This window comes from Lissotriton helveticus, chromosome 12, assembly GCF_964261635.1.
Source record: "Lissotriton helveticus chromosome 12, aLisHel1.1, whole genome shotgun sequence".
In the NCBI taxonomy this organism is placed as follows: Eukaryota; Metazoa; Chordata; class Amphibia; order Caudata; family Salamandridae; genus Lissotriton; species Lissotriton helveticus.
Window position 1 is genome coordinate 411,278,142 of NC_136073.1, and position 72,089 is coordinate 411,350,230.

A 72,089-nucleotide genomic window follows, 5' to 3' on the forward strand; every position below is an offset into this window, starting at 1 on the left:
GTGCCCAAGCCACCCAACCCTTCTAACATTTAGGATTCGCCCGTCTGCATTGGGGGGAAGTGGTCTGTTTTTACTAAGCCAAAAGGCAGCCTTATTCTTAAGTTCTTGATGGCTCTCTATTTTCCCGTGGCTTAGCTCTGGGACCCCCGAGAGGATGCACACAAAAGGGGCAGCCTCTGGTGGTAAATCAATTGTAGTGTTTATTCTGTTACTTTGCCCTTTGTTGTGAATTACGGGCTTTTTGGGGATAATAGGCATGTTTTTTTACTGGGGTAATGTTTGGTAGGGGGGTGACACCCTTATGGTTGTTTAAAACTTGTTCCTTTTGGTATGTAGGTCTAGTAGCCACAGGTTGGCTTTCATTGGGGTGTTTAACAACATTCGTTTTAGGCAAACTAGACGATATATGAACATCGATACAGCTATTTTGGACCAATTGCTTGATTTCCACATGATTAGCATCAGTTGCGTCCCTAATTTGTCCCACCATCTCATCTAGTCTCTTGAGTCTTTCAACCAGCGGCAAAATTAGAGCCCTAACCAAATCTTCAATCTCGCCCAAAAGGGGAGCTGGAGTAGTACAATGGAGCGCATGTGGGCTTTAAATAGTCCTCTCTGGATTAGGGGGCAGAGTAGAAGCCTTAGGTGGACTGTTATACAATTTGGCTTGCTTAGCCAACCTCCCCCTATGTTTGGCACCCCTGCGCTTCCTTTTTATTTCTGGGAGCTGTGCAGCTACTGTAGGTTTAATATTACTGTCATTAGGGGTAGAGCCTAGTGTGCTAGGAAGACATTCCTCAGGTGGTTTTGGCACATCTACAATAACAATAGAGTCCCCCTTTGTAGATTTGGGGCTATCACTGATGTTAATGGTGATGGGGGTCGAACCCATGTCCCCAATGTTCCCAGTGTCTGTCATGGTGGCATTTTGCTCGATACCCTCCATTGATGGTGACTTTGGCATTGATTTAGGAAGGACAGGTAATGGGCATATATTAGGTGGAGCATCAATTGATAACCCGTTTTTAACTCTGACAATTTCGCGTTCTATGTCAGACGAGGCCCGGATTAAATAATGTTCAATTAGCCCCTTTGAAGTCACATTTTTAAAAATGAAATTTTTGGGGACCCCCTTGAGTGACATATTGGCAATGGTGGTGATCAACATTCCAGGGAGTGAATAGAACAAGGGCTATAAAATAACAATAAAAGAAATAGTACCCCCTACAGAAGCAATATCAACAATACCAGGTCGTAGAGCCCTACTTGGGATGCCTAGTCCAACTGCAATATCAGCTCTGCTACTCTCAATACAGTCCCAGCTTTTGTATGCAGCGAACAGAGGGGTGGCCCAGTCCAGTCTCCTCAGGCCTCAGAGGGCCCACCCTTTGCCCGGGCTTCGCCCGGTCCGCGCGCGGTCCCGCGACGCGGGGGCTGCAGAGTTTTTAAAGCGCCTCCGGGCGCGGACACTGTGATTGCCCCTTCCGGTGCTGGTGTGCTAGGGAGCCTGGGAATTGACGCGGGGGCTGCAGAGTTTTTAAAGCGCCTCCGGGCGCGGACACTGTGATTGCCCCTTCCGGTGCTGGTGTGCTAGGGAGCCTGGGAATTGTAGTCTCCCTCCGCTCTGCGGCCACAAGATGACGAGCTGCGGCCGCGGGAGGGAGACAGGGTAGGCAACAGCGGGATCAGGTCTCCAGGTCAGGTAAAGTCAAAGTGCCCCCGCAAATTACATGAACAGCGCCCGCTCCACCAGGGCTGCAGAGTTTTTAAAGCGCCTCCGGGCGTGGACACTGTGATTGCCCTTCCGGTGCTGGTGCGCTGGGGAGCCTGGGAATTGTAGTCTCCCTCCGCTCTGCGGCCGCAAGATAACGAGCTGCGGCGGCGGGAGGGAGACAGGGCAGGCAACAGCGGGATCAGGTCTCCAGGTCAGGTAAAGTCAAAGTGCCCCCGCAAATTACATGTAGTAAGCTGAAAAGCCTCCTTGTGTTAAGGAGCTACACTTTTTGAGCGGTGAAGACACCTTTTCATATTCTGACATGATGTTTCTTGCATGATTGACATGCCAATTTTTTTTAATGCCTGGCTCATGTACAGGCTGTTAGAGCCAGGGTCGGCTAATGGCTCTTCTGTCAATATGCTGGCTCAAGGAACTAGAGTACAATCAGAATTACCTCCAGCGCTGCAACACTGCATCTTGGGACAAAGCAGTGCTCTTACACATTTTACACCAACCTCCACTCGGGGTGACTTCTCATTTGCATGGGTGAGTAATGTGGTCTTTTTGACACCATGATAGTCTCCGCAGCAAATCGGAACACACCGTCTCAACCAGCCCTTGACATGCACTTGCTACATTTTGTTCGGGTTTTCCAGTCCAGTCAAGTGACAACTTTCGAGAGGGCCTGCTGTCCAGCATGCATATCACACTCTGAACTCATGCTTTCTTGAGTTTCAGTTCCCAGAAAGGGAGAGCAAGCCTGTACCCATAACCTACCACGTAAGTCAAATCAGGCCACTCCAGAAAACTGTCGCCAGCCACGGTGAGGCCTTTACTGATAAGCAGTTTACTCACTGGTATGCCCGCTTGGAAGCCACTATGATCATGAGCTTTTTGTGCCCTCGTTTTTGTTCCAATTTTCATCATTGATGGCATGCAGCAAGGAGTAAACCTAGATTTGCCACTCAATTTAAAAAATGCAGGGACCAGACAAAAGATACTTTCCACTTAAATCACATCACTGAGGAATGTGACTGGGCATTGTTTCACTCTCTGGTGGGCATCTTTACTGCATATATGTTATTTTTAGTGTCTGAGCCCCAGCCAATAAATACATTGGATTTGTTGTCACCGCACTTATCAGCTGTGAGCAGGAGAGTGCTCATAGCTCTCGCCCTGGGTAACTCGTCATGGAGTTTCCATTGATTTCAATGGAAAGTCAATGGAAGTGCATCATGTGCCTTAGCAGCCAAGTGGTTATGGTTACCGGATTTAAGTATGAAAATGAGCACTCACAATGTTTTGAGCGTGACATTTGAAATTACTGATTTAGCGCTCTTGCATATGTTGCAGGAAAGCCTAGCAGGAAGTCTACTTGCGTGGTGGAGGAGGGCAGATTAAAACAATTTATCTCCAACACGAATCGTCATGTCCGGGGCGTTGGGGAACACGAATTCCCCTCCACCTGATCAGATATTGTGTTAGTAAAGGGAGAGTTGAAGGCGTGTATCCTAATATCAAGAACTGTATACACTCAGCATAAAAGCAGTTATATGCACTTTATGATAGTAAAATCTATGAATAAAATAGATCTTTATTTAACACTGGATATGCCGGCTTTACACAGAACGTTCCACGTGTATTTTCATTTAAATGTATTCCCTCAGTGGCTAGTGGGATGACAAAAGTTCTCAGACCCCACCCCCAACCCCGGCTGTTCATGTGATATGGCTTCTCTATTGGACACTTTTATATTGAAGTTATTTGTCCCCTATAGGCTGGTCTGCGATACAAGAATATTCACCCTCTTGTTTTGCCTTTAAATTTTAAACAAGCTAGACCAGCATTACTGTATTTGCAACTTTTAGATAATCGTAATGTATGCTGCTAGTTAACTAGGTTTTTATCTGGGTGTTTTATGCTTATATATGAATTTGTAGTTTCTGATTTGATCATGTATTCTATAAAGATTTTGTATTGTTTGTACTGTGCTTTTATCATTGCTATTGCAAATGGAATAAAGACATTTGACGATGACGACTCTGTGCAAGGCTGGTAGTGACCCACCAAAAACATCTGGTGACTTTCTAACCCTTGACCCCATTTTCAATAGCTTGGGCGTAGGGCCTGGAATGTATCTAGGCTTTTTTTTTATTTTGTTAAGTCTTTGTGGACCCTGTTGTGGAGTTTGTGGACCAAAGAAGGCTTGCATACTCTTTTTCAATTTCTTATGTTTTTAAAAAAAAAATGGTGTCCTCATACATGCCATCAAAGAGCGCTCAAGTTGGAATACCTCCACTTCCCTCCTACAGGCCATTATTGGAAGCCGCCCAGGTAAGAGGCCTGAAGAGGTGATAGAGTCTTCCCAGAGACACAGCTGTATCCTTGTCCCTCTCCCGTTGACGATACCCGAGGGGCCACCTGATGTTAGGGAGGACCGGACCAACAAGCCTCGTCATAATCATTGGACTGATCTTACTTCTGTCTCCAAGTCTTCAAAGCTGACCAGAAATTATTAACACTAGAGTTATCACAGGCCATGTCCGATTGACTTGTCATAATGATGTTTTTTAGACAGTCCGCAAAGACAGGTGGTGCCTCAAGCTTCCAAGCTCTACAGATTTCCCTCCTAGCGATAATTACTACAGATAGTACAAACTTTGAAGCTGGAGCGTTCAAACCGTAATTCACCAGGAGACCAAAAAAGATTAGCCTACCACTTACTTCAATCTGCATGCCCAATACATCCTCATAAAAAACCACATACCTCCATCCAGAAGGGGCCGATCTTCGAGCAGTTCATAAATATATGCAAGTCATCTGCAGCAGGAAACTTACATCTGGCACAGTGGTAAATTGTTGCGGACATCTTGGACAATTTACCTGGGATCCAATACACAATATGAGCGGTGTACAAATGGTTTCTCCTTAGATTAGCTGATTTGACCGCAGCCTGTAACATAGAAAAAGAGTCACACCAGAGTTTCCGCAGGTCATCTCCATTTTCGGTGAAAACATTACCCCAGCGTCTCGCCAACTCGGACACTAGACAGGCCCCTGTTTCTATGAACGCCCCATACCAGAAAGACACCTCATGTTTCCATAATCAAGTTCTAGCAATCGAGTCAATGGTTTTACTGGAATCTTCATTACTCCATAATTGTGATGACTAACATGTGGATAACTGATAGAACTTGAATTTTGTCAAGGTCCCCCTAGTTATTCGGGACATTAGGTCCCAACTCATAACATGTAAATCCACCTGGAGATCTCCCCACAATCTGATACCTGCAGATCTAAGCGGTTGTGATAATTGGTCCTGAAGACAATCCGGGGTGCCTGGGGAATCCCAGATTGGGGCCTGAGGCGCATAATATGGTATTCCTAGTGTTTTCCTGATATACCCCCAGTTTCTTAGTGCAGCCGATAAAACCTTGAGTCTAACTTTCTTATAGAACTTGGGGTCCCCAAATTTATAGAGAAAAAATTCCTGTCCCTGCAGAACATCATGCAATAGTGCCCGGAACAGGCGGCCCATGGAAGAAGAATCGATGGCATTAGCTAGCATTCTAAAAATTTTGAAATGGAAAGCGTGGCAATAAGAAAGCAAATCAGGTAAAGTTAATCCTCCCAGTTTCAGCCCTCTCCTTAGCTTTTACCATGCTATCCTCTGGGTCTAAGTGGCCCAAATAAATTACCCGATTTTGCCTTGAAGGATGGCAAGATCTCTAACGTTAAAGGAAAGTGGGATTGAATTAAACAAAAAAGTTATCTTAGGTAAAATTATCATTTTTATAAGGTTCACCCTCCCGTATATGTTTAATGGGAGATTCGCCCAGCGTTCCAGTAGGGAGCCCACCTCCTTAGAGACCTTCTCCCAGCTGATCCTAGATGTATCATTCAGCTGCTGCGCTAGGTGGATACCTAAATATCTCATCCGACCTTTTACCCCTGGTATTACATCTGTACAATTCCAGCTCATTATTTCAGTTTTTTCCCTATTAATTTTATAACCGGAGACCTTTGCTAAATTCTCCCGCTAGCTTATATAATGTAGGTATAGCTGTTACGTGATCAGAAGTATACATTAAAAGGTCGTCTGTATAAAGGGCAACCTTAAGATCCAGATCGGCAATGGTAAAAGGCAAAATTGAGGGTTCTTCTCTAAGAGAGCAAACAAAAGCTTTGATATATACATTAACAATAAGGGGGACAGGGGGCAACCCTGCCTAGTGCCTCTTGAAATATCAAACCATTCAGATAGAGTGCCATTGACTAGAACTTTTGCACTTGGGCTCAAATACAAAGATTTGATGGCCTCAATAAAATTCAATGGGAAACCAAAACTACGCATGGTCTCCCAAAGATAGTTCCAGTTGACTTGATCAAATGCCTTAGCAGCGTCTATTGCAACAAGTGTTAATGGCAACCCTTTCTCAATTGCAACATCAATGGCTCCTATAGCTTGAATGGTGAGCTCATTGAGCTGCCTTCCTGGTATGAACCCCCTCTGATCCGCGTGTATGATAGTTTTAATAATTTTTGCCATCCTAGTAGCCAAAATTCCAGAAAAAATCTTAAGATCAGAATTGAGTAATGAAGTAGCCTATAAGCCTCAATTCTTTAAGGGTCCTCATCCGGCTTAAGGATCAGGGATACTATTGCCTCTGACCATGAGGGGGGGATAGCCTCATTATCTAAGAATATTTTGTTAAAGAGAGTTTTTAAAACCTGTACAACCCTATCCCACAGGCTCAAATACATCTCCACAGGGAGCCCGTCTGGCCCCACGGCTTTACCCTTGCTCATTTCTTTGAGCTGCTCTCTGATCTCCCCTCTGAAATACTAGTAGCTAGATATGTCCTGTCACCCTCAAACAGATGATGAAGATCTCTCTTATTCAACCATGTTTTTACAACTGCAGGACTATAATCTATTTCTTCTTTATATAGGTCATACATAAAAGATCTAGCCTCCCCCTGATTTCATCCTCTTCCTCTTCCTGTTGCAATAGTCCCAACCCTCTTTGGACTAAGTTCTTTATGTTGTTCTGGACTCGGTCCACCCTGGATTTCCAGGCAAGAAGAGAACCAAATTTTTCACCATAGGTGAAATGCTGTAGTTTGCTTGCATCCCATCTGTCCTTTACGATTTTATCCATCCTGGCTTTGAGACCAGCTTGCAAAGAGACCAACTCTCTCTCTAGCTGTGCATAAGGCTTCTAGACATAAGAGCTGCCTGTTGCAGTTCCTTCTCCTTATCCTTAATTCTCCTAGAACTATCTGCATCCGCTTCCTTAGCCGATCGGCTTTTAATGATCATCAAGGAGCTCAGAGTCCCCTCACATATGCCTTGAAGGTCTCCCAAACTATGTGATCACTGGTGGTGGCGATATTAAACCGAAAGAACTCTTCTATTTTCCCATCGAGCTCTTTCCTCACCCACTCCTCCAATAGTTAAGTCCTATCCAAAGTCCATCTCCTTTGACACCCATCTGATTTAAGGTTAAGTCTCATCTCTACTGTGGAGTGATCTGATATTGACGCACGAGTATAGGCTATGGACTTAAGGTCTGATAGTAGGCTCTGATCAACTAAAAAATAGTTGATTCTTGAGTATTGCCTGTATTTTTTTACTATAAAAGGAATACTCTCTAGCTTTCCCTTTATCCACTCTCCATATATCTAATAACCTAAACTCCTTAGCCAAAGTCTTAAGTGTGGAGAAGGTTCTAGATGGCACCTTATATTTTAATTTAGATATACGATCCAAATCTGTGTCAAATGCTAAATTAAAGTCCCCACCCAATATCAGTGGACCAGATGTTTCTAACAAATTAGCCTGAAGCTTTAAAAGAGGACCCGGATTATCCTCATTTGGCCCATAATACACAGCACAGACTACTGATATGCTCCATTTCTCCACCTTAATCCCTCTGTTACGTCTTATAATCATAGCTAACCCTCTTGTACAACCCCCTGGTTGGAGGGCATCACCTCTTGGACCCATCTGAACTTGTTAAAACTCTGATTACATTCTTGGGCTTCCAGGTGGGTTTCCTGCAGTAAATAAATGTGAGCCTCACTCTTCTTTAAAAACTCGCTCACCCGGGTTAACTTTCTAGGATTTCTAAGACCATTCACATTCCAGAAGAGGAACCTGGGGGCATATTATCAAGGGATTTATCTCCGCTTTTTTTGGCTTTAAAAGCCAAGAAGGCGGAGATAAAATGATCTCCCTATCAGCAACAGGGTGCTAACACGCAAATTCGCATGTTAGCACCCTTTTTCTCTATGCTTCCCCTTGCATCTCTAATGAGATGCAAAGGGGGCGTTCCAGAGAAAAATAATAGGAGAAATGTTGTTAAGCGACATTTCTCCTATTATCAAGCATGTCGCTAAACCTGTCAGTGATGAAAAAATCAGCGCTAACCGCGATTAGCGCTGCTTTTTTTACACCTGGTATTTTCCTGACTTAGCTATGATATCCTATTGAAGGTGGATATCATGGCTAAGTTTGTGACCCCCTATCATCAAGCTAACGCCAAACTTCGAGAGATTATCATTGGTTTTCCAGCGATAATCTCTCATTTGGCAGGTAGCGCAAGGATTTTTATCACTTTTGAGATAAGCGTTGCTAATAGCACGCTATCTCAGTGATAAAAATCCACGCTAGCCGGCGATAATTATCCTAGCGTTAAGTGCGCTTAGCAATAGTTATTGCTGGGGCTTGATAATATGCTTCTTAATCTCCTGTCGTCTACTCGTATAGGATCTCGAATCTCGATAAGGATAACCCAGCTTGAGCCATTAAACTGCTATTATTTGTATGAGGACACTTTTCCAATTTTTCTCACCCCCCTTCCCACCCCCTAAACCCCCCACCCCCTCCACCCTTGAGGAACCCACCTTCCATCTTTGGCGCAAGGCGCCAGATGGGACCCTCCATGGAGCAAACCGGCGTCTCACTATTCTATTATATTCTACCAACGACAATTATATATCTCACCTCGATTCGGTGCCCAGTGCCCATTAACCGTGGCATGGTAGTCTAAACATGGTGATTTTGCAAGATTCAGATATTCACAGAATACCTGCCCTGCCCCTTCTCCCTCTCCCCCCCCCCCCCCCCCCCCCCCCCCCCCCCCCCCCCCCCCCCCCCCCCCCCCCCCCTTTTTTCTTCCTCTCTTTACTTTTTTTTTATTCTTCTCTTTACTCCACTAATCCAGCTGCAAAAAAAAAAACAGCATAAACTAAAGAGGCTGACCATATGAGTTTATCTCAATCTACCCCCTAATCTGGAGCAGTAGGGCATCTACATCTTCTGGAGAGCTGAAGTTGTACATCTTATTATTCCACATTGCCTTAAGTAATGCAGGAAACTTCATTTGGACCTGTGCCCCCAAACTCCTAAGTTCTGGCATTCTAGAGCCCAGTTCCTACTGCCGCTGCGCTGTTCTACTGCCTATGTCCAAGCAAATCTGATATGCCTCCATCTAATGGTGTGATGTGACCCCCTTCAGGGACTTCCCTAGAATCAACTCTTTAACTGCATATGTCTGGAAATTAACTAGGATTTTCCTAGGTACTTTCCTGTATGGGTGGGGTTTAAACGGGTCCCGATGGACTCTCTGGATCTCTGCTTCCAGGTCAATATCTTCTCTGTCTTTCAAAACCCCCTCCCTTAGCAGCATACACACGAAGGTCTTAATATCCCCCTTCTCCACTCCCTCCAGGATTTTAAGGTTCCTCAAGTTGTTTTTGCGAGCCTGCGTTTCTAGCTGCTCCAAGTCCAGCTGTAGTGCTCGATTCTGAGATTTCAAAACCTCAATATCCTTCGTGTTTCCCTGGACTGAGACTGGGAGAGTCTTGACCTCAATTTTCAGCGAACCTGTGCGTGCACAGATATCAGGGGAGGAACATGGCGGCGGGCTAGCGCCGGTCGCGGGAAGCTCTGGGAGCAGCGTGGCGCATTGGCGTGAATATGGCGACATACAGACTCGCTGTGTGCAGTAAACTCACCCGGTAAGAATGTGGCATTGTTGGAAGTTCCAGGGGGGCTCCTGGTTTGATGCAGTCTTTGCTTTTTAATATTATTTTGAGGGAGCAGTCTCCGGAGGCTGGACGCCGGCACTAGGACCGGGGGAGCCGATGGCCCAAGAACCTTCGTCAGAGGCAGAGGCTGGGCCGGAGTCTCGCTGCAGTCTTTGGGGCAGCCGAGCGAGGCTATGGACGCGGTTCCGGGCAGAAGCTGCATGGCTTAATTCTGGCGGTTCAAGCGGGGTGAGTGCTTTGCCTATACCTTTGTGTGTCTTGGATGCACGGAGCCCTTCAGACTTTTGCGGGGCAAGCAAGATACCGGGAAGAGGTCAGTGGGAGTGCAAGGCTCTGGTCCCTTTATATACTGCATTAATCACTGCAATACAATCTGATAAAGCTGCGCCGGTACTGAACATAGTGGGGGAGGTGGCTGTACCTAGGGGCCCTTATGATATAAGAGATAGAAGGAAGAAGAAAGGGAAAGAGGAGCCTGCCACTGGGGGTACTACAGCAAAGAATAGATAACAGCTCCGATCTCAGACTCAGGTGGGGTTTAAAATCAGGGGCACTCTGGATTCTTTAGAGTGTTCAAAAAGAGTCGTACCCACGACCTCCTGCAAAAAGAAGAGTACTAAGCCTGGGGGCATTGTGAAATCTAAAGTGCCTGGTGGTACCTCTGTAAGGTCTACTCCCTCCCTGAAATCTTATTTTAAAATTATGGAGCAGGCTGTGAAGCTACAAGATCCAGAAACAGTCGCAGGTATAGCTCCAGCCTCGCAGAGTAGCCCCCCAAATTCATCTCAAGAACCGCTTTTCTCCCTTGGTTGAGGTGCAAGAGGTGCAGGAAGTGGAAATGAACACGGACTCTGCGAGTCCTACTATTCCTTGAGCCAGCTAGATGATTCAACTGCTATCACTGCCTCCTAAGCTCCTACTCAATCATCCAGTCAAATAATTCAAATAACTCCACAACTTTTTCCTGCCAGCCCCCCAGATATGCTGGAGTCAGCACATGAAAGCCCTGAAGAGGGGGTAGGGAGTGATCAGGTACAGCTGGCATCCTTTTTCCAGGCCTTAAGGGGCGACCTGCTCTCTAAGTTCGCAATCTTGGAGGCAAACCAGAAGGGGATACAAGACAAATGTGAAGCATTAGAGTCCAAGATTGATGATATCTGTGCACGCACAGGTTTTTCAATCTCTTATGTGATTCCAAAGCCCAACATTGGGGCTCCAATTGCCATAGGACATTCAACACAGATCCAAGATTACTTTCCATGAGTTCACAGATCCCTGGTTAGGGTGTACGGACCACAGGCAATGCTGGAACTGTAGACCCAACCCTGGGTAAAGACATAGGGGCCGATTATGATGGAGGATTTTCCGCATCCTCCGGGCCGGCGGATGCCACCGCCGGCCCGGAGGATGCGGAAAATCCTCTGCGGAGCCTCAGAAGACCCACCGCCACCTTAGGATGGCGGTGGGTCTAGAAATCTGTCCGCAGCTTTTCCGCCGCGGTCGCCTTCCGACCGCAGGGGAAAAGCTTTAACATGGCTGACGGTGTCTATCAGACACCGCCAGCCATATTAGGATGGTGTAGAAAGTATGTTATGTTATGTTATGTTATTTTTATTTATACCGCGCACAGCTGCCCCAGCAAAGGGGCGTCCTGGCGCATTGATAAGGCAAACACAACACAGCACTAAAAAGAGACAGAAGGGAAATGAGACACATCATAGGGGCTAAGCAAATAGAAAGGTCTTGATAGCCCGTCTAAACTGAAGGAGCTCATCAATGGCCCGGGTTTGCAGAGGAAGAGAGTTCCACCAGCTTGCAGCCAGGACTCGAAAAGAGCGGCCACCAACTCTACTCAATTTAAAACGCGGGACCACTGCTAAATTCTGACCCAGAGATCTAAGAGTGCGCGAAGGAACATAAGAAGTCAGCAAATTCTCTAGGATTTGGGGGGATGTACCCTTGAGGATTTTGAATGCAAGGCAAAGAACCTTGAATTTAATCCTCTGCTGCACAGGGAGCCAGTGGAGAGAGCGCAGGGATTTAGACACCGAGCACCGCCTAGGCAAACCTGTCACCAATCGGGCCGCAGCGTTTTGAACTCGCTGCAGCCGAGAAAGTTCTGATTGGTTAATCCCCGCCAGTAATGAGCTGGCATAGTCCAGCCGAGACAACACTGATGCTTGGACCACCAGTTGTCTTGTGGGTGCATCAAAGAATTTGAGGATGGGTCGAAGTCCTCTAATAATGCCATAGCAAGAAGCCGCCACCTTCTTGGTATGACAGATGAAACTGAGGGATGGATGAAGCCACACCCCCAAATTTTTTATCTCTGATGCTGGGAAGGGAGTCACACCCAAGTCCGAAGGCCACCATTTGTCGCCCCACAGTGCCACCTGTTTACCAACCACCATAATCTCAGTCTTCTTGGTGTTTAACTGGAGGCAGTTGGAATTCATCCAGTTAGCCATTGCCTGCAAACCATCGCAAAACCTGGGAGCCTCCAGATCTGAGTCCCCACTCAGTGTGACCGCCAGCTGCGTGTCATCTGCGTAAGAGACCATCGTCAGGCCCCACCGCTTGACGACCGCAGCCAGCGGTCTCACATAAATATTAAAAAGGGTGGGACTCAGCGATGACCCCTGTGGGATGCCCTGGTCTAACGGGTAAGATGACGACTTACCGGGTGGGATAGCCACCTGGAATGACCTGTCCGTGAGAAAAGATCGGAACCAGCATAAGGCGAGGCCAGAGACGCCCACTTCCTCAAGTTGCTGAAGCAAAATCCTGTGCGAGACCGTGTCGAACGCGGCACTGAGATCTAATAACAATAGTGCCGCCGTCCGACCCGCATCAAGCACAGAACACAGATGTTCGACCATAGAGAGAAGGGCCGTCTCCGTGCTGTGACCCGCACGGAACCCGTTCTGAGTAGGGTCAAGGATGTTAGCCCTACCAAGATGGTCTGAAAGAGTGGCATTCACGTGGGCCTCCGCAACTTTTGTGGCCCAAGGAAGTAAGGAGCTAGGGCGGTAGTTTTCAGGTTTAAGGGGGTCGAGGGTCGCCTTCTTCAAAATTGGCGTGACTACAGCCTGCTTCCATATGATGGGAACTACTCCAGAAGAAACGGACAGGTTGATCAGAGACAGCACCGGGGTGTGACAGACTGGCGCCAAGATCTTAAGTTGGGCCGGTTTCAACGGATTTGCCGGAGATCCTGACTTGATTTTAAGACTGAGAGAGTCAAACACCTCCATAGATAGCGGGGGCAAGATGGAAAGACACTCCCCGTCACCTAAAGTGCAACCAACCCGCTCTAAAGTAGGGGAGCCCATAGGGAAAGTGCGATAGATGGCTTGCACTTTTTCATGGAAGAAGGAGGCCAGGCCCTCGCAGTGGACGTCCGAGCATATTTCCGTTGAGGTTGCTCTCTTAGCCATCAGGTCCTTTAATACTTTAAAGATGAGTTTCGATGGGTTATCAGAATTCTGAAACTCATGGGCATAGAAGGAAGCTCGAGTTTGACACACTGCCCTGTGGTAGATCTTGATCTTAGCAAGATAACAAGCCTTCAATTCCGGGTCAAACGACTTCCTCCATAATCTCTTGGCCTGTCTACAGGCCCTTTTAAGAGATGCTAAGGCACTATCGTACCAAGGGCTCGGCTCCTTCCGACGACACTTGGACCAGCACATAGGGATCAGAGAGTCGAGGGCCCCAGAGATCCACTCACAAAAGGAGTCATATCCACGATCAACCTCAGTGAGAGGGCCTAAAGGAGCCTCCTCAAGCAGATGGTAAAAATCCTCCAATCTTAATTTGTGCCAATGTCGTTTGAGAACAAGTCTGTCCTGAGATAAAAAAGGAGATTCAGACAAGGAGCATGCCGTTTTCACCAGCATGTGGTCTGTCCAGACCAGCTGGGAAGAACCAAGAACTCTAAAACCTTCTAAATTTGTGAAGAAAGGGTCAAGAATATGACCGCCTCTATGTGTGGGAGTGGTAATCAGCTGAGAGAGCTGTAGAGCCTCAAGATCCGCCAAAAAGCTCCTGATGGAGGGTAAAGAGGGGCAGTCAAGATGGAGATTAAGATCTCCCATAACATTGAAATTAGCTCAACCTAGTGCCTCTGTACTGATATAATCAGGGAGAGCAGCCCTAAAAACGGAGTCACAGCCCGGAGGACGATAAATTAATAAGCCAGAAAGGGTAAACTGGTGACTAAACGCAATTTTAAAAAGAGCGCCTTCACACCCAGAAAGTTTAGCGGCTTTCCACTCACAGGGGTAGCACCGTTTAGTGGCCATAGCAATGCCTCCACCTCTAGTCGTCCGATTTAAGGTAAAAATGGCATAATCTGGGTGGAAGGCCAGGTTAATTATCGAGGAATCAGAGTCTTGGAGCCAAGTTTCAGTCAGGAAAAGCACATCAGGGGAGCCATCAATGAGGAGATCATATACCTCCTGGTAGTGCTTCACCAATGATCTGACGTTTAAGCTCCAGATACTCAGGTCCCGCTGTCCTACCTTCTTTTTATAAGGTGTTAAAAGCCCCAATGAACGAATAAGAGAAGGGGGCTCCAGTGACCAAGCACCACAGCTACAATGATAAGGGCCACATAGTGGGTCCACGGACGGGAGATCGCAGCGTATAAATCGATCCCGAATGGCCAGTAAGTCGGCCCTGTTGTAAATGATCGGAGGCGAAGTCATGATGTCCAGTCCCAGAGTCCCAGAGTCCGGCCGCGACCCGCGCTTCCTTAGCGCTGACGGGCGCAGACGGGCAGGACTCTGGCACGACTCAGGCACAGCGAAGGCACGCCCACTGCGCGTTACCGCTGCGCGGGTGAGGGAGCTTTAGGTAGGCGTCCCTGTGGTCGTCCGGAGCGCTAGACCGCTCCCTGAAGATGTTGCCTGAGAGACCACACCACACCACTCCAAAATGGCGCCCAAAAATTCCCCTCCACCCGGAACCGGACCCGCCGAAAAGCGGTGTTCGCCGATTATGGTGCAGGTAAGGGGGCGAAAATAATTCCCAGCTAAAAACAGGGGCTAAGCAACTAAATAGAACTTAAATGTCAGAAAGGAGCGTTAAAATTAGCAGCGCGATAGTAGGAGCGCCAAGCGCAGTGCAGCGTTAAATATTCTCATCAAAGGCTTTCCTGTAATTGGTCGCCTTAAGTAGGCGTCCCTGTGGTCGTCCGGAGCGCTAGACCTCTCCCTGAAGATGTTGCCTGAGAGATCACACCACACCACTCCAAAATGGCACCCAAAAATTCCCCTCCACCCGGAACCGGACCCGCCGAAAAGTGGTGTTCGCCGATTATGGTGCAGGTAAGGGGGCGAAAATAATTCCCAGCTAAAAACAGGGGCTAAGCAACTAAATAGAACTTAAATGTCAGAAAGGAGCGTTAAAATTAGCAGCGCGATAGTAGGAGCGCCAAGCGCAGTGCAGCGTTAAATATTCTCATCCGCCGTGAAAAAGCATACGGACCTTCACTTCGGGGGCCCGTTGCGGGCCTCCTGGGTGAAGGGGGGGTGCACATGGGGTTACCTATGGGACCCCCCTGCATTTGCGTGCATAAAGCAGCAGGCACCGCGCGGTGCCTGCCGCTTTGTGCATGCAAATCCACAACTTACATTTTTAACATTGCGGCGGGTGCTGCTTCAAGCAGCCCCTGCCGCAATGTTAAAAATACAGGATGTGACCGCCAGGGTGGCGGTCACATCCTAATTTGCACGGAGGGACCGCTGCTGCCCCTGCAGACAGTCCCTCCTACTCTATGGTGGCGGACGGACTCAGGTCCGTCCGCCATCATAATCGGCCCCATAATGTTGATAAAACGGATTAAAAAAAATATTTTAAACAAGAAGTTTCCCTATGACTTTTGCCACCTGATCCAGGCAGTTAGAGTATGTTCCCCCTACACCTTTATGGTAGCATCTTTTTTATTTGTCATTACCCAGGGACCAAGTCCCTGTGCTCATCAATTGAGCCTCATAATTTTCTCCAGTTTGAGACCAGGTAATCAGATTGTTCCAGCGCTGCAGACCAGGGTTTGAGGTTCACCCTCTAAATAGATTTGAACATTTTCCTAAAATTTGAGTCTGTGAATGGTATGAATATCTCTAATTTGATTGATAGATCATATGAACATCAAGCCCTCCTTTGACATTTTTCTAACAATTGTTCAAAAACTACTGATCAGATGTACACCAAACTCAGACAAGGTACTTCCTTAAGTAAAGTTCTATAGAAGTTAAAGTGGGAAATATTTCTTTAATTCTTTTACTTTGCATCTTGCTGGAGCAATCTGTATGAAACTTGCCATGCTGAACCCAAATTCGTTGAGAGATTTTTTCATGACAAATATGTGCAGAATCATCAAACGGTGGCAACATTTCTAAGAAAACAATAAATGCCAAATGTATCAACATTAAGAGTTCAGACATCACAATTCCTAAAGTATGACAGTTATATTTTTAAAAATAGAGATACCTAGTGGGTTGCAAATATTCATGAGGTAGGTCAAAAGTTGTGATTCACTAGGAATTGTAGCCATCATATAACTGGTGGCCTGCTGGAGTTAACAGACCACTATGCATGTGTTTTCCTTCGAATAAAGAATACTATTTTTTTTAATAAGGCAGACCATTTCCCTTAAAAGAAACAGGACCGCATTTAAAAAGAAAGGTGTCTTTCCTATTTTTGTTATTTGGGAGGTGGCAGTGGTCTTCTTAAACAAACAGGGCCCGATTCACAGAAGTAATCTGAGAACTCTGAGACGAACGTTTAACTTTACGACTTTCGCAATTTCCAAAGGCCATTAATGAGTAGTAAAGTTAGACTTTTGGTCTACGTTTAGACCAAATGTCTAACTTTACTACTACTAACGTTAGACTTTTGGTGTCTAACTTAGACGAAAAGTCTAGCTTTAGTACGACTAAAGTTAGACTTTTGGTCCAAGTTAGACTTTTGGTCTAAACTTAGACCAAAAGTCTACCTTTACTATTCGTAAATGCCCTTTGTGAATACTGAAAGTCATAAAGTTAGGCTTTCGTCTCAGATTACTTCTGTGAATCGGGCCCACATTTATTTTTTTACATTCATAATTGAGAAGGGGTCTCTTGGGGACCCCTTTCTCATTTGCGAATGAATTACTATCACATTTTCGTAGTCAATTAAGTAGTAAGGTTTTTCGACTAGTCGCTTCCCAAAAAAATGCAGAGAGAGTGAAGCAGGTTAGCTGCATCTCAAGGAGTGACAGTGATGCAGCAACACATACTGCACTGCACTCATCCCCCATGAAGTTTATCTCTTAGTATTGTATGCCAGTCGAAACTAAAAAGGAGGCACAAGACAAGGTCAAATACCAGAAGGATCATGGAATTGAAAACAGAGAGAAAGGGAAGGAGAAAAAATGGCTAGCCCATCTCTTCTTTGTTATGGGTGTCTCTGATGTTCTGTCTTTAGTTACAGTGCTGGTATTACTCAGAGAAACTAAGAATGTAAAGCAACCCACTAATCAAAAAAGGTACATGCAGATTTTAGTGTATTTATTTATTTATTTATTTTATTTTTTTTTGTCCTCATTTGCCTTCCCTTTTTCCCGAAAAGGGTTCAAACCAACCTCCTTGTTGATCTCAACATCGTGATTTTGGAATACCCAATGGTATTATGTGTAACCCAGAGCTGAGAAGGAGTTTATTTGGCTCTATCTAGGTTTTTCAACCTGTAGGACCCGATCGATTCGAGGCTGACCCTTGGTCCAAGAGCATTGATGGCATAATCATTGGACCCGGGAAAAAAAAAAAAACAAAAAAAAAACCCCGGGTTCACTTCCAACTAACCAAAAAATCCCAAAAGGCCAAATTACGTTCACTGGCATTTCTTTGTAGGTCCATTTTAGAAGTTTCGTATAGAGATGACAACCACCGGGAATGTAGGGGGGGGGGTTTCTATCCATTGAATACAAATCTGTCTTCTTGCCAATAAGATCGCATAAAAAAGGAAAGACCTCTCCATTCCTCTGATATTATCTGCTATACCAAAAATGACAAGTGAAAGAGTGATTGACAAGGAAGTTTATAGAATTGAATTGAGCGTGTTCCTTACCTGTTCCCAGAAATCTGATAGATCTGGGCACTCTAAAAACATATGTATGTCGTTAACTTCAGCCATATTACACTTATTACATTTTTTGTTTGGAAGAAATTTAGACAATCTTAGTGGTGTAATATAAGCTCGGTGAATTGTGAACAGGTGGTTGCGTCTTAGCCATGCAGGTTTTACCATTTTGTATAGTAAGACACAAGACTGTTGCCATTTCTCATCACCTTGAGTGTCAATCACTTCCCCCCATAATTCGTATGTTAATTTGAATTCCCCATCATTTTCTTCCAACATCTGCCAGTACCAAGTAGCTACTTCTTTACCTCCACTGGGTCGCTCTACCAGCATTTGTTCGAGTGTATTAGTTTTCCCGATATTAGGGTCTGTATTATTCTGAGATCTGAGCCAACTATCTAGTTGGATATATTTATATCTAGAAATTTCTAATCCTGCCAGTTCTTGTAGTAGATTCCAGGGTATCAATTCTCCGTCTATAATCAGTTGGCCCCATCTTGCGATCCCTGCTTGTTTTATAATTATTGATAACCTGTCCTTCAAAAATTCTGGTAAGCCCGGTGAGTCCCAAATTGGAGAATAGCTGGAATAATATGACAGGCCCATGTTTTTTCTTATATGATACCAGTTTTTGGCCCATGATTGTGCCATCTTTAACTTAATTTTTTTGAAAAATTTGTAGTTGCCAAATTTAAAAATAAATCCCTCAGGTGTTAGGTTTGCCGCCAATATTATTGCTTTATACAAACTGTTAGAGCTTAGGTTGGATGGTGATTTCAATAACATTCTCGTATGTGACATTTGAAAAGCCCATGAATAGTAGACCAAATCTGGGAGTGCAAGCCCCCCCTTCTCCCTTCTCCTTCTTAGTTTCTTCCATGAAATTCGTGTTGTTTTATAATTCCAAATGAAAGAATTGATTTCTCTTTGTGACTTTTCCAGTTGTTTCAGCTCAAATGTCAGTGGAATTGTATTGAAAATGAAAATAAACTTGGGGAGGATGCACATTTTGACCAGATTCACTCTACCATATACAGAGAGTGGAAGATGGGACCAGGATTTTAGCTGTTTCTTACTTTCCAGGTGTATTCTTTCCAAGTTATTTGATGCTATTTTGTCCAGGTCTTGTGTTATTCTGACTCCTAAATATCTCATAGCTGTCGAAATTTTTACCTCCAACATGATATTTGGGAGGTTCCAAACCATTACCTCCGTCTTGCTAGAGTTTATGTCATATCCCGATATTTGTCCAAATTCTGTTGCACATGTTATTATTGCTGGGAATGCCATAACTGGGTCCGACGTGCATATCAGTATGTCGTCCGCATATAAAGCTACCCGCTTTTCCCAATCTCCGTAACGAAAGGATGGTATATTAGTGTGTGTCCTGAGCCTTTGGGCAAATGGTTCTACATATAGATTAAAAAGGAGTGGGGAAAGAGGGCAGCCCTGCCTTGTGCCCCTAGTTATGTTAAAAGCCTCTGTCAGGCCCCCATTAACCATTATCCTAGCAGAAGGGTTATTATAGAGTAATTTGATTGTTCTACAAAAAATTTCTCCACAATTAAATTTTTTTAGTACCTCATTAAGATATAACCAGTTGACTCTGTCAAATGCTTTGGTCGCATCTAATGTCAGAGTAGCTAGGGGTAACAAGGTGGTATTTGCTATATCAATAGCCCCCACGAGTTCATGAATTAACTCTGCCAACTGTCTACCTTTCATGAATCCTTTTTGATCAGGGTGTATAATACTTCCGATAATGCTGGCTAATCTAGTGGACATGATATTTGTGAAAATTTTATAGTCACTATTAAGAAGTGATATAGGTCGATATGAGCCACATTCTGATAGGGGTTTCCCTGGTTTTGGAATAAGTACTATCACGGCTACTCCCCAAGATTTAGGTGGTATATCACCATTTAATAAAATTCCATTAAAGAGAGTCGTAAGTTCTGGAACCATAATCATTTCTAGGGATCTATATATTTCTCCTGGCAGACCATCCGGTCCTGCTGCTTTCCCCTTTTTGGAATGACGAATTGCTTTAATGATTTCTTCCTCCGAAATCTCTTTTTCTAACAATGTTTTTTGATTTAATGTTAGGATTGGTAGTGTAATGGAGTCTAACCAGCTATCTCTTTTATATTGATCATTTGGTAGATCTTCTTTATAGATCTCCTCAAAAAACTCGTAAAATGCCCTTCCGATATCTTGGTTGGTGGATCTAATCTCTAGCTCCCCGGCCACCTTAATTTCTCTTATATAATTTTGGGCTTTCTCACTTTTAATTTTCCGCGCCAAAATTTTTCCTGCAGCTTCACCATACTCAAAATTTGAAGATTTGCTCACTTCCCACCTTTTATTTACTCTTTCTTGCAAAATATTTTCTAACTGGTTTTTTAGGTCAGCCAACTTCTCTTGATCTGGAGATGATATTGTCGGGTCCAGCCTTGATTCCAAATATTTCATATTATCTTCTATTTTGCTTATTTTTTCGTTGTATACCCTTCTCCTATAAGAAGCTCTATTAATAATCTGCCCCCTTAAAAAGGCCTTAAATGTTTCCCAGACTATTGTCTGGGTAGCAGAAAATTTGTTGATACTAAAAAAGGCTATAGTTGCGTCTGATAGAAACTTGACCTCTTCCTGCTCTAACAAGATAGTACGGTCAAAAGACCAAGAGTGATGTTTGACCACATTGTCTCTTTTTAAAGTAAACTATCCAGTGGTGGCCCAGTGACAAATTACAATATGGTAATTACAGCAGGCTGGGACCGAAAGACAGATAGAGGCAGAGACAGAGAGAGAGGAAGACAGACGGAGAGAGAGAGATGGAGGGAGCCAGAGGGAGGGTGAGGGAGGGAGACAGAGAGAGAGAGACAGCGAGGTAGAGGGAGACACAGGGAGACAGAAAGAGGGAGACAGAGAGAGAGAGAGAGAGAGAGAGAGAGAGAGAGGGAGGGAAACAGACATATCGCCTGGGCCTGGTGCAGATGATACGGTTGCTGGTGTGGTTAACGGCTCAGAGGAAAAATCACTCACTTCTGCCAGATCTCTTTCATATGAAAGAGCACCAAACCAAGGATACAAGTGAGTTGTGGGAAGGGAAATGGTGATTCAAGCGCCCCTCCCTGCGGACGCCCATGATACTGGCCTGAATAGTTTTGTACTGCCCTGGCTAGTTGCTAGTTGTACTGTGACACAACTTCCTGCTGAATCATTTTGTGTTAATCATATTCCTAAAGAGCATTGCTTACAGATTATGTCTTTCTTTCTTCATATAGTTGGCAATACTAAAACCTCCAAACCAACGAGGAGTATGCTGGCTGTACTGGCCCGGCAACGGAGGCTGGAAGCAACTGTTGCCGAATATCGGCGACTGGTGGAACTCGAGGGGGATGACACGCACTCCAGTGCATCAAACTTAACATCGTCTACATCCTCCTCTGTTACCCCACGTTCTGCCGGTAAGCACAGTGCTCCAGCGAACCGGAGCCGTGCCGGAAGACGCCACCGCCGAGCAGCAAAAGCTGCACCTCGCAGCACTGTTAAAGGTCGATTGCGCCGTGCACTCCGCAGAGTGTCAGACCTAGAGGCGGAGGTCCAGAAATGGCACAAATTTCAAAATGTGGTGGAGGGCCTCCGCCTAGATCAAGCCATCCTCCAAGAAAAATATGATGCCCTGGCCCTAAAGCATGATGCCCTGGAGGCCAAACTTACCAGCTTGCATCCCTAGAGTGTCCCTTGCCCCTTTTTTTGAGACTTTTGGGGGGTGGGAATTGGGAGTTGGGTTTTTTGGGGACTTTTGAGGACTATTTATTTGTTGGGGTTAGGGAGGGTCTTGCGGGAGATTATTTTGTTAGGGATATAAATATACTTTTTCAAACTTTATCTGAGCATACCTGTTTTTTTACTACTTTTGAGCTGGGTGGGTGGTGGTTTTGCAGTAATTTCATTTAACTGAACACTGTCATCGTGTTGGTTGACGTGCAATAGGCCAAATGTTTTCCTAAGTAAATGCCTGTCACAGAGTTTGTTAATTCAAGAGCCCTAGGACTTTGCTGCTAGTACCACTGTCACTCTCTCGCCTCTCCGAATACTCCATTATACTACCTCCCATCCAAAAGCTTATCTTACCTGTAATTTGTGTTTGAGGGCTGGCTCCACCTGGAATTCACAGAGTCCTAACGCGTTCTGCAGCAGGGCCACAACTGGAGTTTCCCGGCGTGGATTTTCTGCAAATCAAAAGCAATCAACATTAGAAATGTGGTAGCGGTGCTGACACAACCCTAAAACCTAGAAGCCCCAGAGACAGCACCCCTGAGACAGGCAAGCGAGCAATATAACGCCTACACGTTCACGTGCAATAGGCCAAATGTTTTCCTAAGTAAATGCCTGTCACAGAGTTTGTTAATTCAAGAGCCCTAGGACTTTGCTGCTAGTACCACTGTCACTCTCTCGCCTCTCCGAATACTCCATTATACTACCTCCCATCCAAAAGCTTATCTTACCTGTAATTTGTGTTTGAGGGCTGGCTCCACCTGGAATTCACAGAGTCCTAACGCGTTCTGCAGCAGGGCCACAACTGGAGTTTCCCGGCGTGGATTTTCTGCAAATCAAAAGCAATCAACATTAGAAATGTGGTAGCGGTGCTGACACAACCCTAAAACCTAGAAGCCCCAGAGACAGCACCCCTGAGACAGGCAAGCGAGCAATATAACGCCTACACGTTCACGTGCAATAGGCCAAATGTTTTAATAAGTAAATGCCTGTCACAGAGTTTGTTAATTCAAGAGCCCTAGGACTTTGCTGCTAGTACCACTGTCAATCTCTCGCCTCTCCGAATACTCCATTATACTACCTCCCATCCAAAAGCTCATCTTACCTGTAATTTGTGTTTGAGGGCTGGCTCCTTCATTTCTTCATTTCTTCATTGTGCAGAATCCAGGCATCAGCATTATGGGTAATGGATAGGGTGAGTCTGGAGGAGGAGGACTCAGGATAGACGACCAGGACTGAGTTCTTGTCAACTAACTGTTGTGAACCTGAGGAATGCTGCGGCATCAAAATCAAGACAGTTCTGCTGATGGGCTTGTTGTTTGATTGGGTGATTACAGTTTTGTTGGGAATGTGATGAAGCACTTGCTAAAGAAAGACAGACACACAGGAATAAAAGTGAATAAGGAGGACTATTTACAATTAATGAATGAATGATTGAGTCATTTTCAGAACTCGCTGTCAGGGAAGCAGAACTCGTCCTCATACTCTGCTAAATCATCAGTCGGGGTTACTTCTGGTAACTGAGGAGAACTTTCCTCGGGTAGGGCGGTGTCCTCTTCTTCCTGCGTGCATTCTCGTACTCTGTAATCTGGTGGTATGAAGTGCTGGTTCATCTTTATCAAGGTGAGCCGCTCCACATTTGCGGGCAAGAGGCGGGACCTTTTAGAAGTCACAATGCCACCAGCAGAACTAAAAACACGTTCTGAAGACACGCTTGCGAGTGGGCAAGACAAGTAATTGATAGCCAGGTTGGTGAGCTCTCGCCATATTTTTCTTTTCCCATGCCAATACGCCAATGGGTCCTCAGTAATATTGACCTCTGTTGAGTCATCCAGATAGGCCTGCACCATTGAAAGAATGTCCTCCCGGATTCCTGTACTTTGCACTTCTGTGTCCTTTCTAGGACCAGGAAACCCTAGCTGAGTTAGCCAACTCGCTTCAGACATATCGCATGCGCCTGGTGCAGATGATACGGTTGCTGGTGTGGTTAACGGCTCAGAGGGAAAGTCACTCACTTCTGCCACAGGCACAGATGCAGACGGGCTTTTTTGGGACGCCTGATCGCCTGCTGATTCACTAGTAGTACTGTCTTCTCCTACAGTTTCCTTCCGTTCTATTTCAAAACGAATGGCTGACTGAGCTAGCCAACCTTTGTACTCTGTAACATCCGATGTTTCAAAAGGAATTATTACTTTGCCAAACAATGGCTTTTTGTAACGTGGATCCAGAATAGTAGCACAAATGTAGTGCTGTTGTTTCTTGATATTTACAAGCCGTTCATTGCTAACTAGGCGTTGTAATAATCTCTGCGCCAACTCATGTGCTTCGTTCTTTCCAACGTCCTTTAATTGTGAAGACACCACCTTGACTTGGTGCTCGAGCTTCAGCAACAGTGGGATAGCTTTGCTCAAAGAACAGTCCTCCCTGCTCACGTCACGCGTGAAGACCTCAAAAGGCCGAAGCATGTCTGTCAGGCTTTTAACTAGCTGCCATTGCTCCACCGCTAGCATCATTCCTGTCGTATCACCACCCAGGTTGTAGAAATACTCATTGACTACTGGAAACAGCTCATGCAGACGCTCAAGCATGTAGAAGGTTGAGTTCCAACGTGTTGCCACCTCCTGGATAAGTGCTTTCACTGGCATTCTACGTTCATTTTGCTTGCGCCTCAGCTCCTTCCGGGCCTTAAAAGAATGGTTGAAATGTGTGCATATTCTTCTGCAGATGGTCAGTGTTTTGTCGACTGCAAGTTCTTTTTTCAAAAAATTTTGCACAACAAGGTTGATACAGTGCGCCAAACACGGCACTCTGAAATAGAAACCGTCCTCCATGGCCCTAACTACATTCCTGCCATTATCTGTAGAAACATAACCAACCTTGCAATTTCTTGGGCGCAGCCATTTCAAGACCTTTTTGTTAAAGTCAGCCAAAATGTTGACTGCAGTATGACTTTTCTCCATGCCAAACATGGCTAATGTTGCATGTTTACGAGCACCCTTAAAAATCTCGACCAAGTCACCACCTGCATTTATCTGTTTAATAACCCCTGAAAAAGAGACCCAGTGTGCAGTGATGCACATGTAATCAGTGGCTGCGCAACTGGTCCACATGTCTGTTGTCAGGTGTATAGTGTGAACAGCACTCTTCTGCAAAGCTGCCCCCACCAACTCAAGCACCTCTTTGTGTAGTGCTGGAACAGCAACCCTGGCAAAATAGTACCGGCTAGGAACCTTCCATTTAGGGGCCAATGTTGCCACGAGTTCAAGGAAACCCACACCTTCGACAAACGAAAAAGGGAGAAGGTCCACCGCTAGCATTTTTGCCAGCTTAGTGTTATAGAGGCGTACAGTTGGGTGGTTGCGTTGAAATTGCGCATCTGAGGAGAACATGGCTGAAATGGTGCGCTGGACAAATTTACAGGATGATGCTGATGCCTTCTTCGACCCACTTCTGATCAGTGTTGACATTTTCCGCATTGGTGTGTCTCCCAGACTCTCAGTGTGCCTGCTATGTGTTACGGAGGGTGTGGTGCTGCAAGGGGTACTGGGTGCAACTGGACACATGTCTGACGCTTCTTCTACCTCCCCATCATCTTCAGATGAAACACCTACTATGGGTATATTTTGGCCACTTGCCCTTTGGGATCGCTTTCCCTTGACGTTTGCTAGGTGCGGAAACCATTCGACAGCGTGCTTTCTTTCAAGATGACCTATCTGGCCTCCGGTTCCATAGTTGGTACCAGTCTTACCACGGCTAACGCTAGTCTTACAAATGCAACAAACGGCTATGTTATCATATTTTTCATGGACACTAAAAAAGTTCCAAACTGGGGACTGGAAACTTCTGGTTTTGCCGCACGAGGTGATACTGCTGCCAATGCCAGATGAAGCAGTGGTGGATGAGCCTTGCAGACATCTACTGGGTTGTGCAATTATTGCAGCAACCTTACTTGAGGGAGTCGAGCTGGATGGAGTCCCCCTCCGGGGAGAAAATATGGGAGCTGTAGGTTTTGTTGAACTTGTGGTACTACTTGACTGCGTTGGTGGTGCTACCAGTGGCACGTCGCCAGGGTCACGCTCAGCATGACGTCGGGATAGGGTGTAAATGTCTGTCTGCTGCATGGCCGGTGTGGCTGGACTGACATGTGTGATGACTAGGTCATTGCTGTCATCCTCTTCAACAACATCAGAATGCACCACTTCATCAAGTCCGACGTTCGGATCCATAAGTATGAGCTTTCCGGGGCCCTTCCTTTTAACATTTGATACCTTTCGCAGCTCATGGTGTGCCTCCCTCTCAGACGTCGGAGATGGTTGCCAATCCAGATCCAGATCATCATCTGATGGAGCGGGGCTTGAAGAGGAACTTCTACACACCCTCCTTGATCTTTTCCTTGCTGGGGAGCTGGGAGAAAATGAATCATCAGGAGGAGTGGCTTCGTCTTCCTGACATGATACCCCGGCTCCAAAGTCAATTTCCTCCTGTGCCCCTACTTCTGGAAGAACAACCATTGTGGGCACTTGCACCGCTCCATGGCCATCTTCACTGACCTCTACTTGCAAGTCTCCATGGACCTCTCCTTCTCGGCCTTCTCCTTCTCGGCCTTCTCCTTCTCGGCCTTCTCCTTCTCGGCCTTCTCCTTCTCGGACAGCTCCTTCTCGGCCTTCTCCTTCTCGGACAGCTCCTTCTTGGCCTTCTCCTTCTCGGCCTTCTCCTTCTCGGCCTTCTCCTTCTCGGCCTTCTCCTTCTCGGACAGCTCCTTCTCGGCCTTCTCCTTCTCGGACAGCTCCTTCTCGGCCTTCTCCTTCTCGGCCTTCTCCTTCTTGGACAGCTCCTTCTCGGACAGCTCCTTCTCGGACAGCTCCTTCTCGGACAGCTCCTTCTCGGACAGCTCCTTCTTGGACAGCTCCTTGCGCATGTACTTCTGCTTGTACTAGTAGCCCATGCAGTTGTTGTTGCGGCTTTGGTTGTTGAATAGTACTTGTGAGATGAGTTAAAACCTGTGTTGATGGCGTGCTGCTACTTTCTTGCGATGATCCAACATCACTGGTCGTTGGTGATTCAACAACTAAACAGGCTACCTGTGCAGCACTCATGGTGGGCCTTTGTTTTTTTTGTTGTTGTTGCCCAAAAAATGTCTTGGTTGAGCAACCAGTCGCCTTGGTAAGTGGTGCCACTTGCTTCTTCTTCTCCTTAGTAGAGACATCTTTCTTGGAAGAGGACCTACGGGCACCTCTTTTTGGAGCCATCTTCTTCAGATGTCGGAACAACAGGCCGCAGCAGCACTTCTTCCGGGCACTGATGCTCAACGATGATGCGTAGTTTTGTGCACCTAAACGCAAACGAAGACAGAGGAACATCAGTAAATATAAATGTTGCATATGTAGCGCTTGAATAAACAGTTAGCAAGTAGGCATTTATGAATACACACGTGCACACCACACAATATGGAATTTTCAAAATTAGGATTTGCTAAATTTTTGGGAAACAGGAATTTAACATTGATCCAAGAGAGCACACACACAGAGGGTTGTGCTTTCATGTACCCCTGACTCCGCCTGGGCACAATGGGTAAAAGCAAGGCACAATGGGTGTAGGCCTATGTCTCAAAGCTCACTGCCTGCCTTCAAAATGGCCGCTTGACCCCCCCATCCACATGGCCAGGACCATGCCTCAAAATGGCCACCACCAACATAGCCAGCACCCAACCCCTACTCCAAAAAGTGAAAACACACAACACAAATCAAATCACCACAATCCAATGCCATCCATCCATTTTCAGAAGGCTTATGCTGCCTGCTGGTGGTTTTCCGGTGCAAAATTGCATTTTTTACAATTTCGCGAGTGCGAGATTGTTGCTTCACGGCGCGAACGTGGCAAAAACCCGAAAAATCCGCGAACAGACCGATTCTGGGCCCCCCTGGGCATAATGGATGACATCAGAGCACAGTGGGTGCAGGCCTATGGCACAAAGCACACAACTTACAAATGGCCCCTAGACCCCCACCCACACGGGACCAGACAATAAAATGGCCCCCACCCCCATAGCAAGCCCCCAACACCACCCCAAAAAGTCCTAAAACACACAAAAATCAGCACAATCCAATGTCATCCATGCCCTGGCCAGAATCATGTTAACAAAAATAATTTCAACAAAACAGTTGTATCATCCATGCACCCATAAATAAGCCTGGTGGTTTTCAATTCATGTGCAGCAGAATTGTAATTTTTACAATTTCGCGAGTGCGAGATTGTTGCTGCGCGGGACACGAGCAGTGCGAACACAAGCAAAAACATCCTCAGCTCGCGAACTTGCAGATTTTCCCCCCAAAAAAGTCGAAAAAAAACAACACACACAAAAATCACCACAAACAAACAACATCAACTTACTTCTTTGTGAAATCAAAATTCGAATCCAAAAGTAATCCAAAAGGCCTCAAATCCAAATATCCAGCAGCAACCACAAAAAGTAATCCTTCCCAGTCAAGAATGATCGAAAAGTGGCCAGGAAATGGAGGAGCTTGCTGGACAGGAACAGGAAGTTGGAGACTGGGGCACTTCCTTCACCCCACCCCTATGGGAGGAGCTTGCTGGACAGGAACAGGAAGTTGGAGACTGGGCCACTTCCTTTACTAAGTAATTTTTGTACTTTCGCTAGTGCGAGATTGTTCCTGCCCGCGCCGCGGACCGCGAGCAGCGCGAGCAGTGCGAACACAAACAAAAAATCCGCTTCGCGCGGATTTTGCGTATTCTCGCCGCATCCGCGAGAGTTCGCGGATTGCAGATTCTCCGAAAATACGAAAAATCCGCGAGCGTAGCGGATTTTACGCCCATGCTTAGTAAATACTATTGCTGAATGGACTGATAAATGTGATGGAAGATACTTTATAGCAATCAAGGTGTCCTTCAGATAATAGCTGAAAAAAACATAGTCTATTCTAGATTTATGTTTAAATCGACTATTTCTAAAAGATATTCCTGGCATATTGCCCACCTTTTCTCTCCAGAGATCTGCTAACCCTAAATGTTTCATAATAGATTTAAGAGTCTCCCTTGATCTTATCATACTGGGAACTCTCGATGTATTTGACTTATCTAAATTAAGATCAAGTACGATGTTAAAGTCCCCCATCCAAATTATTGGATCCTGGGTGGATATTAATTGGTTTCTAACGGCATCCAAGTGTGATGAATCATCTGAATTTGGTCCGTAGTACCCCACCAATGTTCTGTTCTGACCCTCAAAAGATACTTTGACCATCAGCCATCTCCCTGTTTTATCTTCTTTTAACTCTAGGATTTGTGCTTTTGCTGATTTTTTGAAGATAAAAATAATTCCTCTTACATTCGCATTATGGTCAGTAGAGCAATATGTGTCTATCCATCTGTGTTTCTTTAGTATAGCGTATGCCTCAGATTTGAGAAGGTGCGTCTCCTGCAATGTTGCAGGGTTTCTGTACTCACACAGAACTGTGCACAGAGGAGTGGAACCTCGGCAAATTAGGATGTCCCAAAACTTACCTTAGCAACCAACTCACCCCTTACCGAGCTAGCTACAGTGTCTCATTGGACATATCAAACACCCAATGTTTAGACAAACCAGAACATGAACTTACAGTACCTCAGGGTACGTGGGACTCATGAACACTCTTTCGTTATATTATCATTACAAACCAGAACATGGAGTAAAGAAGACACATGTGCATTTGAAATGTTTATTTACTAATGCCGTCTTCTCAGGCGCAGTATCTTTGATAATACAAGAGTACTTATTATCAGTAGCAAAATTATCAGCATAGTTACTAAGACATAAAAAGCGAATGGTGACAGCATGTTAACATGCTGTAATGAATAAGAGTTAACAACACTTATATCTCACCCTCCCTAACACATATATTATATTATTATCTAAGAAGGTCTCTTTGGGTTGTTTTAGGGCGGGCCCATACCTTAGTGTCCTAGCATGAAGGAATCACATCAGCATACACCAGCTCTCTCTGCATGTGCACCGCATCAAGTGTGTTAACAATTCTCGTGCAAGGCAATATCAATCCCGCCTCAAGCCCAAGTTGGCAAAGCCTGCACTTGTGTTATGACTATGAAGGCGTGGAGATCAGACCTCATAACAATTCCATATCGTGTTGCTCCTGAAACTTCAGCACTCTCCGTGCAGACATGTTTTATTAAACAAAGCAGATATCAGAGCAATAACATATTATTCTCACATTCACCACGGCAAACCACTAGGTTGAAAACTAAGTCAACAATTAAGGGTCGTGTGCAGAAGTTGCAAGAAAGAAAAAATGGCGTTTAAATCTGAAATGTACCTATGCTAACTTAACACGAAATATGGATATATAGGAGCTATACAACACCCCCCCATGATCCGAGAACGGACTAAATAAGGTAACAGAAGTGCCATCACATGAGAGCAGAATCCATTTAAAAACGAGCATGAATAAAAATTCAATTATAAAAACTAATGCTAAAAAATAGCCCACAAATATAATGTGGCTCAAGCCAATAGGCAAGCAAAAATAAAATGTCTTGACCAAAAGTCAATAAAATCAAGGAAATGCTATCAATCAGCATGCCAATCTGAGGCAGTGTCTATGATAAGACCGTATATGAAAAGTAAGCTGCAACAGCCTCAAGGAGGAAGTCACTGTCCTCATCCGAAAACAGTTCAGCCATCCAGTTTAAAAGATGAAAGGAACATACGTGATCTTCCAGCACCGGATCCTCTATAACCATCAGAGGACAGCTCGGTGGGTTTTCAAGAAAACTTCGTTCCAAGAAACTTTGCGCTGCCGACAACATATCCCAGGGACCCATTAGTCCATGTGCCACCGCAAAGGCCATAATCCTTTCGTCAGAACAAACCAACTCGTGAGCAATGATAGGACTCATCAGTTGATCAAAATCGACGTCAGCAGATATTGGTCCGCAGAGACACAAATCAATGGCCCAAAGGAAATCACAGGTCAGGCAGCGAAATACAGGCTGGGCACAGGTGAAATAGGAGAACCGAAAAGATAATCCAAACGCCGTGCTTAGAGTCGCTAACGGCAGTGTGCCATAGTAATCAAGCATGCGGTTGCGAAACCGCGTCAGTAGTAGCTGTGCGTGGTCTTGCACAGGAAGGGCATCCATATTTAAAAAGACAGAAAACCACCAAGGCGCCAGCCGCTAATGCAAGCAAAAACGGGAACCCTCCAAATAAGGATGAAAAAATAGAATGGAAGAAAGCAGGGATGACTCCAAAAATCTTCTCAAAGGAAGTCACGAGACCACCGCTAACAACTTTAAAAAAATGTGCTAGGCCCGTTGTGGAGGATGCGTTAAAGATAGAACGGACCATGGCTCCGAAATGCAAGGGCAAATCAGTGTTTAAAAGAGCCTGAACCTCCGTACGGGTGTTAGCAATGTGAAGCACGAAAGTTTCACGGGCCGAGCTCAAGGCCACCTCTTTCTGGGACAATAGAGCTCTTATTCTAGCCATGCCGCTGAATTCTGCTCCCAAGGTCGGTATCTGTGGTCAAATGGAAGACTCCCTATGTTCACGTGTGGGAGGATAAAGAACATTTCTGCAGCAAATAACTCGCTCACTAACTGTTACTATGAAAGCTATACCTTTAATTAAACCACAACAGTTTTCATTATTGAGCATTAAATAACTACCATTCTCTAACAATTTAAACGTGGGGATGATAGCAGGAACTGGCGTGCCCTGTAAAACGCAAGCCATATTCGGTCTGTCCTTATTACATGAACCGTGTAACTGTATGTGTCTGCACATTAAGGAATGATCTGGAGTCTCAGTACACTCATCCCCTGTTAGATAAACTTCTTGGTCATCCTTGAAACATCTGTATGTGTATGGGAGTGACCAGACCTCATGAAGAAAACCGCTACCTAAGGGTTCAAAACGACCTATTGGCACATATTTCATACAATTTGAAAACTTATATAAAGCAAAAGGCAGCGTTATTAAACCGTGGATAAGCCACGTAGCAGCAGTGGTCTCTGCCACAGAGAAAGGTAAAGATTCCAATCTTTCAATATGGAGCATAGAAAAGGAAGCATCACGCATTGAAAGCAAGCGTTGTTTGTCTGTCAAATTAAACGGTGCAAATAAAGAGGAAACGTTCATGTATCCCCAGGGAACTTTACCCATTTTTAGAGTCTGTAGTGTCCACGCAAACTGCATGATTGAACGTAATTGATTTTGACCATGGTATAATACAGACACTTCATCATGCACAATATCAACAACAGACGACACAATATTATCTAATGTGTAAATTCTAGAAGAAAGCACGTTAATGCTATTGTCAACCACTGCAAGCACTTTTTCAAGATTTGCCTGATCAATGGCCCTAAGGCGTGAAGCAGCCTCAATCTGTGAGAGTTTCCAAATTTCATTGTAAACCCCATATAACCATCTTTTCGACCTGCCACTAGCCGGGCCTTTAATGAAATCATTCAAATCCACGTCTGCATTCAGTTTGGAAAGGTGATATTTAACCGCAGGTAAAGTTGAATGTTTCAGCCAAGCTTGACACAACTTGCCAACAGAGTAAGAGGTGACAGTATGACTCAAATCAAAACGGGGATCAGATCTAACAGTCTTAAAACCGTCAGTTATATTTAAAAATCTTTTTTGGCAAGAATCAGCACTACGGTGCCAAAGCAGCCAACCCTTGGGATTCATACTGGAAATGTTAAAGGAGGAATTCAGAAGCAGAGCCTGTATATCTCTAATGGACAATTTAGTAAAATTACTCCAATTCTCATATTCCTCCAACTCCGGGAAAGACGGGGTGTTTAACCTTTTAGATGTAGCCAATCCAAAGCACGTGGTCTGGGAAATGGTTTCATTCAAAAACCACATATGATTTGGGATGAGACATGCACGGTGCAAAGCCTCAGTGCCTTGTACCTGCCAGGCCCTTGAGCCCCAAACTGATTTAAGGTCTATGGTATCCTTCCATAACTCATACCCTCCAGTAACTAATTCACCCAGGAAGGCCTTTGAATACAACAATTTCGTATTTGTAAGTCGAACCTTGGACAGTGGCTGTTTGTTAAATTTAAAATAAAATGACTCGGGATTGGACTGATTAAAGTCAGTGAAATAAGTATATTTTTTAAGAAACGTTGCTGAACTCCCTTGTGATGGTGCCGGGCAATGTTCCCACTGAGTAAAATTAACCGCATCCCTTCGGGAAGATGTCTTGTGTAAGAAGTGATTGCCATAATGTTGGTAACAGAACAATTCACCATAATTAGCAGATTCTAAATATAAATCCTCAGCATCAAAAGCAGCATAATATTTCAAATCAGAAAACAAACTTTCCACTGCATTAACATCCCAATCATCAGAACGAATGTTTTGTTTCACCACATCCCCCATATTAACTCTCAGTACATTAGGGACATTAACGACTTCCGTTGGACCATGAATCTGAAAACGAACTGCATCCCACGCGATTCCATCCAGAACAGGCCATGCTGTGATGTTAACCAAAGTCAAGTCTCTTTTTAATCTGTGTGTAGAATGTGAAGAGGAAAGCGGGGCCAAAGTTCCATTCAAATGAGTAATGCAAGTTCTCTCCTCGACATAGTGTCCATTCATAATCCGAAAAAAATAAAACACAAAACCAATTGACATAAAAAGGTAAACTGAAAAAAGGACCAGCCAAATGTATATCCAAGGAGGTATCAAAAAATGTTTTTTAAACAGGCTGGCATATACTGCAATTTTAGAGGGTTTTTTCGAGGCAAGGGAAGCAGAGTCAAATGAAAATCTGGATTCCGTGGCTAAGCGAGCTTGCAGGTCGGGCATGGACAAATCAGTGGGGTATGTATAGTCTGTCTCATCAAGGTTAGTTCCTGGTAAATTATTCAATAATGGACTGGAAACAGCAGGTAAGTCTATGGCCACCTCAGGTTCATCATTAGAAGCAGTGGGCATAATTGAATTTCTCACAATGGAAGGACAGGAAACAGCCGGTGTCATGCTAAGAAGAATCGGCCACTCTGTGTATCTTGACATTGTCAATAGAAATAAACCTGTTTTCCTTACGACCTGGAAGTGGTGGTAAAATGACTGTTCTTGTGCCCTTCACTCCAAGCACTGGGACCGGAGCTCGATAGGAGGGACCAAACTCTTTCTTGTTGTCGATCTTCTCTCGAACCAGTTCTCCAACTTGGGGTAGCCAGCCAACTACCGGGATCTGCAACGCATCATCCGAAGCGGAGGGCAAATGTTCCTTTGCAAGAGTGTCTCTCGTCTTTTGTAGATTCTGTAAAATATTGCAATGTTCATCTGCGTCAAAGGAAGTGGCGCGAACCACCGAGTCTAGACCGTCAAGGTCAGGGACGAACATCTTGATGCCAAAGAGCATTTCGTATGGGGTCCGCCCACCCAGAGACCTTCTAGGGAGATTATTAAGAGCACGCTGCACGCCATAGAGGTGGGCCAGCCAGTTTCTGCCAGTGCCTATAACTCGGGCTGTCAAAGATTGCTTTAAATCACGGTTCATTCGTTCAACTACACTATTACCCTCGGGTCTGTAGGGTGACGAAAACTTGACTTGGACCCCCATCGAAGTCATGGCATCCTTATACGCCTTAGAGGCGAAAGCCGGACCCTGATCCGAATGGAAGGTACCACAGGCAAAAATCCCTATAAAGATACGCAAATCTCTGATGACAGTCCGGGAATCAGCGCTGCGATGTGGCCATAACCACACAAAGCGTGTGCATGAGTCAACTGCTACTAAGATGTATTTATACGCAGTATCAGATGAAAATGGACCGCAGTGATCTAAATAAACACAGCCTAGTGGTTTATCAGAAATGTACAACTGAGTCTGAGGCGGACGCGTAGCAGTTGAAGGTTTAATCTGCTGGCATATGTCACAAAGGAGGACATAATCACGCGTCTGTTTGTACAGTCCCCGCCACCAGAAACGTTGTTGTAATTGCGTTACAGTGGCTGAGACGCCCGCATGCGCAGACGCCACACCTTCATGAGCCGCTGTAATCAAGTCTGTTCTGCGATCCGAGTTGGGAATCAGCCGTTCCCCAACATCAGGAATTGTCACAAAAGGAACCTTTTCGGGACTTAAGTGGTATTTATACTTCGAAGGGAATCCCGAAGGATGTTTACTTCCCTTCTCAGAGGCAGCAACCGCTGCCAAGATGTCGCTATCAATCTTGGTTTTAGACCTAGTAACTGCTGCAACTAAGTATGTAGATACTGCTGATTTCGCCGCTTCATCAGCAAGCGAGTTGCCAAGAGCGTGTACTCCTACGCGCTGATGACCGAGAGTATGAATCACAAAAACGAGCGGCAACTTAGCCTTAAGCTCTGCCACTCGAACCCAGATCATTTTATGTTTTATTGTGCTACCCTTGGAATCACGAAAGTCATTTTGAATCCAAAAGAACAAGTTTTCATTGTAAGACTGGACACAGTAGTAAGAATCACTTACAATTAGAGTAGTAACACTGGGATCTGCGTACTCCAAAGCTAGTAATAGAGCACGAAGCTCTGCCAATTGTGCGGTGCAATCGCCCAGGGGCAACGTGTGTACTTCCCTGGAAATGAACTCATCATTCAACATAGCACCGACCACAATGGCGCATGCGGAAACGTAGGCATGTTTAGAGCCATGCGCAACCTGCGCCGACCCATCAGTGTAAATGATGCAATGGAAGTCTTCCAAAGGTCGCATCGCCAGAGGAGCAGGATGAACGAATTCATACTGCAAGTACTCCTGCGACCGTAAGGAAGCGTCAAAAATAAACATGACATCTGCGGATGACAATGACGCAGCCCACTGAATCCACCGAGGGTGCAAAGCTTTTGAATTTGGTACACTGGCTTTCGTGACTGCCTCCAAATGAGGACAGGGTGTTACCACTAGCATGCGTTTCCCCTGTGACAGAGCACGTTCTTTTAGAATTGCCATCTGTACAGCAGTTAAAACCTTTTCTATGGTGGGAAACCGCATCTCAGCCGAGGTGTACAAGTGTGACTTGTAAGCAATAGGTACTGTGTCACCTTCATTAAAAGTGAGGTAGGTGAAACCCACCGTCCCAGGAATTATTCTTATTACCAGGTTGGTGTGGTTATCACGAGTCAGTAAATATTTAGAAGCGAGCAGATCAGCCTGCAAGGATTGCAAAATGGCTGAATGCTCAGGCAGCCAGCATGATTTTGAGAAAGTTGGTTGTATCAAAGCATACAGAGGCTTGACACGCTGGGCATATTCCGGAATGTATGTTCTGCCGAAATTCAAAAAGCCCAGTAAGGATTGTAATTTTTTCAGTGTTGTTGGTGCGCGCAATTGTGCGCACTTCTCCAAGAAGTGAGGAGCTAAACCTCTACCTTCATTGTTGAGCTCATAGCCCAAAAACAACACTGTGTGTTCAGCAATGTGCGATTTTGCAAAGTTGAATTTGTAACCCATGTCAGCGAAGTTGCAAACAAGAGAATTTACACGACACAGATGCTCCCAAATATCGTCGTCTGTGAGATATATGTCATCCACATACGAAAAAGCATCCGGGTCGAGAGCCTCCAGGATAGAGACAATCCGAGCGGTAAATACACCAGGACTATTCTTGTAGCCCATTGGAAGACGCCGAAATTGCTTTTGGACTCCAGCGCTTGTAAAACTGGTCCATTGGGAGCTAAAGCTGTCCAATCTGTGGGCATAAAAACCATTGGATATGTCAAGCGTTGTCTTGAAACGCTTACGCACAAGACTATCCACAAGGGCAGAGCCGTGAGTATTCTGTACTGCACAGTTACGGCAATGCGAGTTCAAATGCCGGTAATCCAAAACCAAACGATATGATCCGTCAGGTTTATTCACAGTAAAAAGGGGATTATTCATTGGTGACACACACGTTTCAATAACTCCCTGATATTCCAATTGTTCAAGGATTTCCGCGACGGAAGATTTTGCTTCACGTCGAATGGGATATTGAGGTTGAGGCTGCGGCTGAGACCGCAACGGAATTTCGTGGCAAGGCGACAATTTATCCCACCCACATTGGTTACGGTACAGAGCCGGTGCTAGAGCCCGAGCCCACTCTTCTGCAAAATGCTGCGCATGCTCTTTCGAGACAGTGTTCGCGAAACTGGGTAGGATTACCTCCTCCCCTCGCGGCGCCGCGAGCACAAAAGGTGGGGGCCAGTCAGCCTCCGAAAGTAAAATATCATATGTGGAAGACAGATTCTCCCAAAATACACCTTTAACGGTACGCTGTATGTCACCTTCAATTAACAGGACAATTTCATATAGTCTTTCAGGGGGAGCAAGTCTCGTATCAGCTGTTTCTATCACAACGTAGACATCAGTCGCTGTCACCCTCAGTAGTGGACGCAGCGCCTCTCTGACTATGGTTATCTCCGCCGCGCTGTCCAGCAAGGTCAGAGCCCACGTCAGATTCCGAAGCCGCGTTCTCACTATCTGTGGCATATCGATGCGCTGTTAAGGCTGCGACTTTCTTTTTCGCAAACTGCGGACGCCTAGGCGTAGAATCCTCCTGCTTCACTGCGCCGTCCGTCTGGCGGGACTGACCACGTCCTTGTTGGCCACCACGTCCACGTCCACCCCCTCCTCCTCCACCGGTTTTCTGGGCCGATGTGTCCTGAAAGGAACGAGGAGAGCGTTGATCAGAACCCTGAAAACGATCAGGTGATTTAATCATCGCGCGGTCGCGCAAATCATAAACTTTTTCGGGTGGTGCAGGAGCTAGTATTGCAGGAAAAGGACCCTGAGTCTGCGTTGTCTGCTTCCCCTGTGTCTGTTTTTTAGGCCAATTTTGTTTCTTGGACTTGGGCTGGGCATCTGTCACTGCAGATTGTCCCAGTGGTTGTTTTTTCTCCTTCACTGGAAAATATTTCAGACCTCTACTTGTGCGGCCAATCGTTTTATAAGCGGCCACCACAATCTTTGCTAACTGGCGGGGTTTGTCGGCATCGGGCAGAGCAGCCAAAGCATTCGACACCTGAAAGTTAACTGCATCTCCTTTAACATTGGAGAGAATGAGATCACTTACAATCTCAAAAGAACCACACAGGCGCATACCCAATTCAACCGCTGCCTCAGGACCGTGATCATTCTGAACACGTCGAACGATTTCAGGCAGGGCAGTCATAGACGGGGTGCCGAAGCACCTTGTATAAACTGCCGCAAACGTTTTTCCCCAGCTGTCACAGTCAGCAAGTTCAGGAGTAATATCCTTCGGGAGAGTTATCGTCAACATTCTATGTTTATCAGCAGGAGTGGAATTCGGAAAAACCGCTTCCAGTTGATCAAACTTCTCTGCTAGCCAGAATGGGAAGTCATCATTGTCAACAGGACGCGCACCAAAAACCGAATTTACCATAACAGGATTGAGACGCATTCCGCCTCGTTCCATGGGAGCGATCACACCCACCTGGGGACCACCAGGAAGATGTCGACCGATGTATTGCACTAAAGCACGAATCACGGAAATGGAAACTACATGCAGCCTGCGAATTTCTATCAGGGTACAAGCCCCGTGATTCGGGTGCGGGGTAAAGCCACCCAGCGCAGGCCAATTAGTACCTGGAATCGAGAGTGGACCTAACCTCGCACGGGACAAAGAGTGGGGGAGGGCGCCATCAAACCAAACTCGATGCTGCCAATGATCAATAGGTATTTCCAACGCTCTGTATGGCGTATATTCAGCCGGGACATCCGAGGCGGTGTAGGAGTGGTACAAACCAGAATTGGCGTCCACAGCCGGAAACGTAACCCAAGAGTAAAACAACTCGTAAGGAAACGCCGGATCTGCACTTACCACGAAAATCACAGCCATCCCATCTACTGGGACTTGGTACGTCTGAAGATGGTTGCGTACCGCTACGCGACTATGCTGCGCAATAGCCACCGCTGCCGCCATTACAGAAATGGAAACAAGAAAACACAAAGAATACTTTGTAGCACAACTGGGTAGTAATTCAAAGAAACCGTTTAAGTAAGAATCAAGCTTGAATAAAGACCTATTTCAAAAAATAGGTAGGTTTCACCAACACCCCGTTTTCCGGAAACGGATGTGAAGGGGTTAAGGAATGAATGATAAACTACTCGAGTGTCATGATATAAGACCACCGAAACCGTTGGGCGCCATGTTGCAGGGTTTCTGTACTCACACAGAACTGTGCACAGAGGAGTGGAACCTCGGCAAATTAGGATGTCCCAAAACTTACCTTAGCAACCAACTCACCCCTTACCGAGCTAGCTACAGTGTCTCATTGGACATATCAAACACCCAATGTTTAGACAAACCAGAACATGAACTTACAGTACCTCAGGGTACGTGGGACTCATGAACACTCTTTCGTTATATTATCATTACAAACCAGAACATGGAGTAAAGAAGACACATGTGCATTTGAAATGTTTATTTACTAATGCCGTCTTCTCAGGCGCAGTATCTTTGATAATACAAGAGTACTTATTATCAGTAGCAAAATTATCAGCATAGTTACTAAGACATAAAAAGCGAATGGTGACAGCATGTTAACATGCTGTAATGAATAAGAGTTAACAACACTTATATCTCACCCTCCCTAACACATATATTATATTATTATCTAAGAAGGTCTCTTTGGGTTGTTTTAGGGCGGGCCCATACCTTAGTGTCCTAGCATGAAGGAATCACATCAGCATACACCAGCTCTCTCTGCATGTGCACCGCATCAAGTGTGTTAACAATTCTCGTGCAAGGCAATATCAATCCCGCCTCAAGCCCAAGTTGGCAAAGCCTGCACTTGTGTTATGACTATGAAGGCGTGGAGATCAGACCTCATAACAATTCCATATCGTGTTGCTCCTGAAACTTCAGCACTCTCCGTGCAGACATGTTTTATTAAACAAAGCAGATATCAGAGCAATAACATATTATTCTCACATTCACCACGGCAAACCACTAGGTTGAAAACTAAGTCAACAATTAAGGGTCGTGTGCAGAAGTTGCAAGAAAGAAAAAATGGCGTTTAAATCTGAAATGTACCTATGCTAACTTAACACGAAATATGGATATATAGGAGCTATACAACAGCAATACAATAATCTGTGCTAGAGAATCTCTAAGATATTGTAGAATCCTATTTCTTCTACCTTGCACTCTTAGACCGTTAACATTCCATGACATGAAAATTAAATTTGCCATAGTTTATAGAAATGATATTTGGCTACACTTAAATTATTGGTTATTAGCTGTAATAAACTGCTGGTTTTTAGATGTTCACATTGGTTCAGCAAATGAGGTTTTTTTATTTTCTTGCCCCCCCTCCCTTCCCTCCCCCTGGGAAACCCCCCCTTACTTATTCTGGCTCGGTGTTGAGCCTTTCACCACCCGTCAAAAACCTGACCTTCTTCCCTCTACCACTATTCGTAAAAAAAAGAAACTATGCCATCACCGTGTCAACTATAAATGAGTGTGTGTGTCTATATAATTATACATATTCTGTGATTATTCTTGATCTAATTTATCATTTTAGTTCTAATGTTTGGGAACTTAGTAGTGTGAATATACATATAATTGTGCTGAATCCTATTCTAATTTTTATATTTTTATATTTGTGTAGTGTATGTATATATATATATATTTTTTTTTTATTTATTTATTTTTTTTCCAACTTTTTTTTTCCCCGTTTTTTTTTTTTTTTTTTTTTAGTATTTTAGTATTTTTTTTTTTTTTTTTTTGTATTGTGGGCTTTTCCTATACATGCTCACATTCTTCCTTAATTTTCGTTATGTATTTGAGCTTGGCTTTGGGCATGCACTCTAATTGATTCGTATAATTCATCGGCATCCTGAATAGAGCGAACATTGTGCATTTTATTGTTATACATGATCTTAAGAAAAGCCGGAAATCTCATCTAGACCGTTGCCCCAAGCGATCTGAATTTAGCCATACGCTGCCCCAACTCCCACTGCCTCTCCAGAGTAGTCTTAGAGAGGTCCGATCTGATTTCATATACAAAATCAGGACCCTTTATAGTGCCTGCTTTTAAGGCTAAATTTAGGATTTTCTCTTTGAGGTATACGTTAGAAAATTAACCAAAACTTTCCGTGGCTTAGCCCTAGCTATTGAAGGGGAAACATGGCGACCGCAGGCTAGGTGCGGCTCGCTCGCTCGTCAGGACCTGTAAACCTTCAGTACCTCAGAAGACGGAAGGCCGTGTCAGGAGAAATTAATGTGGCGGATTCGTTGCGAGGGGCATAAATAATTATTACCTCGGCTTTGCAACTCTTGGACTGCGGGATTGTGTCGGATGCGACGAACACCCTGTCGGAGTATTCCCGCCTCTCCCTTCCACTGGAGGCGGGCTGCTGTAGAGCTTAGGCGCGGTCGCACGGCTGTAGCGAGGTGGACACACACAGCAGCGGCGACCGGCGGTCAGACAGGCTGGAGAAGCGGGGAAGCAGAGAGAGCAGCGTCAGGGGCACCAGGAGTCCGCCCATTCACACTGGAGTCGGCGAAGTTTGGAGGGGTGGCGGAGGACAGAACACTGGCTGCAGGAATAGGAACAGGAATACAGTCTGCACAGATTGAGGAGACAGAGAGGTTTTGTTCACCTACTAACCAACTCCAGTCTAGTAAGCCTTATAATTTATTTTGTGAGGTGTCTGGGGAAGTGCATACCAAAAAGGTGTTGGAGAGCCAGACTAGGATTACCAGGAGTAAAACGAGAGGGAGAGGTGGAGGTAAGGAGTTTGGGTTGCAGAGGGGACTACATCTCCCAGAGTGCACTACAGTGGGTGAAAAAAAAAACCCAGCAAAAACTACATTTGTTATGTTACAATATAAAGTGTGTGATTTTAAGTAAGGACGACCTACTGACTTTGCCAAAGAATCAGAACAAAGTATACAATGTGGGCCTATGTGGCTTTATGCTGGGATTAACATATTAACATAAATATAGAAGGCCTCCCACAGCCCCACTGGCTCCCCTGTGAGCAACCATCCGGGGTGCTAGCTGGAACCAGCATTGCTCCACCTTGTGGGAGAAGCATTCCTTTTGCTCAGATAAGGAAAAAGCAATTATGTTTCTCCCTGCTCGCAAAAGCATAGGCAGGGAGAGACTTTTGTGCTCTAACCAGTTGGGAACAGTTTTCTGCTCTCACTCGGTGGGAGTACATTACACATTACACTTACCTGCCTGTGCTCTTGCAGTCAGGTAACCAATAGTGTCCCCTCTCCAATATTAAAATAGGGGTTAGGATCTGTGGGACCTCAATGAGGCTCAGGAAAGGAGGCTGTGTGCCTCATTCCTTTTTATTAAAATACTGGCTCTGGGAGGGGTTACTGGGGCCTCAATTAGGCTTGGGAAGGAGAGACCTGTGCCTCCCTCCCCATTATTAAAATCTTAGCCCTAGGGAGCGGGTCCGCAGGACCTCAATAGGGCTCTGGGAGGGGGGCTGCATGGCCATCTCCCCTTTATTAAAATTCTGGCCCAGAAGGATAGGGTGCCTGTGGCCTCATTGAGGCTCGGGGAGGGGCGCTGCATAGCCCTTATCCTTACTGAATGAATTGTGCCCTGGCCCAAGCCATTTGTTTTTTGTAAACCTCACAATACTTTTTAAACTGTACGTTTTTTGCCCCAGGCATCCCTCTAGGAATCCACACCAGGACTAGGGGGCAGGCTATTCTTAGCCTACTCCCCATAACCTTGTGTTTTCCTTTTTCTTAGGACATTGACACATCTTTGTTGATGTGGTGCAGCCAATCAGATAAACACTTTGATATGTTTGATCTGGGGATCCTCCGCGGCATGAAGAATCTACATTTTCCAGCCTTCATTTCTCAATAACTACTGAACGGACTTACATAAAATTACAAAAAGTTCTATTTCAGGACTGAGATCTATATTTTGACAAATATTGTGTTATTCTGTTCAGCCATTTTGGCTGAAGCTGCATCTGATTTTCATATGGGAAAATGAATGTGAGAAACATGTTTTGGACCCCCACTTTTTCTCGTCCTCTGCTTAACAGATCAAACGGAAACCTTCTACAAAAAAGCTGAGGCAGATGAGTCTTTGTATTTGGACAGTTTTGGGAAGATTCATCAAACGATGTCAAAGTCAGTCAATCAATCAGGATTTATAAAGCATGGGTAATCACCCAATAGGGTATCCAGGCACTTGCAGGTCCAGGAGGCTTAGTCGAACAACCAGGTCTTGAGGGCCATTTGGAATTCCCGTAGGGAAGTGATAGTCTTGAGGTATGTGGTGAGGCTGTTACAGGTCTTTGTTGCAATGTGGGAGAAGAAGAGTCCTCCACTTCACCTTCAGTAGATGCGCAGATGGGCAAGAAAAATGGAGGCAGAATTTAGCAAACTAAAAATGCTTTTCCAATGGAATTGTGATCCTAACTATGAATACTCAGAGATGAGGCTTTCACTATATGCTCTATACATTTTAGGTGCATCATATTTCTCTGTTTACAAGAAATATTTATATTGTTTTATTTTTTGAATGATCAAATTGTGATTTTGCACATGCATCTTCACTCCATTCCATCAATAGATCTACCATAAATGCTCAAAGTACCTGCCTCTATAATTCTAAAATTTGGCATGTTAATCAAACTCAATTGAATTTTTTAAGTTGTTAATAAACAATGGCTACTGACATAGTCTTTCCTCCTAACTATTTTTATCACCAAATGCTTACACAGTTGTAAGTATTTTTAATCCAAGTTTATTTTTGTAATGATTAATTCATCCATGTTTAAACAAAAAAATCTCTGACTTTAGCTCCACTTGGGCATTACTTTCTTACGTGTGGCATCCTTAACCCATTTCACATGCTTATATCACATGCACATTCGGAGCAGCATCTGCTGGACAATACACTTTATTACTGATATTAAAACAGACTTTGACAGTTCCAATTCTGCCCTCTTCTTTTGCTCAGGTAAGAAAGTTCTACTAACTCCTCTAACTAACCTAACGCTATCTCATTAGTGATTTATTTATCAACCATTAAAATCCTATTTATTAGCCCACTAGGTGCCTGATACAATTTCAGGGCGTATGCCATCTAACTTGTCTCAATCGTATGCTAGGCAACTCATATTTTTAATTTTCTTCCTACATTTTTAATTCATAGAAAATGGGGACCATATTGGTCCCTGTTTTTGACCTGGCAAAAATAAGACTCTATTATCAGTAAATTTGGCAGTCCATGCAGCAGTTTCCTATCTAAGGTTAGGATAGTGGAGAATACATTTGCTGAAGTGGTATATAGTATTACAGATATTTTCTTGAAAGGATGTTCAGTGTTGTTCTGGTTCCAGTCTGTATGCAGCAAGAGTTTGTAATAGCTGAATAAGATCTTCGAGCCATTTGCTCTTAGCGTCCTCTTATACACACTGTGTTATCGAAGCTCAGTCATGGCTCAGTGCAGGTCATTTTGTTCATCTAGCTTATCTACAATAGTTGCAAAGCCTCATGGAACATAAGCTTCATTGCGGCATGCTCCAGGCAACCCGATTTCTATGGGGGGAAGAAGTATTTTTCCTATAGTATAAATGTGTGCCTGGACCAGCAACAACACCTGTTCTTCACCCACTTGGTAGCATGAAGGGGCATGGTGGGGTGTGCCTACATGTGTATTGTTTGTTGGCAGGGTGAATATAATCCAAGGTCATCCAAGCAAAGTTTGTCCCCACACATCAAGGAGGGTTAGAGGCAGAGTTTTAGATGGAGTGGATAGACAGGGAAAAGGTTAGTGAACTATCTTGAGTGTACTGAAGTAGCTACTGCCTTCGCTGCCCTTTCCTGGCAGGATGAGTGCCCTCCATTTCAGAGAACATGGTTTCTGAGGTATTATCCAAGCACCTCAAAGTGAACCCCACAAAATTAATCATGATTTGCAGCTGATGGGTTGAGAAGGCAAACTTTAACATTAGGGTGTATAACATTGAAAGGCATCAGCAGAACCTCGTGGGAAACAGCATGGGGAAGGGGATAGAAGAATCTTAGTACACATAGTATTGGCACAGTGGTGAAGATAGTGTAATGTATTTATAGTGTAGCAGAATGAGCAATAGTTAAAACACGAACAATATTTTCAACAAGAATAAGTTTGCATTTTGAAGATGCTGGATAGTGGTCTGTGATATTATCTCATGCTAGAGGAAAAACATTTGTGGGCAGATCTGGGAGTTTACACCTCCTGTGAGGCTTGCAGTACACCACAGCAAGGACACAATACTCATTGCCTGCTGCGACTCAACACACTAGGGTCATTTGTTGAGCAGAGTTAAAGTTCTTAGCACTTTTTTGCCAGTGATTGAAGTTTCATTTTCACAGACTTTTTTGACATGCGTTCTCCAAGTTCATGATGGTCAAAAAGTATTTGACTCAAAAGTTGAGAGATTCAAAGCTGTCCAACGTGGCACAGCCCCATGTAAAAGTCACAGACTAATTGAAGAAGTTGAGCGTATGATGCACTTTAGAACTTCAAATAGTTAGGCTCAAGTCAGAGGAGGTGTATAGGGGAATTGCAAAATTTGATCCAGAGGAAATTATCTTTACTTCAGTTTTTTTTTACTTGATACAAGAACCCATCTATGTTCTGAGATGCAGAGGAAAAACTTTGTGATTTACCCAGTCTATATAGCAACTTTTGTGTCAGTTCTGTAAAATCATATTCTTATGATAGAATAGGGTTTGATCTTTCAGCCAAAATGAAATTGCTTTCAGTTACCACTTTTATTCTATTAATTCACATTGTAAGAGAATACCTTTAATGATCTATTATGGTAAAGAAAATGAGTATGTATTAGCATCAAGAACATATTTGCCACTTAAAAAAAAAATGTCTCATAGTTTAAGATCACAATTTTTTATATTATTTTTATCAAACTTCCTAATCCATATTTTCCCCATTTACTCTTCCATTGATCGTGCTGTTCAATCTATGCAAAGACTGAAATCATATTTTGTTCATTTTATATTCCCCCTAAACTCTAAAATTCCTAATTACCTTTCGCCCTACTCCTTGGCCAATCCAGTCCCTTCCCAGGACCCCACTCTTCACACCTGGTGCATCTTCTTTTTAATCAGGGCAGAGGCTTAAAAGGACAGATAAACAAATGAATTGCATTTTGAATGCTCACTTTTTTATTTTTCCTACAGCCATAGATATTGAAATCCTGTCAGCAATATAAACAAAATCCTGTCAGCAATATAAACATGATTTCAATGATAACATTTTTAAATAATTAAATTCAACATAAAATGCTGCCTCTAAGAACCCCAACATTTTAAATGTTAAACACAATGTAGATATTAATTTTTAAATGGTGTACTTTAGTACTATAGCAACACAAAAAGATGATGGATGGGATGCTGAACACTGTCAAACATTCACACCCAGTACAGAGATCTGTGCCTAAATCCATAATTGTTTTGCTCACCTTACCATTCCAGTTTGGACCCAGAGATGAGCAAATCAGTCTTGACCCTGCTCCCTATGGGAACAAGCAGCCTGAACTGCCAGGTAAGGTTCTCCTGGGCCCGGTCTCGAGGTATCCCCACTTATCAGACAGGATAGCTTGAATCCAATGGCATAGTGAGCACAGGACACACGTCTGGGCAAACCCTTCCCACTTGGGGTGACAATAGCAGCACAAAAAGATGACGGATGAAATGCTGAACATAGTCAAATATTAACCCCCAGTGTAAAGATCTGGTACTGGAGGTGAATTTTTGGCAATATTCGACATTCCATCCATCATTTGTTTGTGTTGCTACAGTCGCCCTAAGTGGCAACGGTGGCAGGAGTTAGTAAAGTCACAAATATTTTATGTATCTCATTATTAAGCACATACTTTGCTGGTGCCTTGGTGAGTGGTATTGGCTAAATATCACCCAAAACTACTACTTCTTAGAAAGAATTAAGTAAAAGCTTTTGTTCTTCCACTGACAGTTTGTTCAGTTCGATACTACTAAGGCTTTTTTTTATATATCTTGATCAGAAGGAACCAGTTTTTCTTGTACAGTTCTTTGTAAAATGGTACTATTTTGAAAGGGTCTGATTTAGTGTTTGGAGGACTGAGTAGTGCCTGGCAGGACAGAGGAAGACATTGCCTCTGCCATCTCACCAGTACTCTTCCCACCAAATTTAGAGATAACTGCCGACCCTGCAGTCATTTCTGTATATTGAACAGAATCCCATGAGAGGTTCTTTTCACTGTACTAAAAGTTTGGTGGACAGCGGCTGTCATTTTCAGAAAACTTGGAATTTGTTCTGAAAAGCAATAAATGAATGACCTCCAAACCCTAGTACCTTTCTCCTTGGGTGTGAAGATCATTATTGGTGTATTTCTATACCTGGAAATGGGCAGGAAAAAAGGCATTACACTTCCACCTTAAATAGGGTTGATGGTGTAATGTCCTCCCTCTGAAGTCTTCTTTGGGCTGTCAAAGGTAGGAATCTGTCAAATGAGCGATCAGGGGCTCCAATGACGGAAAACGTAAGGCTTTAAGGCCCATCTCTAAATGAGACGTGAGGGACCAAGTATTTGGTAGTCAGAGCCTTTGTCATGTTTGCAAAGGAGTAACCTGCCAACCAAACTCTAAATCATACCCTTGGATAGAGATTTGTCGGATTTCACTTATCGATGCTGGGTGTTTCCCCTTTTTTTTTTTATCTTCCTCGAAAAACCTTTGATACTTAGCTAAGTTTGTGGTGGAATAGTCTGTCTGCCAAATTCTAACTAATGGTCACAGTTTTTTCTTATAAATTCCTTTTTAGAAAATATTTCTAAAACTTTGGTCTTGCCACTATTTAATTGCATGATATTATCGGAGGTGGAGGTCTCTATTTGCTAACTGAAAGGCTTCTAGTAACAACTGTTCACTGAACTCTCTTTAAGGAATCAGTTCTTTTATTTTGGATCTCTTCAGTTAATCATCATACCTCTGAGACCCACAGCTTTTTGGCTAAGATCCCAGCCTTCTAATCTCAGCTACATCTTACGTAATAGAACTATATCTGCCTTGATTTTAAAAGCAGTATGACCATATTCTTTTTTCTTCAGACATTTAAACCATTCACTGATACAACTTTAGTATTTCTTATTTCATAGGTTATTTTCTCTTGTTACACTTTCTCCTATGCCTCACTGCCCTATTTTTCTATAAGACATCTTTTCCTCCAAATACACCATCCTCACCCACTTCCAATCTCTGTGCACCCTAGATGTGCCCCTTTTCCCCCCAAAACCCATTCACTCCCTTGGGCCGTTACCTATTAATGTGAGAAACAGTGACACTATCTCCATATTTTGCATGAATGTGCTGATAGGCATTCAGCAAGCAGATGTCTGTGGCATAACATGTAAGGGGGTCGGCTTCCATCATATTAATCAACAATATGTTTATAAATATATAGCCCCTGCTCTGACTGTATCACTTTATCAACCAATCAAACTATGCCCCACCACACTCTTCGATAGTCTGTAGTGCTAACATTAAAAAACAAAGAGTATGCTTCAAATAAATCCAGCTGTTCAATCAGAGCTGTCAGGAATACTTCAAAGTATTAGATTAAATATTTAATCTTCCTTCACAAATGTCTCTCAGCTTCTTCAAGATTTCCATGGCACCTTGTGTTGAGACTTTCAAATTAAAAATTCTACTGGTTCTAACTCTTTTGAGAACAGTATTCTGTATTTGGTAATAGATTGGGATTTGATAGCCCCCAGAATTATCAAGTTGTGGTCTTTTCATTCAGAGGCTGTAAAATGGATTCTCTGATTAACATTACCATATACTTTTCAAGTGTTGAGCTTCCATCTACCTCTTAAGCTATGCCTACAAACCTTAAGTTCTGGCATCTATTCTCCCAAATTCATACATTGTAGTTTGCTTATCTTTTTCATTCACTGGTTGCCTCTTATTACCCCTTCCATTGCAAAACTCCATTCTTTCTTCAACTTTCAAAATACAGAGTGAGTCTTTCCAGCTTTTTATCCACATTTTACAGCCGATTTATTCACATTCATGTATTGTTGAAACTAGTCCCCACTTGTAGAGTATCTGATTGGTGCAATAATTATTGTGCTTGTGAAAGTAATGACAGATATGTCCATTTTTCTTTCTTAACTTCTTCCGATCCTTCTGGGGGCTGATTTAGAATTTGGTTTGGCAGAGGGCAAAACATTGCAGTAGCTACGGAGTACCCTCAGTATGCTGATGAAGGGGTCTACTCTGGTTCCATCATGGACACACACATCCAACAGGCTAGAGAACAGCCCTTCAGAGGTAAGCCATCCAATTGTCTGCCTAATTTAGAATGAGCACTTGAATGACTTTCTCTGCTGCCTGTTACTGCCAGGTAAAACCTGGCAGTAAGGAATAGACTTTGGAGTTTGTTTTTGAAGAATCTTGTTTGACAAAGCCATCTGTCAATCATGGTGGTTCCTGTCAATGTAGAGACATGTCAGTGCGGCTGACAGACCTTTACAAATTTGGTGAATGGGCTGTCCATCAGGGCAAAAGAGCAAAGTAATCTGCCCTGCCCTGTGCTAAACTCTAGAAACAGGCCCTTTGTTTAAAAATGCATCGAATTAGAGAGCAATACAAAGTCTGCAGACTTTAGGCAAAGTTTTGTTAATTGAGTTTCCATTAGTGTGATTTTGTGATGACCAGAACAAACACTTGCTTGTTTCAGTTTCTGAGATGCGCCTTTTCATCTTTCCCAACTTTTAAAAAAAAGTTTATCTGTTAAATTAACATGTTGCCCAGAGAGAATTTGAAATCTATTGGTGAGTGGTAAGTTGGCTCCTCTTATGATTATGAACGTTCTAGATTTCATTAATTCTGCAGAAAACAATCTTTGATTTCACTGGAACTTGAGCCAATACATCTCTCTCCTTGATGATTCTGCAAAGCCTGGGTACTCCTGTTTTCTCCTGTGTTACCTTCTTCTTGAGATGAACCGTATATGTGGTTATTGTTAGTTGGATGCTTCTTTTTGTGCCTGCAATATTGCGAAAGATGGGATCATTCTTGTGAATTACATCATAGGGGGTTCTATTTCAGGTTTACTGTTCCAATACCTTTTCATCTGTACCTACAGCCATATATGTTAGAGATGCCAGCACTAATCTGCTCCATGATGAAGAATCACACACTTGAAAACTGACATACTTCTGTGAGTAACCCAAATAGCACCCTCACCCACTTTCTACTACAAATATATTTAAGTGTGTGTTAGAGGGCATGAATATATAAATGTGTGGCTGTAGAGTTATTTACAGTGCAACTATTTCTTTGTTTAGATCTTATTTCTTTGCAAAAGGTTTCAGAATCTTTGGCTTCTGGGGTGCTAGTCACAATGTGAGATTTGCTAAGAAATCAAATTTTTAACTTGTTCCGCTAGACTAATATTGCTTGAGCTCCAGTAAAGGTGTACCGAGCTGTCTATTTGAGCTCCTAAAATCTTTTTGTGATCTCAGTTGGGATGTTGGAAAAAAATTCTGAAATAAAACTAATTGTTAAGAAAAAAGTTATCTTTTCTTTTCTTTTTTCAGGGATGCTTCCTTAATCCATAACTCTTGAAAGTTCACCAACACAGTTCCGTGGTCTCATATTTCATATTTCATTTTGAAGGAATGCAAGGGACTTTCGTCTGCTCTCCCAATAAAGAGGTCAACTTCAAAATCGTGAATGATGGGCTCTTGTATTAATTTTCAAATGGCAGCACTGATTGAGCATATTGAAATTTAGTGCATTCTTTTTTTTAAAGTTTGAAGCACTCTTTATTGAAGGAACATGAGTGATACCTGGCATGCGCACAACTTCAGTGTCAAGAAATACAGCACAACCAAAACAAAGAAAATCATAACTCATGATATCACAATACAAAAGTCACTGGAGGTGTTGTGTGGTAGGGAGGGGCCAGTGGTCCAGCCACCAGGGTGCCTTCCGACATCTAGGGTGAGGGTCAACAGTTGGTGCAACCCAGGAAGGACTCATCAGTCCATGTGGGAAAGTTGGTGCTCCCCCTTGGATGCAAACTTTGGCCAATGTGGTTCAGAATCCCCAATCTGAAGGGAGGAATTGCACCATATAGGGGCTTGCAAATAAAGTGCAGGGTGAATCTTCATCAGTTGGTGTTCATGTTCCCAGGCTTGGAGTCTGGTCGCTAGAACAGGGTGGGTGGCAAGCAGTTTGGAGATGGCTCTCGAATGGAGCAGGTAAAGCCCCCAGAGATGGCTCAAAAAGAGAGAATTCAAGTCAAACCTAGCTGGGCGAATCCAAGGTGGCTTAGAGAACATATCGAAGAGGTGCCGACTGGGGATGCATACCAGTAGCACTTGAGATTTGAAACGCGAAGTCCGCCCTGTTCAGTGGCAGCGTAGAGCTCGTCCAGCTTCAGCTGTGATTTTTGGCCATTCCCCACAGAAAGGCTTTTGGGGTTTTCTTCAGCGTGCTCATCAGGTGGGGCGGGATGGGGAGTGGAAGCATATAGAACACACAGTTTAACTCGGGTACCACATTCATTTCAAGAATTTGCGTGGATCCCCAGAGGGAGAGGCACAGTTATGACCAGCAGGCCATGTCACAGAGACACTCATAAGTAGTGGGTCTAGGTTGCATTCCACGATGAGTTGGAGACCTGGTGTAACCTCAATGTTAAAGTAATGGATGGAAGATTTGGACAATTTGAAAGGGAGATTAGCCAGGACTGTCAGAAGCAGGTGTGCTTTAAAAGGGAGGGCTTCACTTTTGCTCCAGTTGATCTTGTACCCTGAAAGGGAAAGAGAAGTTTGAGATCAGAGTGATAAGAGCCCATAGGGAAGCAGCAAGGTGGATGAGCGAGGGATGTCATCTGCATTCAAGGTTAGTTTGAGTTCCCCACTAGAGAGGGGTAATCCGTGAATGGCAGGGGAGGTACAGATGGTGATAGCCAGTGGTTCCAGGGCTAGGATGAAAAGAAGGAGGGAGAAGGGGCAGTTGTTTAATTGTCTTTCAATAGTTAAATGCTAATTGGGTTGTGTTACTTTTAACTCGTGCATTCTGCCATGGAACACAGTTATGTGAGTGTTCCAGAGAGTGACAGTTTGTTTTCGACTGCTTTGCCTTTACCGGTCGGGAGTACTTGTGCTTATCTGAAATAAAGCATTTACTCTACTTTACATCGTCTGCCACTTATTACATGTGGCAATGAGCTGGATCGGTGTACCCTTCAGTAAATAACTGATTGAACAGCAGAATTAACAAGAAAGAAGGCATGTACACGCAACACATGTGGGTTAGTCTGACGTTGCAGCCGGCGCAGCTCCAGTGCACTACCACTGGTTCGAGGAAGGAGTCGGTAAAACACCACACATGTTCTGACTGTGCAGAGGAAAACGCAGAGTAAACTGCATTGTGTCACGCATAGGAGGGTCGGACAACGAATAGCCGACTACTCCAACTTCCCTTAGAAAGTAGGTGGAAATTGGCAGCCATTTGCAGGAGGTGGAGCGCTCGACAAGGCCCAGGTAAGTGTGTCTGCGCATGCGTGGAGGATGGACGTCACAAATACAACATGCTCCATCAGCTGTAAAATTCAAAGAGAAAAACGCTGCCATTTTAATACGTTGGAAAGGATAATGGAGCATAAGTGTCTAATGACTCTAGATAAAAAAGGAAACACCGGAACCCATCAGGTACAATTGGAAAAACTGTAAAACTATTGCACTGAAGTACGATATTATCATACTGTACGCTTCAGGCATCATAAGTAGTTTTAGTAGCAATACATTCAAGTTGGTACTATAAGGAGTATTGTTGATAATATATATACAATTTGTATATTTAGCTCTACAAATAAAACAAAATATTTTTTAAAGACTATATACATTTTCAGGAAAGAAAGTTTATATTTAAGTTTTTTGTGACTTCCACCATGTTGTTTGCTTCAAAGTACCATGCAGTCAGTTAACCCACCACCACGTTTTTTTGGAGACACCACGAGACCCATCTATAAAATGGAGGCAGTGGCATGATGCCTTTGAAACCTAACTGGGGGCAATTGGTGCCTCAAGATCCAGACCCAAGAGGAAAAGGCATGTACTTTTGCACTCTTTGGGTTTTGAGGGTAGATCCATGTTTAAACATATGCCTGATGTTCAAGTTGATGGGGAGCATGAGCTAGATGTCTATGAAGAAATTGTAAAGAAACTGGTGCAAAGTTTTGATGTTGCTCCCCGTCTGGTAGTTTTGAGGCACACAATCTTCAAAAGAGAGCAAAGGTCAGCAGAAGATATTGATACATATATATCTACTCTGCGCAAGTAGGCAGCGGAATGTCAGCTTGAGAATTTTTTTCGAGCAGCTCTTTAGAGATCAGTTTATTTGCCACTGCACCAACAAGTCCATCAAACAGATATTGCTTTCCTTAGGTCATCCTTCTTTGACTGAATCCATCAGGATTGCTAAGAGCATAGAGACATCAATCAAGTCAGCAAGAGAACTAGAGGACAAACCAGTGAACAGGTTAATGCTTTGGTCTCCAAAGTTGACAAAGCGATAATGTTTAAAGCGTCTTATTGGTCACTTCCATCAACTTATAATCCTACCCAGCAGAGCTTGTTTTTCATCAAAATAACATATCCTTCAGGTGTGGATATCCTCCACATCAAAAAGGGGGGGTCGGGCATGCCCAGCTAAAAATGCCCAATGTAGACTTTGTGAGCAAACTGGGCACTTTGCCAAGGTGTGTCAAAGTGTGAAATGCAAAGAAACCAGAGTATCCGCTGTGAGTGATGATTGTGAAGTTGATGTTGAGAATTTAATGAGTGATGTCCAAGATATGGTTTTGGTGGTGGGCAAAGACAACATGGGGAATGTTGAGCAAAAAATGTGCGTCGACCCATATGTTTACGTTCAGGTGGGAGAAAGACAACTCTATCTTTTGGTGGATTCTGGGGCCAGAATCACCATGATCACACAAGAGCTCTTCAAATAGAATGAAGCGATACCAAAGGGGATGATGGATGGAGCGCTTGAGCAAATCAAACACTCACCCCCATTAAACTGATCTGGGTTTAATCATCATCATTCTTTAGCTCACTCCACCACCCCAGTACAGACATGGCCATATGCAAATCAGTCTGACCATGTGCCTCATGGGAACAGTCCAGCCCGAACTGCCAAGCCATGTCTTCCCTGGACTGGAAACAAGCATCCTGGGACCGGTTTCTGGCTAATCAGCCATCATCAGCCAGGCTAGCTTGAATCCAGTGGCAAAGTGAGCAAGGGACCCACGTCTGGGCATACCCAGCCTTCTTAGGGCGAACAAAGCGATACTAAAGAAGATGATGTACGGAGCGCTTGAGCAAATCAAACACTTCAAACAGAATGGGCCAGGGCGGTAACTGTCTCCACCTGGTAGATCTCCCATTTCCTATGAGCATAGAAAAATCAATCTCCAGGATTTTTGGGAAAAAACACAATGTTTAAAGGGAGACACATTTGTAAAAAAATGTATGTTGCTGTTAAGGGGTTGAAGACCTTAGGATGGTCGGACCAAAGATTGTTTGGTATGATCCTATGTCCAGGTACAAAGGAACAGGTCACTGTGATTAGAGATTCGAATGACATTGAGGTTTTGTTAAATGATTTCCTGAGAATATTTTCAGGTGAGTGTAGGAAAATTGTGGGATTCCAACACAAAATAAAGACGAAGGCTAATGCTATACCCGTGAAGCATAAGTTGAGGTGGATTCCTGTCTGTGGACGCAGTGAATTAGAAAAGGAATTGGAGTGCTTATGAATGAAAGAAAGGATTGAGTCTGTTGAGTCCTCTGTGTGGCTTTCCCCCTGGTAATTGCCAAGAACGGGGAGTTGAGGGTTTGTGTAGATCTCAGAGCCCTCAACAAAGACATATGGGTAGATTCCCATCCCCTTCCCAAGATTAGTGAAATGTTGGCAATATCATCTGGTGCTAAGTTATTCATGAAATTAGATTTAGCATCTGTCTACCATCAAGTAGAATTGGCCCATGAATCACACCCACTGATGACTTTTGTCTTCCGTTTGGGGACATTCCAGTATTGCCGTATGCCATTTGGCCACTTTGCCATCTTCCAGAGACTGATGTCTGAATTACTCAAGGGAAATTCCAATGTCTCTTTTTTGCAGGATGACATATTGATGCATGCAAGTTCTCGTTTGGAACATGACCAGATCTAAGGCAAGTGCTTATCACTTTCGACAAAGCTGGGGTAGTGCTCAAGAGGAAAACAAATGTGTAAAACCTTCTGTGGAGTATTTAGAGCACATTATCTCTGAGGAGGGTGTGCATCCTAAGCCAGGATTGATTGAAGCAATTCTGGAAGACCCTACCACAGTGAGTAAAGCTGGGGTAAAATCTTTCTTGGGTCTTTGTGAACTTTATTCATGGTTCATACAGGATTTTTCATCCAGGGTGAGGATTATTTCACTGTTATTGAAAGACAGGTTAGAATAACTGTGGAATGATGAGTGCATGGCTGCTTTTGCTGACATCAAACAGCAGTTGGTCACTGTGAGTGCACTCAAACCTTTTGATCATAATCTTATATGTTGGTTGACTAGGAATGCGAGCAAGTTTGATGGTGGTGCTGTGTTGACACATTGAGATTGTGACGCAGAAAATATTATTGGGATTGCGTCTAGAATCCAGAGAGATGCTGAAGTTCACTATTTAGTGATAGAAAAAGAACTCTTGGCGTGTTGGTAGGCCATAGAAAAATGTAAGTGCTATCTCTGGGGGGTTGGGGGGGTTTATCTTACAAACAGATCACAAACCCTTAGTTTCTATTCTTAATGGCACCAATTGCAAGAATCAAGGAACAACCAAGGGCCTTGACTCTACTCAGTAAGGCTGAGTTAATATAATGCAAACCAAAACAAGTGCCAATACTGAACGCTATTTACAATCCCCTTTTTAAATGGTACCAATGTAAATACATCACAGGTTCCATGAAAGATCAATTAAAAAATATTTCTTTTAATTTTGAAGCTTTCACTTATTTTCAGAAAATACATACAAATACAACATTATATTTAATAGAAAAAATACACACAATACAACCACCACTTCATCCCAATTTACACAAATTCCATCAAGACACCACAATCACTCAATACTCTCCTTCAACCTTTCTACATTCATTCCAGACACATTTTCAACTCCACACAGCCAATAGTTAACCTACAGGTTAAGCCAAAGTCACTCACATTTTTAGAAAGGCAAACCCCAGTAGGGAACTCAACGCACACAGCCAAACAACACCACGTTTAGACAACAGTCTCATCCAAAGAAATGCACCAAAATGTCAACACAGTGAATAGACAGTCATGTTACAGTGGACAACAAAACCAACTAAATTCTCCCACTCTAGTGAATGGTTCGTATAGGTAAACTGTGTTTTAGTTCCAGCTTCAATATATTATGAGCGTGGGCTTCTTTCAAAGCATAATATGCAAGGGGCGTGTCTGTCAGGAGGTATAGATGCCATCCTGTAGCTCATATAGTGGTCTGTAAACATTTGGAAATGGGTTAATCCACATTTTTGATGTGCGTGGTTCAGGAGGTAATCATTTTCATAAACTGTGATACAATCACTGAAGCTCCTGTGTCGGTATTTACCTGCTGTTGTTAATAAAGTTGTTGTAGTAAGGACATGCCATGGAGACGCATAAAAACTTCATTTCCCAAGATTCTCATTACTCCCATAATCCTTTTGGGACTTGATGCACCATTCGCATTACGGCGTCCCGCGGCTGAACTTAAAAGGTGGAGGGTCCATAGAGGACCCCTGTTGCAATAGGGTATGTTTTTGCAATTTTTGAAGGGTTTTTAAATCAGACGTATGCATCTCTGCATTCCCGTATTCAACCGGCACCAGTAACTTCTCATGGGGTGTTGCTCCGTCATAAATGGCCGGAGTGCAACTGTACGTTTCTGTGAATCAGGCTTTGTTAAAATGCGCAGAAGAGAGGGCAACACAATTTTGGGCTACACGAGGGCTAATTTTTGATCACCGTCTTGTTTCAGAATTATGTCGACTTTGCTGGCAATGACATGGTGGACATAGAAACAACTTGCCTCCACATGCTGAAAGTTCCTTGGCTAATCATATAGCTGGTACGTTTGTTTACGTTTATATTGAGAAGTCTTTATCTCCCTTTCATGACTCGATTAATTCTTATTATGGATATGCCCCTTGCGTTTCTCTTAGATCCATGAGAGCTTTTTGGAATTGATGCAACAAGTACTCCAACATAATGATTTGAAGTACAAGGGATTATGGAAGACACAACAATGTTAGCCCATTTTTTGACATTGACAGAGGGTCTTTCGTACTAACTTGTAGGCGTTAGAGTTTGCAGGTTTATACCCTGTTTTTCTTTGTTTTCTTTTCTCATTTGTAGACATATTGATGATGGCAGAATTAAACAGCCTTTTCTTCTATGATTAAGGTAAGAAGCGTGAGCACCATGTGGGTGCATTCATGCCAGTGTTGTATATTATGTGGCCTGAGTAGTAAGAGTATGTGTTTCTCTCTTTTTTTATAGACTGTGATGGTCCTGAGGAGAACCCTGTCATTTAAAGGGTTCGAAACTAGTCAAACTTGCGCAGTTTCTAGTCAAACAACCATGTTGAGAATTTAGTTGGTTTTGTTGTGCACTGTAACATGACTGTCTATTCACTGTGTTGACGTTTTGGTGCATTTCTTTTGTTGAAACTGTTGTCTAAACTTGGTGTTGTTTGGCTGTGTGCATTGAGTTCCCTACTGGGGTTTGCCTTTCTAAAAATGTGAGTGACTTTGGCTTAACCTGTAGGTGAACTATTGGCTGTGTGGAGTTGGTAATGTGTTTGGAATGAATGTGGAATGGTTGAAGGAGAGTACTGAGTGATTGTGGTGTCTTGATGGAATATTGAGTGTATTTTTTCTATCGAATATAATATTGTATTTGTATGTATTTTCTGAAAATAAGTTGAAGCTTCAAAATAAAAAGAAATATTTTTGAATTGATATTTCATGGAACCTGTGATGTATTTACATTGGTACCATTTAAAAAGTGGATGGTAAATAGCGTTCAGTATTGGCACCAATTGCAAGAATAGCACTCCCAGGATTACTAGATTTGCAGCCAGATTACTTCAAATCAATTTTGAAGTAGTTTATATTTTGGGAGGGAGAAATGTGAGGGTGTATTATTTGTCAAGAAATCCAATTGTGGAAAAAGAAATGACAAATGAGAGTGAAGATGAATGTTGTTTTATCGCAGCCATGGAAATGAAAAATATCTGACAGTTCACTGAGGAGGTGTGGGAAAAAAGCTTATCTAATGATTGGGTAATGAAAGATGTAATGGAACATGTTACTGCGTGGTGGCATAGAGAAAAGTAATTGGATTTGAATTTCCAACCTTTTTTTTTAAAGTGTCGGAGGAATTAACCATTGAGGATGGTTTACTTTTGAGAGGTGACAAATTGATACCTCCATTGGAATTGATGAGCAGTAGTTTATCCAAAGCGCACAAAGGTCTTTTGGGTCTACGTTGACAAAACGGAGGAGGCAAGAGTCATTTTGGTAGCCTCAAATAGATCGTGAAATTGATCTCCTTGTCAAGAGTTGTGTTGGGTGTTCTACATCTGATAAATCTTTTAAAATGACCACTCCACTGTTTAAACCTATATAATGGTCTCTGGACCTTGGAAAAAACTAGATATTGATTTCTTCCACATAATTTCCGCTTTGTATTAGTCCTTATAGATTATTATTTAAAAATGGCCTAATGTCAAATTTATCAGTGAATCAAACTCCAAACCTGCGATTCTTTTCCTCAAAGATATTTTCTTGAGTGTGTGTTTCCCTGAAGAGATCTCAGACAATGTGGTACAATTTGTATTAGGTGATGTAGGGAAATTTTTGAGTGAAGGTTCTATTAGACATCTTTAAAGTTCGCTTCACTAACCGCAAACAAATGGTCTAGTGGAACTTTTCAACAGGGTGCTTGGTGAGTTTGTAAGGTGGGCATTAGTCAATAAGTGTAACATTTACAGTGCTGTGCAATCCATGTTGTGGTTTTATTGATCCACACCGGATTCCACTAAAGGCATTTCTCCACTTAAAGGAAGGATACCTTCGACACAGTTTAGGTCAGCTTGGATGAGTATGTTTTTAAAAAGTGAATTGTCACATCCATGTCGCAATGGGATTATTCAGCAAAATTTCGAATATGCACAATACAAGCAGAAGAAATTTATGATGCAAGAAAAAAGGTGAAAGTATGCCCTTCCAGGGTAGGTAATTTTGCATGTATCAAAACACCTGGGTTTGTGAAAAAAGGTGAGCCGAAGCTTTCAGACCCTTTCGTCATAGATAAAGTATGTGGGATCACGATTAGGGTCCAAGGTCTTAATTGGTAGAGTACTGCCAAGTTAGTCTAAATTCCTGTACAAGTAGAGCCTATGTCTCAGAATGTTAAGTGTGGAAATGATAATTTTGTTAATGTGGTTTGAATTTGTCAGAAATAGAAATGTACCCTGACAGGTCTCGAGGTTTAACTTCTGGAAATATTGAAGGTAATTTGGCTCCAGTTGAATCTCTACGAAGGAGCCTTAGGGCGCAAAAGATTCCAAGCAGGTACCATTAGTACCTTAATTCAGAATTAGTATAGGTAGCTTGCTTTGTTTTTTTTGTTTATTTTCCTTGGCAGATCTTCTTTTGTATATGGAGGGAATTTGTTGTTTAAAAAAAATAAAAAAATAACCACAAATACTTAATAAATAAAAAAGGGGAAAAACTCAATGTAGCATTGTCTTTCAATATTTAAATGTATTTGAGTTCTGTTGCTTTTAACTCATGCATTCTGTCATGGAACACGGTTATGTGAGTGTTCCAAAGAGAGCAGTTTGTTTTCAACTGGTTTGCCTGTAGCGGTCGGGGGTACTTATGCTTATCTGAAATAAAGCATTTACTCTACTTTAAATTGTCTGCCACTTATTACGGAAGTCCTATCTACTGACCCTTCATACTTCAACGGGGGTAGAGGTATGACCATTGCAGGTGCTGTGTGGTGGTAGTATAGCCTCTGGAGTTGAAATTAAGATACCAGGCCAATCCACAGTGCTGCAGCACCCAGAAAAGGTAACCATACTCAACCCTGTTGGAAGCCTTCTCTGTGTCTAGTGACGCTACCAACTTTTCATCCTCATCCAGCCTAATGCTCCAGAGGATGTGTGAGAGGAGCCAAAGGTGGGATGATTAGATGCGGTAGGGAAAAGCCCAACCTGGTCTTTTTTACCAATGAAGCCATAACCCTTTTAAGCCTGTTGGCCAACACCTTCGCGAAAACCTTTGTGTCCAAGTTCAACAGGGAGGTCAGGTGATAGCTTAAGCAGGTCAGTGAGTATTTGCCTGGTTTGGAGAGGAGAGTAATAACTGCCCTATTAGCTTCCAAGAGAATGTAATGAGGTTGGGTCTCCTCAGAGTATACTTTGTAGAGCAGGGGAGTCAGCACTGCTTTGCTGATCCTATAGTACTCCGGTGGGTAACCTTTGAGCCGTGGGACTATGTTATAGAGCAAGTCAATTGCAAAGAGGATTTCCTTGGTGGTAATATCTTCCTCTAAAGATAGGTTCTGGTTGGCCGTGAGGTGGAGGACGGCATTGCGAGACAGAAAGTACTCAACCTCGTCTGGGTTATAAATGGTGTTGCAGGAGTATAGGGTATCATAGTTGGATCAAAAGGACTCCAAAATTTCAAGTGGGTGGGTAAGGAGCTGGCCAGATGCCCACCAGTAGGCCATGATGGTGGGAGAGGCATCTTTTTGGTGCAACTTTAACAATAGGACATGACCTAAATACTCCCATCGCTCATAATGGTGCTGTTTAAGGTGTAACAGTGCGTTTTGGCACAAGAGGTGTAACTGGCATTGTGGTCATATTTGGACTGAAGCATGTCCATGTAGGAGGGCGGACAGTACTGGGCTGTGAGTGAGGCCAGTGTAGACTCAAATTGTAGTTGTTGAGATGTGGCTTCATGCTTTAGCAGGGAGGTAGTATCCATGAGAGCCCCTGTACCGCTGCCTTCTCCACTGCCCTAGGGCTAGTGGGAAGGCTATGGGCCCCTTATTTACAAAAAGAAAAGTACAGATATATTAGCACAATCTCTCTTGTCTACGGAGGCTTGTAGTGTGATGGGTTGAGATGATAATTCGGGAGGGTAAGCGAAAAGCTTTAAGGTCAAAACGCAGGAGGATTACATCATGGTCAGACAGCCAGGTGGGAACTATCGCCATGTCTGCCAAGTGGCCAACCAGAGCCTTCCCGGTCATAGAGGGAAACATTGAGAAGGACAAAGTGGCTGTGCGGGTTGCACTAATTCCGGAGGGTCTTGGCCGGTAGGTGTTTAGCCAGTAAGATGGTGATTCCACCCTTGCAGTAGGCCTGGGCAAAGTTTGCGCAGTTCTGCCACGAAGTGACCGAAAAACTCAGTGACACTACGTGGAGTTCTGCAAGTGGTGGAGTGCATTAGATCACACCGTTCATGCTGATTTTTAGTGTCGGGTGTTTGTTTCAGGCTAGAAAGTCTGAACGGCACGAAGCACAGTGCAAGAGGGTGCTGCTTCTTTTTACCGCTCAAGTAGATTTTCTACTCAAGCGGCAGCTTTCTCACTGCGAACGGAAGTTTCTCAACATAAGTGGTCGTGACCATCCGCGACCGCCCACCTTGAGAAATCTCACTTGCAGGTGGTCTAGTAGTGGATTTTTCTCGATTGCTCACTCCAACTTAATGTTTGCAAGCATAAATGAGGGTAAAACTCCGCTCCGCAGAGCAGAGGTTTTCCCAGCTCCACATGCACCTCAGAGTGTGGAAAACTCTGTAAACTACGAGAACAGAGCAGAGTTCACCGCCCAGGCCTACCTTGCAGTAGAGCTTGGCAGACAGAGCCGAACCCGCACCTGGCTGGACATTACGCATTTGCTATTTCTGTCCCACCCAGTCCCGTTGGAGTCTTTGGCTCTCTTCTTCAGAAAACTGAGTCTGTTGGAGAAAAGCAATGTTGGGCTCACAGAGTTGGTGTAACTAAAGATCTTCTGGTGTTTTGTGTAAGGCCATTCACATTCAGGGAGATTACCGTCAGGTGATGAGGTGAGGACATGAGGTCCCAGGGAGTGTTGAAGAGGAGTGCTTTGGGGAGAGTCAGAACGCCTGAAGTGGCAGGAAGGAAAAGGGGGGAAGGTAGGAAGGGAAGGGAGGGCACTACAGGTGGGAGCTGAGCGATTGGCCTCTGGGAAGTAATAAACCTAAGGCAAGAGGGAATTGCCAGGGTGCCAGAGAACAGCCGTCAGGCCTCTCGAAAGTGTGGCATATGGTGTGGGAGATAGGAAAAGGAGAGTCACTGTGTTGCAAAGCATAGGGTGGGGTAGTGGCAAAGAGAGTGGAATCAGTGATCAAAGGACCGCTAGCATATGACCCTGGGGTACCACAGTCAGCAGAGTGTATGGGACGGGGATGTGGTGAATACTCAACTGACCGGAACCATGTGGACAGAGGAATGTGAAGTCTCATCAGGAGGGGTGCAGGCTTCAAAGGGACTTGACTTGTCTCTAAGATGTGAGTCCTTGCAGGTATGATGTGGCTTAGGGCTACCCAACCACTGGCATATGCCTTTCTCCAGGCATTGGCATTCCTCTGTGGGGGACCTTAAGGGGTCCCATGGTGAAGTGAAGGAGAGGCATCAGAGGAGGCCAAAGAGGCCTGGTGCATGCCAGTCGGTACAACTGCCTCCAGGTAGTACTCCAGTTGATAAAGGTCAAGGAATTTGGCTGTCTTGTTATCAAGAGTAATCAACATTACTGCAGGGTCCAGTAGGATATAGAGGATACTAAGTTGTTGAAGATGGGGGTGGAGTTAGAGGAAGCACCTGTGGACAGCCTGCATCTCAGAGGAGAAGTCCTGGGACACGAAGATCTTGTGTCTGTCATGTTGAAAAGAGACATGCTTTTTTATGGCCTGAATCACCAGACAGGCTGCTGGTGTCGCAAGAAGCAGGGGATGATCTGCCTTGGACCATCTTTGAATAGGATGCTGCATTTTTGAATTCTAAAGGCCTTCTGGAACTACAACAGAGGGTTAAAGGATAAGCCCACCGGGGAAGGAGGAATCCAGCCAGGAAGCCCATGATGTTGTCACCCTTCAGTTGCTCTGGCACCCCGGAGATCCGGACATTGTCCCTCGAGTGTGGCCTTCCAACTCCACAATTGTCCACTGGAGGTGCCAGTGATCCTGCTCCCAGTCTATGGTGTCCTCTATTTTGACTTCTATCTTCTGGTCCAAGCAGGATTCAGCGGCAGTTAACCTAGTGTTGAAGAGGCAACATCCTGGCGTACAGTCTGTGTGTCCGCCGAGGTCTTGGAGGTATTATCCACCACTTCCGAGAGCATAGTTTTATGCGTTCAGAACTCGGGTGGGCTAAGACGAGGAATCTGTGTCCTTTCATGTCTTTGACTGTTATCTGCCACCGCCTCTGTGATGAAATGTTATCTAGTAGATTTCTCCATGATGAAGGGGTGGCCAGATGTAACCAACACAGTCCAGGATTAGCCCCTTATGGGAGGGACCAGGGGTGGGCTTTTGGGAGAGAGCACGATCACAACCAGGTGAAGTAGAAGCATGGTAGGGCAGAGTGGCTTAAGGTAGGCTGCCAAGCAAAGCACCTCAAGAGTGGCTACGAAGGGGGGTGAGCAACTGTCAGGCCTGAAGCAGTGGCACAGTGCACTAGTTCAATGGCCCCCACCAGTCACAACTTGTGTCGTCCCTATGTACCCCTGTGCACAGTTTACAATAGTGCGTATCGGGTCAGGGTGTGTCTTCAGATCTACTGGGGTGGGTGACCCAGCCCTCATGGGGAGATAGGAGACGGGCTGGTACTCTCAGCACACATAATCCAATGAAGGGTATGGAGGTGTGGGGAAGGGAGAGTGTACACCCCCAAATGGCCAGGCTAGCTGGGTGTAGAGGTTTTGTGCAATTATAGGTCTGCCTTGGGCTAAATTAAGGTAGGCCAGAGGTGTTGAATTTCTTCCCCACAGGGGAGCAGGAGAGTGGCTGGAGGTCATGTAGCACCTCATAGGCTAGTGGTGAGGTATGGAGTTGCCGCTGGGGAAGGCTCTGGGTGCCATGGCCTGTAAAGTGATGAGAAGATGGCCCATAGTGTGATGGGCGTGACCTCCTTCTAGCCAAACGCATAATGTACGTTCGGTTCTGGAGCAGTGAGAACTCTCTGCAGCTCCAGTCACTTGAAGGCTGGGTAAATGATTGGATAGGTGGAGGCCCCCAGGATAGGGATGCAGCAGCTTCGGGCCCTCAGAGCGCCTCGGTGAAAAGTCAGGTGGCTCTAACCGAGACTGCACAGGGCTCTAGACAGCGGCTCTGGGCCCCACCGGCTGGTGTTGTGGGCTCTGGATGGTGTCCACAACCATCCAACACCCCTCACAGAGCAGAGGCTCATCCAGGTGGCATCTGGAGGAGGCCGTAGGCCGCGCTACAACAGGATTTCAGAGTGTTGCCATCTTGCCTTATCACTTTGCTCCACACCCTCCATCTTGGACTCTCATAATAGGGAAGGGGGTCATCATTGTGATTGACTGAGACCCTGTAATCTAGTCAGTGTTGAACTCTCCCAGTTCCTGACCCACTGTAAGCGCCTCCAAGCAAACTAAAATGATTATCTGTGATTCTGGCCAGCTTTGAAGAGCAATCGTCTCTCTTTGCATTCATATTGCCATCTAAGCCCTTGGTGATTTTTTTCACAAAGCTATTGGATCCATATTGTTTGAAATTAGGTTATTGGTTGAGAGGGGTGAAACCCTACTCAAGCACCGACCATAATTCATGTTGGTGTGAAGTCACAAGCAAACCCCAAATTACCATGTGTTTAGCCCTTTGGTAGCTTGGCACAAAGGCAGTCAGTCTTAACTTAGAGGCAATGTGTAAAGTATTTATGCAACACTTCAAACAGTAATAAAATGAAACCACAAGACAAGATAAATCCAACACCAATTTAGAACAACAGAGTAAAATTTAAGAAATTATTTGACACCAAAACAACAAAAATCCAATCACTAGAACTGAAGCTATGCAATTCTGAAGAATTGTAGGAAAATCATGCCTTAACGCTCAAAGAGCCAACTGTGAATTTCTGATCCCTTCAGACCAAGGCAAGTCGGGCCAACTGTGATGGAGCATGTGCCGGATACAGAGACCCTTGCTATGATCCCCATTCAATTCCCATTAAAATTTTATAAAGATGTTGATAAACTTCTTTCCAAATTTCTCTGGAATAATAAGGCACATCGTATTAGCTATAAAAAATTAAAAATATCTAAAGGTAATGCTGGATTTGGTATTCCAGATTTTCTACTTTATCATAGAGCGTTTATTTCGAAACAAAGTGCCATATGGTTTAATCCATCATTTTTGCTTCATCCACCTGCATGGTTCTGCATTGAAAAATCCATTGTCAAACCCTTTCCACTTCCCACTCTGTTGACAATGTCTAATAAATCTTCACTTTTTCATAAATCTATTATCATTAAATCCACTAACTTGCTTTCCAATGACTTGGACTCAATTTTTCAATATCCCATGTATAATACTGGTGAGTTATCTTTGTGGTATAGCAATGTTATTAAATTGAATAGAAATATTAGTTTTTGGTTTTCGTGGATGAAAGCTGGAATTCTTTATCTTAAAGATGTTTATTCAAATAACTCTTGTATACCATTTGAAGATTTGCAAACTTAGGGGCCGATTAGGATCGCGGACGGATTTGAGTCCGTCCGCGACCCCTGAGGAGGAGGGAACGTCCGCAGGGGCTGCGGCGTTCCCTCCGAGCAGATTAGGATGTGACCGCCAAGGTGGCGGTCACATCCTCTATCCTTAACATTGCGGCGGGTGCAGCTTCAAGCTGCACCTGCCGCAAGGTAAAAATGCATGCATCGCATTTGCATGCACAAAGCGGCAGGCACCGCGCAGTGCCTGCTGCTTTGTGCACGCAAATGCAGGGGGGTACCATAGATACTCCCCATGTGCACCCCCCACCCCCCCTTCACCCAGGGGGCCCGCAACGGGCCCCCGAAGTGAAAGTCCGCATGCTTTTCCACAGCGGAAAAGCCGCCGCGGAAAAGCATGTCTTTCCCACCATCCTAATATGGCTGGCGGTGTCTGTCAGACACCGCCACCATATTAGGGCTATTCCACCGCGGTTGTAATGCGACCGCGGCGGAATAGTGGCAGATGGAATTCCAGACCCACCTGCCATCCTAATATGGTGGTGGGTCTTTGGAGACTCCGCAGCGGTTTTTCCGCATCCTCTGGGCCGGCGGAAGCCACCGCCAGCCCGGAGGATGTGAAAAAACCGCAATCATAATCAGCCCTTAAGTTTGGTTTGGTTCATTCTGATATTATAAAATATGACTCTTTATGTAATTCGATTTTAGATTTGTTTGAGCAACATATTCCTTCTAATACTCCAGCTGATGTATCCATATACATCCAAACTGTATCAACGAATCGTCATGGTGTTTCTATTCTATACAAGAAATTGTCTATTAATCTCGGTAGTAATACATTTTGAATGCTACATTCTGAAATACTGAGCTATCTCTTTCCTTACCTGATGACACATGGGAAAGGATTTGGCTTAGTAATATGTCTGGATGGTTACCTGTTTCACTTTTTCAAACTAACTCTTATATTTTACTAAATTGTGTATGGACTCCAATGCGTTTATTTAAGGCTAAACGTCTTCTATCTGATACTTGTGGGCATTGTAATTTACAATCTGGCTCACTTCACCAAATGCTTTTTTCTTGTCATCTAATCTCCAAATTTTGGGAAGAAGTTTGGGTTATTATTAAATAAATTCTCAATATTCAAGATGATTTATCACATAAAATGTTAATATGCAAAGATGTTATTTTGTCACTGGCTTAAGTGATCTTGAACGTAAACTCTTTAATTTCTTAATAACAGCTGCGTTAAAATCTATTACTTTTTGTTGGAAAGATGTTTCAAAGTTATCTGTTCATGCTTGGTGGTCATGGGTTATTTTCACAAGAAGAGGTGCTCAGCTATCTATGTCTGGGGTTTGTCATAACTTTATTGCTTATCATTCATTCTTGATTCCTGTTGATACTTATTTATCAAATTAATAATATATTTATTGTTTATTCCTCATTCATTAATCTTTTCTTGTTTAATTGCAATTGATTAGTAACTCAATTGTATTTTACTATAATTTGCTTTTTTAATGTTCCCCTCCCCTTCTCCCACTTTTCTCCTTTTTCTATGAATACATTTTCATTATATCTATTGAAATGTGTACGCCAATATTGTAAGTTAGATATTGTAATAGATTATTGTTTGATGATATTTTTTGTATGTCTTGCTTGTTTGTTTATTATGAAATAATTTACAATAAAATATTTTTAACTAAAAAAATAAATAGGGGGTTGAAGACAAAAAGTATGAACTGACTCGGCAGAAATGGCCAGGCCCAACACATATCTTCCGGAGTCCTTCCTTTCCTTAGAAAGGTGTTATTATCACCTATCATTGAGCCATACTTCGTACCTGAAGAATATGGTATTTGCTATGAATTTACGAGTTTCTTCTGAGGCTTTGATTCAGTTCCCAATGGTAGAGGTAGAGCAAGCCACAATTAATACTGTTGATTCACAAAGGTAATATTTAAAGCTGAAAAGCATTACTGGTTTAAACCTTTTTCAGAAAGGCTCCAACACTCTTTCCTGAACACAGTAGAGATGATGTTTTGGAAAACTTCAGAACAAGCAAAGAAGCCCTAGTCCTCTCTCATCTAGACAGATGCAATGCCCTGCCTCAGCAGTTTCACCAATTCCACCATAATACACCTACATGGTATCCTACAAACAGCGCCATGGGGGTTCAAACATTTCAACCACATCACCAATATGTTAAACATTCTATATTGGCTCCCCCTTCCAGTCTGAATCATTTTTAAGACCAGCTGTATCACTTATAAAGCTCTCAACAACAAGTCTTCAACATGCCTAGCAAACACACTAGCCATACCTGTAAGACAACATTTACCTGGAGCCTGAACACTGCCAAATGGGAGAGAAAACACAGTAAGATGGAAAAGAATAGGGAGAGGATGTAGCCTTACGGCTAGAGCTGTTGACTTCGAAGCTGGGGGAACCGGTTTCGAGACTCAGCAGCAATGCACAATATCATGTGATTCTGGGCAAATAACTTAATCTCCCGTGCCTAACAAAAATGGATGTGCCCATCTGAAATGTAACTGGTGCTCATGTAAAGCACTCTGATACCTGATATCTTCGGGTCTAGTTCGCGTTATATAAAACTATATTTCAAAAAATAGAAAGGAATTACAAGACAATACTTCATCCATTCATTGTCGCAGGATCTGGAACAGCAGCCTTATCATCACCAGCACTAACTTTCATAAATTGAAAATAAGTCTCAAGGATCACTAGTTCTTACCCTGCAATCTACCCTTGACCTTCCCCGTCATTCTATGTTCCCTAGGGTCATGACTCATCTTCAGCACTACTCTTGAGATAGATTCGAGCTTTACAAATATCAACAGACACATACTACCCAACTCTTGTTGAGAGGATGTTGCAGTAATACGAGTACATGGGTATAGTGTCTCACTCATCAAAGAGAGTAGAGAAAACTAATAGCAAAATAGAACAAAGTCTGAAAAGCCGCCTCTTACCGTTCCTTATAGAGCTGAGATGCCTGAACAGCAATGGTGCACAATTATTCTGAAGCAGACCTAATAAATGAGTTTATTTTATAGCAGCAGCTGGAAGATACACTACATTTCTACCCCCAAAATAATTGTATACGATTAGGCAAAGCCAATAGCGTAATTAAAGTTAAACTGAGGCAATTTGGGCGAAAACACAGGATGGAAGTCTACTGCGGATCTTTCGGAGCTATATAATATTAACATACTACATATAGTGAGAGACAGAATTTTGTTTAAAAATCAATGAAAATCACCACGATGCATCTCGCTACCTAGAATACGGACTGCACCGCTTACTTTGCGTCGGCTGACGTTCTTGCCGTTCCCTGCTCTCCCGGAACATTCCCGAAGCACTTCGGTCAAGGACCCCTAGAACAGCCACTTCGGGCAGGCTGGCTGAACCACTTCCGCTTCACTCCAGTTCTCTGGAGTGCTTCCGATGTGCTTATTTTGTACTGTTCTTCTGAGCTGCTCATGTGTGTCCACCTCCAACTCCCCCCAGCCTTTGCCCCCTCCCACTAGTGTGACCGGCTGCCTCCGTGTCACCATGGACATATCTTCTCCATTCCCGCTCTTTGTTTCTACTAATTAGTGTATTCTGGGAGCTGTAGTCTTGGTTCATTTTAATTCAGCCAGTTGAGCCAACACATCAGATAACAACGATGAGAAAAAATAAAGTCCAGGAATGGAAAGATTGGGTCCCAGTGACCTGGAGCCATCTGGTCACCCTAAACATCACACTGACTACACTATCTATGAATCTCCATTCCTCTGACAACAGTCATTTCAGAGATAACAGTGGAATATAGTACTTATAGCGATTAAGAATTGGGCATGGTATGCGGTGAAACCACAAAAGTAGTCTGTCATTGAAGGTTAAATGAAGGTGTGACTGCCGAGAGAAAAGTCAAATACATGATCTCCGGAAGCCCCTTGTGCCACCGGTGCATCACTTTCAACAGGAAAAAAGTGAAGTCCGGGGCGGAAGGGGCTTGTAAATAAGCCCCTATGTGCTTCTGGTTAAACATGCAGAAAATCTGTGCCTCAACACTGTTTCCATGGAAACCTAAACAAAATAAAATTTGGAAGGCTGGGCTAGTACATCATAATACAGACATATTGGGCAGGAATGAAATGACACGTAAAGAAAGATGAATCGCAGTGCACAGCTATACAATGTAATTTGAAAATGACACGTTTCAAATGGCTGCTAAAGTTCAGCGCATTCCGTGGGGAGCGTGTTGATAAAATACTAAAATGTTTGTAAGTGTTATCATAAATCTTTATTGGTGTTTTTTATTTTGGAGCATTGGATGATCGTTTGTCTCTGCAATATGTGTCTTTACAGTATTCAGTACAATTAATGTCACACATGACAATCTGAGCGTGCTATGATTTTTCGGAAGAAAGCCACAAATCATTGGTAACACAGAAGAGCTGAGGAAGAGTACAGCAAGTGTCATGTCATTTAATTTGACACATGGCTTTAAACATTGTTCTAGGGGCTCAAAAACTTGTCACAAGAAATTGAATTGCAAAAGAGGAAATAGCATTGCACCCTGACTTGGATTTTCAGCCACTGTGCATATGAATAAGGAGCAAATCACAGCACTGGGACAATGGGCAGCTACAAGGAGACACACGTTGATAGTTGTTGTGTTGGATGCAGTGGTTAGATGGTGCAGTAGAAATCAATGATCAACAAAAACAACAATCGTTATTCGAGCTTTATAGATCGTAAAAAGAAAAGTACACTTAGCAATATTTTCAAAAAATAATATATGACAGAGACAATACCATGAAAGACATAATTCTACATCTGAAATGATAAAAATGATAAAAAAACACTCAGAACCAGTTCAGTAAAAACGTACATATATATGACAAATGAATTCATAACACTAAAATGTAAGCCCATCATCTGATACCAACTAGAAATACATAAATATATTGAAATTCATTATACATTCTAATCTATAATTCCTTTTCTTGACTAGATGGCCAGGTTTAAAAATGCACAGACTTGAAAACAGACTTCAAGTGAACTTCAAAACTGTAAGTAAAGCAAAGCTACTCTGCATTGATACAATCCTACTTTTTTGAGCAGCGGGTTTAAAAAGTGCTTTAGTGGTAGACTCTATGGACTACAAAAGAACATCAAGTGCAGTAGTGTTTGCTCAGACCGTCTATCGCAAGGGCAGGACAAAATAACATTCCCATCTGTATCCAACACATTTTGTAAAGTAGAGGGATTGATATATGGTACCAGCCCTAAACCGAAAAAGAAATGAGCGCTCCCCTTTAGTAAGGTCATGGCATAAAAACAGAGTAGGTGCTCCTGATGCCAAATCTCGATAATAGGTCAAAACTATGCTTTTAGTTCATTCATACTTCAATCTTAGATGCTCACACTACTCCATAAATATTACCTTTACCCTTTTCCTATCAGCAATAATTGAGGGCGCCATCAACAAAGGGGACAGACCGAGCATAACAAAAGTATCCCGAATATAACGCCGTCCTGGGATTAAAAAAGCCCTGTTCGGGTTAAGACAATCCCAAATGCTATCCCTACAGGGCGTAGCAGCCAAGTTTAACCAAATGCTGATCCACAGTAAAAGAGGGGTCAAATGGACCCTATCTAGTATAGATCCCTTCCTTAACTCAGAGTGAATAATAAAACTCGACATAGATAGCGGTTCGTAGAGCAGTCTATGGATGTAACGATTTCCCTCGGTCTCAAGTAAACAGCTTTTTGTGATACCCCATAATCATGTCCATAAGTGGCAGCACTGACACACTGAGCATTATACACCTTTAGTGCTGGATGGACTCTTCCCCCAATACCTGGTCTGATAAGATTACAAACTGATCCAGTGGTTTTACAGAGTTTGAGAGTAGAATTATTTGTCTGTGAGTGCCAGGATCATGAAGAGCTAATATTCAAATGTAGATAACAAAAATTGTCAACGCTAGTCAGTGCTTGGCCCTTAATTATAATACTGTTAAACCTTTTTTTGCCTGGTCCACAAGACATTATATGTGACTTGGTGTAATTAGTTGATAAATCTAGGTCCAGAATAGAAGGAACAAAGCGATCTACTAGCCCCATCAAAGTATTGGGGTTGAGGGCTGTAAAGCCTGTGATGTCAGCGTATATAACAAGGCAGGCCCTAAAGTTCCTGTCATACGCCGAGGGTCCACTTCAGCTGAAACCTGTTGGTCAGATAAACTATTAGTATACAGAATAAACAGCAGGGGTGCCAATAGACACCACTGCCATACTCCCATCTTCAATTAAAATGCAGGTGATAGTTCAGCAAAACATTTATCTGCAATCTAGCAGAATGATCTACATGCAGGCTATAAAGAAAATGTTCTATAAGTCCTAAGTCCAGCAACATTAGCCAAGATGTTGTCCTGTTCACAGAATCAGATGCAGTGGATAGATCCATAAAGGCAAGATAGAAAGGAGAACGTCTTCCATGGATATACTTACCTATTATCAGATTTAGATT

The 72,089-nt window shown here is 43.7% G+C and overlaps 1 long non-coding RNA gene across 1 annotated transcript; it reads left to right on the plus strand.

Moving 5' to 3' along the window:
- Positions 1–1,890: 1,890 nt before the first annotated feature.
- Positions 1,891–50,417, plus strand: LOC144798612 (uncharacterized). The gene is made up of 4 exons (XR_013603579.1): positions 1,891–1,930; positions 48,890–49,017; positions 49,835–49,909; positions 50,289–50,417. It is a non-coding gene; the product is annotated as an uncharacterized LOC144798612 (long non-coding RNA).
- The last annotated feature ends 21,672 nt before the right edge of the window (positions 50,418–72,089 follow it).